This window comes from Pseudophryne corroboree, chromosome 1, assembly GCF_028390025.1.
Source record: "Pseudophryne corroboree isolate aPseCor3 chromosome 1, aPseCor3.hap2, whole genome shotgun sequence".
Lineage (NCBI taxonomy): Eukaryota > Metazoa > Chordata > Amphibia > Anura > Myobatrachidae > Pseudophryne > Pseudophryne corroboree.
The window spans coordinates 608,786,991-608,859,079 of NC_086444.1; the positions used below are offsets into that span (position 1 = coordinate 608,786,991).

Sequence of the window (72,089 nt, forward strand, 5' to 3'; positions counted from 1 at the left end):
GAAATAGAAACTGCGATCAAATCATTTTCCGGGGGTAAAACGCCTGGTCTGTATGGGATCCCCCTAGAACTCTACAAAAAACACCTACATTTTTATTGCCCCAAACATCTTAAGATATATAATGACTTATTTCACTTAGGAACCTTGCCCGACTCTATGTCTGAAGCCCTGATAATTGTCCTGTTAAAACCAGCTAAAGACCCAGAGAAAGTGGACTCTCACCGTCCAATTTCACTGTTAACTACGGACATTAAAATCTTGGCTAAAGTACTGGCAACTAGGCTAAGCTCCATGATCACGCATTAAATCCACAAGAACCAAACTGGGTTTATGCCGGGCCGGTCCACCCTTTCTCAATCTGAGAAGACTTTACACTCATTTGCAGTCCCCCCGCGAGGACCCCTCCTCCTCAATTATTGTGTCACTGGATGCTGCTAAAGCGTTTGACTCCGTGGAGTGGGGGTTCTTGTGGGGGTACTGGGAAAATTTAGTGTGGCCCTAACTTTATCAAGTGGGTCAAACTGCGTTACTCAGCACCTACTGCTCGGGTTTCTTTGAATGGTGACGTCTCCTCATCCTATCCCCTGAAAAGAGTTATGAGACAAGGTTGACTTCCGATCCTCTTTGCTATCGCCATAGAGCCACTAGCCTGTATTGTTAGATCGTCCAAGTGGGTGGCGGGGTTCCGGTTAGGCGACAGGATGGACAAAATCGCTCTTTACGCAGATGATGTTCTGTTATTTATCTCTGATTACCTGAATTCTGTGGTTCATGCTCTGGATATAATTAATACTTCTGGGGAATATTCTGGATTATATATTAATTGGGATAAATCCTGTATACTTCCTGTCAAAGGTCTATGTCCTGCTGACCTGATTGGGACTTTGCCACTTCGCTGGGTGAATTCATTTAAATACTTGGGCATATTGGTGACGAATCAATCTTCCCAATTTTTTACGCTAAACTTGCAAACACAAATGGATTATATACGGTCTCGTACTGGAGTATGGGGGAAGCTTCCGTTTACTGTTATGAGTAGGATTAATCTCATTAAAATGGTTGTATTACCTAAATTACTCTATATTCTCCAACATTCCCCTTTCTACCTACCTCGGTATATATTTGTTAAAATAGATGGTCTTTTGTCCTCATTGGTTTAGTCTCACCGCAGAGCTAGGATCAAATTAGATACCTTAACAAGGTCCCGAGACTCAGGCGGTCTAGCTCTTCCTAACTTTAGGTTATACTACATAGTGGCTCAATTGTCTCATTTGATACCCTGGGTTAAAGACGTTAATGGAGATACGTTAATATCCCAGTTATTCACCCAAGAGCGGACTGGTCTTAACCCCCTACAACTGCTATTGAGCGATAACTGTACTGTTCTCAACATGCCGCTTATCAAACAGGCTATTCTAATATGGAGGCAGGTTCATCAGAGTTTGCAGGGTGAGGGCTGTGATCCTGGTACACCTCTGGCTCATACCCGTACCTTACATGAGTTGGTACCTTTGCGAATGGGGATGGTGTGGGGACACTGGGGTATACATTCCATTGATCAGATATATTTGCCGGGCACTTTAAAAACTTTTGAACAACTGCGCACTGACTTTAATTTGCCTATGTCTTATTTCTATCGTTACCTTCAACTTCGGCACACATGTTCATCTCAATTTGGTTCTGTGCCACCCATACTACAAACATCTCCTGCGCATTCGCTTTTGGCTTCCACAGGACAATCTAGAGCCATTTCTGTGCTTTACTCAACCTTGCTCACCGCTCATCACTCTGCCGCAAATGGGAAACTGATCTAGGTCCTATCTCCACAGATATTTGGGAAGGAGCTATGGGAGCCTTTCGCACTGCTACAGCCTCTGCACGTTTTCCAAAAATACATCTATTTATCTTCCATCGGGCCTATCTTACCCCTACTAGACTGTTTAGGATGGGAGGGAGGACTGACTCTAGGTGCCCTAAGTGTGGCTCACTAGATGGCACCTTTTGGCACTTGTTGTGGTCTTGCCCCGTAGTGACAGTCTTCTGGCAAGCTGTAATTAGAATTATAATATCCACAGGCATCCCCTCACATATTGTTACGTCTATGGTTTGTACTCTAGCAGTAATAGATGAAGAAATATTGGATGTAAATTCTAGACGTTATATTCTTAATCTCTGTGCTCTCACTAAAGTTTTGATAGCAAGATTCTGAATGGCGCCCCTGCCCCTTAACGTTAACATCTTGACACCTCTAGTAAACTCAGTTGTGTCCCATGAAAAGTTTGTGTATATTTCTAGGAAAACGCCTGACAAGCGCTACAAAATTTGGAATAGATGGCTTTCTTCCCCATATAGTCAGGGCCTCTCAACATCCACAGTCTAACCCTGTCTAGTATTAATGGTGAATATATTCTATACTGGTACTTCTAGTTTCTCTGGGTATCTGTACTGCCCAGGTGGTCCTCACGACAGTAGATATATGTGTATGTCCATTATCTAATTTTGTATACTTTTTCCCCACTGAATATACACTATACTATACCATTGATTGGTTCTTCTTCTGCTGTACTATGTACGAAAAGAAACCACTCCAAGGATTTTATTTACTTTTTATTTTATTACTTTAATGTTGTTTATGCATATATGATATATTTGTTGTATCCTTTTGTCATAAAGCATTTGTTGTTACTTGTTACATGCATCAAAACCAAATAAAAATTGTTGAATTAAAAAAAAAGCCATATCCAAAATTGGCATTATAGTGTACATATTTCCAAGTCCTTAGACTCAATGCTGAAAGGGAAAACACCTTCACTTTAGGAAGTTTTGTACCAGAATTAGTTCAAAGGCACATGTACAGTATGAGCAGGTAATCTGTCAGGGGCTTATTTCTTTTTTCTTTTTTTTTTCATATACAGTACAAAACAGTTACAGTACAAAATATTTGCTATAATTTTCAGGTGTATTTGTAAGACATGTAATAACAATACAGGAAAGGATAAACTTGGTCCTTAATAATTCCCACTCCACCATTTCTATGCAAGCTACTGTCAACACTGATACTGCACAGTCTTTACGGCAAATGGTACTTTGCAAAAAGATCAAGGCGACACAGTTAGGACTAAGAGACCTCATCTGTATGCTGCCTTCATAAGGTCCTCTCTCATACCAATCTTTGCACAAGCAAATTGAAATTTCCTTTCTCTGATGGTGCCTCAAGAGACTTGTTTTATTTGCCTGTGAATATGTGATAAAATGGTGCAGGACTGTAACTAGATTTTTTTGTGCCCTGTGCCAGAGAGAGAGTTATAGGGCCATAAGGGGCATGGCTCATGGGGAAGGGGCATGACAAGATTGATCCTAGAAAAAAACATTTTGTTTCACCCGGCACCCTGAATGAGACCAGTAACCAGATTTAAATCCTACATAATATTAGAATTCAGAGATCTTGGTTATTGGTATTGTATAAGATTTAAATCTGGTTACTGGTCTCATTCAGGGTGCTGGGGGAAACAAAATGCTTTTTTCTTGCTTAGAAATACCCCCCCTTGCAAGCACCTGAGTGATATCACTAAGCTAATTGAGCATCTACCACTATATAAGTCTGTTACTCCAAGGTAGGTAGCTCTTAGCTTAGATATATTAAATAAGGAGCCATTATCATGTGGCTCCTTGCTGGTTAATCAAAGACCCAGATTGGCGTAATGGAGGTGTGGGGTGCGGTGCCCCTGGATTGGCTGGGCTGGATGGCTCTAGCGTGGCATACCTTTACATTCTATTAATACTTATCACTTGCTAATTTCTTCACAAACACAATTTCTTTATTTTAATTACATCTCATTATTTTTGCATCACTTTGTGTATATAGCTTCGGCTTCCTAACACTAATTTATTAACACTATAGTTTTTTCACTTGTATGCTGCCCTGGGCTTTCTGGCTTATGCTGATTTTTGGGGTACCACACCCTGCACCTAGATATAGTGCTAAGGACCCCCAATATACAGCGAGGCCTTGACGCGCTTTGGGAGCTTATTCATACATTTGCGCAAATATATGTAACCAAGATCTCTGAATTCTAATATTGTGTAGTAATTAAATCTGGTTTCTGGTCTCATTCAGGGTGCTGGGGGAAACAAAATGCTTTTTTTCTTGCTTAGAAATACCCCTCCCTTGCAAGCACCTGAATGATATCACTAAGCTAATTGAGCATCTACCATTATATATGAAGATTGATCCTAGAGAAAGCCATGCTATGATGCCCGTTCCCATCACACGCATTTATAGACCACTGCAAGAAAATGGATTTGGTTACAAATCCTCTTTATACCACATTCATGCACTTAACTTGTGAGCGCATTGTTATTCAGTGAGAATACCGTTTATTAAATAACACATTTCAATTTACTGCCATACCCAGGATACCCTACTCATTGAGCTATTTGATCGGGTGGTCTTCAGTATGCCGTCGGCTGGGATCCCGGTGACCAACATGCCGGCACCGGGATCCTGACCGCCGGCATGCCGACACATATTCTCCCTCTTGGGGGTCCACGACCCCCCTGGAGGGAGAATAAATAGCGTGGTATGTGTAGCGCACCACCGTGCCCGCAGCGTGGTGAGCGCAGAGAGCCTGCAAGGGGCTCATTAGAGCTTGCCCAGCTGTCGGTTTGCCGGCGATCGATATCCCGGTGCCAGTATGCTGGTCCCCGGGATCCCGGCTGCCGGCCACTCATACTACACCCATTTGATCCATAAAAACTATGAACTCTATGTGCCAGATAATTGACAAGTGGCACCAACAGCGTTGCTAGCAAGCCAAAAAAGTTAGCAATTGGGCAAAACCATGTTGCATGGCAGGGGGGCAGATGTAACATGTGCAGAAAGATTTAGATTTGGGTGGGGTGTGTTCAAACGTAAATCTAAATTTCAGTGTGTAAATTAAGCAGAGAGTATTTACCATGCATAGAAACAATATAACCCACCCAAATTTAAGTTTCTCTGCACCTGTTACAATGCCCCACCTGCAGCGCAGCATGGTTTTGCCCATTAGTGTGCTTTTTTTGGGGTTTGCTAACAAAACTAAATAACCCCCATAGTAACCAGCCAAGCACAAGAAGGTTCTTAAATGTGACTTGGTCTTAGGCTTTGATCAATTCTTGGCTGCCTCCACCTTTCCTACAGTATCTGAGGATTCACTTGACCTTGTCCGACTACATTACCAAAATGCTTAGCTTCTATAGGGCCACTGCACATTTCTTAGTATTATCTGTGAAACCTGCAAACCTCAATGAGGCTAATACCATCTCAGCCTTAAGAAGATGTGATTTCAAGTCTTCAGAATGTATAACTTGTTAAGTTCGTTTAACTTACAGGGAAAAAGCAGTACCTTATAATAATATGGTGCAGGCCGCTGCTGCGCTGAATGTAGATAATACCCCTATGACCTGTATGCATGTAGTGTATGCATGCCGACACGCTATGCGCACTATACAGCAACACGTGTGGCTGAATACACTTACCCAAACAAGAATGGAATGCGACACCAGTTGTATATGTTATGTTGTGGTCCAACGCAGCAACAAATATTGACTAAAAGGGATATACACAGAAATACAACAATATCACAGAGACGAGCTACAACCAGTAATACATACGTTTGTTCGCGAGCGCTCCTGGACCCAGGACTCAGTCAGTCTTAGCAAGATGACCTTCAGAGAATTTGCTCTGAGCCTGGCCAGGAAGCCTCTTTTAAACAATGGGTCCAAAAACAATACAATGGGAAATGTAAGCTCTTCTTCCATTGGTCCGGGGGTGGGACATATCCAGTGCACTGGGGATCATTGGTCAGCTCAACCGGTGAGCGATGACTAGGTCCTGAGATGTGATTACTGTTGTTTAAATCTGAGTTCCTGCCCCAAGACCAGTTAAACCCACCACATTATCATACATGAATCCAGTATTGCTAATAACTTATTGCCGCAATATGAGACAATATCCTCACACCCACCGGATTACTGCTTATGTGACCCTGAACTATATGATCCCACACATGATATATTTATTCATTCCCAACCTCCGGATTCTCCCGTATGGCTCGGTTAACCCGAGCGCGCCCGAACGTCATCATCCCGCTGTCGGATTCTCGCGAGATTCGGATTCTATATAAGCAGCCGCGCGTCGCCGCCATTTTCACTCGTGCATTGGAAATGTTAGGGAGAGGACGTGGCTGGCGTCCTCTCCGTTATTGTTGAACTTAATTGTGCACTATTGCTTAATTGTGGGGAGGGCTGGGGAGCAGCTGTATAATAAAGGAGGAGTACAGTGCAGAGTTTTGCTGATCAGTGACCACCAGTTATCCGTTCTCTGCCTGAAAAAAACGCTCCATATCTGTGCTCAGTGTGCTGCATATATCTGTGCTCACACTGCTTAATTGTGGGGACTGGGGAGCAGCTGTATTATATAGCAGGAGTACAGTGCAGAGTTTTGCTGACAGTGACCACCAGTATACGTTGTCTGCCTGAAAAACACTCCATATCTGTGCTCAGTGTGCTGCTTTATTGTGGGGACTGGGGACCACCAGTATAATATTATATAGGAGGAGTACAGTGCAGAGTTTTGCTGACCAGTGACCACCAGTATATAATATATATAGCATTACGGTACAGTAGGCCACTGCTGTACCTACCTCTGTGTCGTCATTAAGTATACTATCCATCTAGATTCTATACCTGTGGTGCATTTCAGTTGTGCAGTTTGCTGACACAGTGACTACCAGTATATATAGCAGTACGGTACGGAAGGCCACTGCTGTACCTACCTCTGTGTCGTCATTAAGTATACTATCCATCTACATTCTATACCTGTGGTGCATTTTAGTTTTGCAGTTTGCTGACACAGTGACCACCAGTATGCTATATATAGCAGTACGGTACGGAAGGCCACTGCTGTACCTACCTCTGTGTCGTCATTAAGTATACTATCCATCTACATTCTATACCTGTGGTGCATTTTAGTTTTGCAGTTTGCTGACACAGTGACCACCAGTATGCTATATATAGCAGTACGGTACGGAAGGCCACTGCTGTACCTACCTCTGTGTCGTCATTAAGTATACTATCCATCTACATTCTATACCTGTGGTGCATTTTAGTTTTGCAGTTTGCTGACACAGTGACCACCAGTATACTATATATAGCAGTACGGTACGGAAGGCCACTGCTGTACCTACCTCTGTGTCGTCATTAAGTATACTATCCATCTACATTCTATACCTGTGGTGCATTTTAGTTTTGCAGTTTGCTGACACAGTGACCACCAGTATACTATATATAGCAGTACGGTATGGAAGGCCACTGCTGTACCTACCTCTGTGTCGTCATTAAGTATACTATCCATCTACATTCTATACCTGTGGTGCATTTTAGTTTTGCAGTTTGCTGACACAGTGACCACCAGTATACTATATATAGCAGTACGGTATGGAAGGCCACTGCTGTACCTACCTCTGTGTCGTCATTACGTATACTATCCATCTACATTCTATACCTGTGGTGCATTTTAGTTTTGCAGTTTGCTGACACAGTGACCACCAGTATACTATATATAGCAGTACGGTACGGAAGGCCACTGCTGTACCTACCTCTGTGTCGTCATTAAGTATACTATCCATCTACATTCTATACCTGTGGTGCATTTTAGTTTTGCAGTTTGCTGACACAGTGACCACCAGTATACTATATATAGCAGTACGATACGGAAGGCCACTGCTGTGCCTACCTCTGTGTCGTCATTAAGTATACTATCCATCTACATTCTATACCTGTGGTGCATTTTAGTTTTGCAGTTTGCTGACACAGTGACCACTAGTATACTATATATAGCAGTACGGTACGCAAGGCCACTGCTGTACCTACCTCTGTGTCGTCATTAAGTATACTATCCATCTACATTCTATACCTGTGGTGCATTTTAGTTTTGCAGTTTGCTGACACAGTGACCACCAGTATACTATATATAGCAGTATGGTACGGAAGGCCACTGCTGTACCTACCTCTGTGTCGTCATTAAGTATACTATCCATCTACATTCTATACCTGTGGTGCATTATAGTTTTGCAGTTTGCTGACACAGTGACCACCAGTATACTATATATAGAAGTACGGTACGGAAGGCCACTGCTGTACCTACTTCTGTGTCGTCATTAAGTATACTATCCATCTACATTCTATACCTGGTGGTGCATTTTAGTTTTGCAGTTTGCTGACACAGTGACCACCAGTATACCATATATAGCAGTACGGTACGGAAGGCCACTGCTGTACCTACCTCTGTGTCGTCATTAAGTATACTATCCATCTACATTCTATACCTGTGGTGCATTTTAGTTTTGCAGTTTGCTGACACAGTGACCACCAGTATACTATATATAGCAATACGGTACGGAAGGCCACTGCTGTACCTACCTCTGTGTCGTCATTAAGTATACTATCCATCTACATTCTATACCTGTGGTGCATTTTAGTTTTGCAGTTTGCTGACACAGTGACCACCAGTATACTATATATAGCAGTATGGTACGGAAGGCCACTGCTGTACCTACCTCTGTGTCGTCATTAAGTATACTATCCATCTACATTCTATACCTGTGGTGCATTATAGTTTTGCAGTTTGCTGACACAGTGACCACCAGTATACTATATATAGAAGTACGGTACGGAAGGCCACTGCTGTACCTACTTCTGTGTCGTCATTAAGTATACTATCCATCTACATTCTATACCTGGTGGTGCATTTTAGTTTTGCAGTTTGCTGACACAGTGACCACCAGTATACCATATATAGCAGTACGGTACGGAAGGCCACTGCTGTACCTACCTCTGTGTCGTCATTAAGTATACTATCCATCTACATTCTATACCTGTGGTGCATTTTAGTTTTGCAGTTTGCTGACACAGTGACCACCAGTATACTATATATAGCAATACGGTACGGAAGGCCACTGCTGTACCTACCTCTGTGTCGTCATTAAGTATACTATCCATCTACATTCTATACCTGTGGTGCATTTTAGTTTTGCAGTTTGCTGACACAGTGACCACCAGTATACTATATATAGCAGTACGGTACGGAAGGCCACTGCTGTACCTACCTCTGTGTCGTCATTAAGTATACTATCCATCTACATTCTATACCTGTGGTGCATTTTAGTTTTGCAGATTGCTGACAGTGACCACCAGTATATATAGCAGTACGGTACGGAAGGCCACTGCTCTACCTACCTCTGTGTCGTCAAGTATTCTATCCATCCATACCTGTGGTGCATTTCAGTTGTGCACAGTATATATAGTAGTAGGCCATTGCTATTGATAGTTACTGGCATATAATTCTACACATTAAAAAATGGAGAACAAAAATGTGGAGGTTAAAATAGGGAAAGATCAAGATCCACTTCCACCTCGTGCTGAAGCTGCTGCCACTAGTCATGGCCGAGACGATGAAATGCCATCAACGTCGTCTGCCAAGGCCGATGCCCAATGTCATAGTAGAGAGCATGTAAAATCCAAAAAACAAAAGTTCAGTAAAATGACCCAAAAATCAAAATTAAAAGCGTCTGAGGAGAAGCGTAAACTTGCCAATATGCCATTTACGACACAGAGTGGCAAGGAACGGCTGAGGCCCTGGCCTATGTTCATGGCTAGTGGTTCAGCTTCACATGAGGATGGAAGCACTCATCCTCTCGCTAGAAAAATGAAAAGACTTAAGCTGGCAAAAGCACAGCAAAGAACTGTGCGTTCTTCTAAATCACAAATACCCAAGGAGAGTCCAATTGTCTCGGTTGCGATGCCTGACCTTCCCAACACTGGACGGGAAGAGCTTGCGCCTTCCACCATTTGCACGCCCCCTGCAAGTGCTGGAAGGAGCACCCGCAGTCCAGTTCCTGATAGTCAAATTGAAGATGTCACTGTTGAAGTACACCAGGATGAGGATATGGGTGTTGCTGGCGCTGGGGAGGAAATTGACAAGGAGGATTCTGATGGTGAGGTGGTTTGTTTAAGTCAGGCACCCGGGGAGACACCTGTTGTCCGTGGGACCAATATGGCCATTAACATGCCTGGTCAAAATACAAAAAAAATCAGCTCTTCGGTGTGGAATTATTTCAACACAAATGCGGACAACAGGTGTCAAGCCGTGTGTTGCCTTTGTCAAGCTGTAATAAGTAGGGGTAAGGACGTTAACCACCTCGGAACATCCTCCCTTATACGTCACCTGCAGCGCATTCATCATAAGTCAGTGACAAGTTCAAAAACTTTGGGTGACAGCGGAAGCAGTCCACTGACCACTAAATCCCTTCCTCTTGTAACCAAGCTCCTACAAACCACACCACCAACTCCCTCAGTGTCAATTTCCTCCTTACCCAGGAAAGCCAATAGTCCTGCAGGCCATGTCACTGGCTATGTAGAAAAGTGTTAGGTATGGAACCGCACTAGTTGAACAATATTACAAAAGTACAAAATGATTGTAAAAGATGAAATACCAATATACATACAGTTATCAAGTAAATCTTAAACTGCTAATGATTGGCGGTGCTCCCAGGAATTTTGTAGGTTATACTACAATTGGAAAAGGCAAGAGAAAAAGACAAAAAACCCTTGTTTGGGAGCACTCATTTGTAATGATAAGAATAGTATATATGATGAAAAATATTAAGACATAACCTTTATTTAATCCTTGGATAAAAAGAACTTTTGGACAAAAATTAGGGACTCATGTATGGTATTAGCTATTTATAAAAATCTTGTTTAACCTTTTTAGCAAATGAGGTACAAGATAATTGAAATGGTGAAAATATCAGTGGGGTGGTGGGGGATACCAAATGGTCTCTTAGAATACAGGGTATCCAGAAGATCACTGTGCCTGCCTGAATTTGGGATATCAATGATGGGACAATATAGACAAATCTGAGTTTGGTCAAGGTAGATCTCAAGAGGAATGTGAAAAGGATGGAGCAAGGAATGTGATGGGGCTTCCCTTAGTGGAAGAGAAGGGTGGGGGGGCCCTTGGGGCCTGGGGGGTGCAGGGGCCCACTGCACCTGGTATTCTCAGGAGGTTTCCCGTCCTAGTACTGGCCAGGCCATGCCTGCTTAGCTTCCAAGATCAAAGAAGATCGGGCGTATTCAGGGTAGTATGGCAGTGGGCCGTTATTGTAAGCAAGGAGAGGAAAAGACACCTCTATTTTCTGTACTTTAGTAAATCAATACCATGATGGTCTGAGATGGTTTTTCCAGGTGAGAGAGTGTGTATGGGGGTTTATGGGATAAGGGCAGGTTTATCCTTTAAAAATGGCCCACTGCACCTGGTATTCTCAGGAGGTTCCCCTTCCTAATACTGACCAGGCCATACCTGCTTAGCTTTCGAGATCGGACAAGATCGGGCGTATTCAGGGTAGTATGGCCGTGGGCCGTTAATAAAGGGGAAGGGAAGGTACCACTCTCCTTACTGTACTTCACATAAATCAGGACCAAAAAATGGTATGAAATGGTTATTCCAGAAAAGAGTGTTTGACAGGAAGATTTATGTTTTAGAAATAGTAAATTAAGTTCTGCAAGTGCAGGGTTGTTTGCTAAATGGGAGAAAAACCCACAAGATAAATTAAGAGCTCACGGCTGGCTCACAAAAAAATATTTTGAACACAAAATGTACAATATTGCTTGGTTCAGAGAAACAGAAAGCACAAAATGTGCAATATTGCTTGCTCCATAGAAACAGAAACCGTATGATAATTGAAAAGATACAGGTTTTTAGAGCTCAGGGCTGGCTCACAATAAATACATTAAACCTTATTACATCCTCTTGAGGATTGACATAACATTAGAGAATAATAGAAAATATTTTATGACTACTATTGATATTTTGCAATCAATTGCTACTATTAGTTAAGACCATAAGAATAGAAACATACATTAATGTAAGGAGTAAGTAACATGTCTATGAATGATATCCATAAGTGCATTAGCGGGGAAGTAGTAAAATGTGAATAATAAACAATCTTATGAATACTACATTTGGTGCTCCTGTTGCTATACAATACTGCTGCAAGAGCAAGTTGTTTAGAGGGGAGAGAATAGTAATCAAGTTCTGGTGGTCTGTAGTATATTACCGCAGCCGCAATGTGTGCGGCCAGTGTTAACCAGGAATCCCCCGGCGTTCACCCGCTGGCAGTGATGGACGCGGCCGCTCGCTTCCGGACAGGGCATTGCCGCGATGACGTCACCGAAGGACGTCTCTCGACGTACGTTTCACCTGGGTGGGCTTGGTCACGAGAGCCTCTCTCTGTTGCTCTCCTGTGACCAGTATATGAGTACTGAATTGACCAATGGAGTTAGCTCAAGGATAATGGATAGATGACTGGACCAATCAGGTCATTGCTGGAGTCACAGACGCGGCCATGATGGAAAAGGGAAAGGATAAGAATGATCAAAATGAGTGTAGGACGGGAAAAGGGGAAAGGGAAAACAAAATAAGATGTGAATAATAGGAAAATATATGCTGGATATATATGAGAAAATTAAAATTAAAATAATAGTGTTGATATAAATATCAATGTATATTGGAATAAATATGAAGTATAAAAATAAATAAATAAAAATAAAAATAATAATGAGATAAAATAAAATGAATATAAAAATAGATATAACTATAAATATGTAGATGAATGAAAGATAAAGATAAAAATAAAGATAAAAATAAAATTAAAATTATAAACAAATATAAAGAAATATAAATATATGGTAAAAATAAAAAATATAAAAATGAACAATGATGGAAATAAATATAAAATGTTGAATATGGGAAACAACAAATACATGTATATATATATATATATATATACATATATACACATATATATGCATACGTGTGTGAACTAGATAATTTAGGAAATTGTTTGATGGGAAAGAAAATGTGCGAAGGATAGGGAAGAAAAAAGGGGGGGACAGGGCGGTGTGGAGAGGTGGAAAAAATGGGATGTGTAACAAAATGTGTGTTTTAACGTGAATTGTGGTGTGCTGGTTGTGTGAGTGTGAATGACTTGGGATGTGGGTATAGGAATGAAAACGAGAGATGGTAAGGAGTGTAGTGTAGATGTGATGTAGTGGAAATCAAAGTTTGTTGGGAAGTTTGATGTGAAAGTGTGGTGCAGAAGAAAGTTGAAAGGTTGGATGGAAAGGGCAGAGAAACGGGAAAGGGGAAAGGGGGGGGGGAAAGGGAGGGGGGGGAAGGGGGGGGGAATGAAATGGACAAAATGTGTAAAAAATGTGGACATAAGGACAGATATGTGAAGAAAATTTGAAATAGAGTTGTGATTAGGTGAAGAGTGGAGGTTATGGAGGTGAGAGGTGGGATGTGAGGGGAGAAAGGGAGGGGGGGTTGTGGTTGGGGGTTAGAAAAAAGAGAGGTGAAGAAAGGTAAAAAGGGGGGGTGAAAAATGGGATGGGGGGAAAAAAGGGGAGGGATAAGGGAAGAGGAAGGGGGAGGGAAAAAAGGGGGGAAGGGAAGGGGAGTGGGGGAAATGGAGCAAGGATGGGGAAAAAATTGAAAAGAGGGGGGGAAGAGAAATGGGGGAAATAGGTGGAGTATAGCGGGAGTGATAGTGGGGATCAGAAAATGAGGTGGGGCTGATGAGGGTAAGGATGCCAAAGGTGAATGTCCAGAATTGGGAGTTAGGTATGGAGGAAAATGCTGTAATTGATGTTTTCGTTCAAGCCTTTTGGCATGAGAGTGTCCAATTTAAAGATCCATTCTGATTCCTTCTTCTGAAGTGTCATGTTGTAATCTCCTCCTCTCAGGCCCATTTTTATGTGTTCCAGGCCTGAAATCTTCAAATCCTCTACTCGGCTGTTGTGAAATCTTAAAAAATGTCTGGCAACTGTGGTGAGCTTCTTGAACAGAGCTAGATCAGATTTGGCGTTTCTTACTGTACTCATATGTTCAAGTGCCCTGACTTTAAGCATACGGGATGTCATGCCCACATACCTCAAGTTGCACGTGCATGTGATGCAATAAATCACATTTTCCGTTCTGCAGTTGAAGAAGTCCGTTATTTTGATCTGTTGATTAAATCTGTCCATCACTTCTGTTAGGTTTGTGATATGTGGGCACAGCTTGCAGTTGCCACACGGATAGCTGCCTTTGAGAGGTCTTGGTTTTGAGGGATGTGAGAAGTAACTTCTTACTAACTTATCTTTTAAGTTCGGTGCCCTTCTCCAACTCATGTTGATGTTCTGGCCTACATGGTCCGAGAGATCCTCATCCATTTTGAGAATATGCCAGTGAGTTTGCAAAATCTTTCTAGCGTCCTTCCAGTTTGTGCAGAAATCCCCAATGAAGCGTAAAACATTCTTGTCTGCTTTGGTTTTGTTAGCCGGAAAAATCAAAGAGTCCCTTTCCACTTTTTGTACTTCAGATTTAGCTCTTTTGATAAGTCTATTGCTGTAGCCTCTCTCCTTGAGTCTAGTTGCCAGTTCAATGCTTTTTGTCTGAAAGGTGGAATCTTCTGTACAATTTCTTTTTAGTCTGAGGAATTCGCCTTTGGGAATATTTCTGATGGTTGGTGGAAAATGACTACTGGTTGAATGAAGCAGGTTATTGGTTGAGGTTGCTTTTCTGAAGATTTCTGTGGCTATGGTGTTGGTCTCATCTCGGTATATCCTGAGATCAAGGAATGGAATACTGGATTTACTGCTGGTATATGTAAACTTCATGTTGATCTGGTTGTCATTGAGGGAATGGATATACTGGTCCAATTTATCTTGAGTACCATCCCAAATCATAAAGATATCGTCAATATAACGTATCCAGATTATAATATGGTTGGTGCACTCTTCTTGATCGTCACTAAATACTAATTCACGTTCCCACCAGCCTAGAAAGAGGTTTGCATAAGTGGGGGCACATACCGCCCCCATAGCTGTGCCTCTAGTCTGTATATAGAAACGGTTGTTGAATAGAAAGTAGTTGTGATTTAACACAAATTGGAGTAATTCCAGAAGGAATTCTTGGAAGTCGCCAGAACCTTCCATGTGTAGGAAGTATTTTACTGCCGTTAAGCCCAGATCGTGTTTGATAGATGTGTATAGGGATTCAACATCTAATCCCACCAATATGTGGGAGTCCTCCAGTTGTATGCCTTGGATTTTCTTCAATACATCTGTCGTATCTTTGACATATGACGGTAGGGTGAGGACGTGTTGTCGCAAATGAACATCCAGGAAGCAGCTGGCTTTTTCCAGAAGGCCCCCATTGCCCGATATAATGGGTCGTGCTGGTGGATTGTCCACATTTTTGTGGACCTTGGGTAGAAAATATAGTATTGGTGTTCTGGGATGTGGGGTGTTCAAATAATCCCATTCTGTTTTGGTAATGGTACCGTGCTGCAAGTGTTTGTCAATGATCCGAGATTAAAGAGTTGAAAAATTCTGTGTTGGATCAAATAAAGTCATCTTGTAGCAGGAGGTGTGCTTTAGTTGTTTGTTGGCCTCCTTAAGATATAATGTGGTAGGCCATAGAACTATGGGGGTCATTCCGAGTTGTTTGCTCGTTATTTTTTTCTCGCAACGGAGCGATTAGTCGCTAATGCGCAATGTCCGCAGTGCGACTGCGCCAAGTAAATTTGCTATGCAGTTAGGTATTTTACTCACGGCATTACGAGGTTTTTTCTTCGTTCTGGTGATCGTAAAGTGATTGACAGGAAGTGGGTGTTTCCTGGTGGAAACTGGCCGTTTTATGGGAGTGTGTGAAAAAACGCTACCGTTTCTGGGAAAAACGCGGGAGTGGCTGTAGAAACGGAGGAGTGTCTGGGCGAACGCTAGGTGTGTTTGTGACGTCAAACCAGGAACGACAAGCACTGAACTGATCGCACTGGCAGAGTAAGTCTCGAGCTACTCACAAACTGCACAGAGAAGTCTTTTCGCAATATTGCGAATCTTTCGTTCGCAATTTTGATAAGCTAAGATTCACTCCCAGTGGGCGGCTGCTTAGCGTGTGCAAAGCAGCTAAAAGCAACTTGCGAGCGAACAACTCGGAATGACCCCCTATGTTTCCTCCTTTGTCCGACATTTTTATCTGTACATCATCCCATTTTTGTATTTCCTTCACAGCTTCCTTCTGTTTTCTGGACAGGTTGCCAATGGTTCTGTGTGATTTCTGACGTCGGTAGAGTGTGTCAAAATCTCTTGATACCAAATAGAGGAATACTTTTATTTCAGGACACTGATTATCTGGGGGATAGAACGTTGACTTGTTTTTACAGATGGGGCGAGCAGATGTGGAAGGTTGTTCATCGGATAGTTCTTCTAAGATGGCTAAAGCATCCTGATCCTGTTGTGATAAATTACATGTGTCATTGCTTGGCAGAAGAATGTCTTTGTCTTTTTTGGAAAAATGATTTTTGAGTAGAAGTTTACGTCCAAAAAGACGGAGATTTATTTCCCACTTGAAACGGTCAAAATGGTTGGTTGGTGAAAAAGAGAGGCCCTTTTCAAGGACACTGGTTTGATCCTGTGTGAGAATGTGTGTGGAAAGATTGATTATTCTAAGCTTGGTGAGATCTTCGTTGGTTATTTCTGTTTCCTGGAGGGATATCGTCTCTGCTGGGGTGAACGCCATCTTTGTCTTGGTGCTCTTCCTTCCGCCCCGCCTGGTTTTGGTTTTGCAGGGTATCCACGGGCTCTGCCCCTGCCTTCCTCTAAAAAAGAGGCCGAAGAGGAGGTTGAGTGAAAGCTGGAATCCCTTCTACGATTAAAGGGGTCTCTTTGGTCTGAGTTGGAGTCGGGGTGATCCTCAGTATCGGATGGTTCGACTTCAGAGGATGATGGTGTGTATTCTCGTCTCATCGCGTCCCTTCTACGAGTTTGTTGGGTCCATTTAAAGATATGTCCCGTTGTGAAATCCCGTTTATCTCTTGCAAACTTGGTCTTTTTTCTTTCAATGATGTTGTCCTCATATGACTCTAGATCCTTTTTAATTTTACCAAAAAGATCTTGGAAAGTAGGGTTTCCTTCCCATTGTTCCAGTTTCTGACCAAAATTGTCAATTTCTTTGGTACATTCTTCCAATATTAGATGATTATGTTTTATTAGAATGCCCATCAGGTCCTGAGAGCATTTTAGGAGGCATTGCTCCCAATCTTTGCATAGATTTTCTGTGGACAGTTCGAATGACGGAAAAAGTTTCGGTCGTAGGCCTCTTGGGGATATTTTTTGTCTACAATAATGTTCCAAACTGGTTAGATCCCAATCAACTCTGATACGTCTCTGGAGAGTTCTCTTCAAATGGAAGAGGTCATTTTCCCAGTTGGCCTCAGGAATAGGATCGGGAATCTTAATAGGAAAAATGGTATCTAGGTCATCGATTGATCTTTTATTCTTCAATTCAGTTTTCAAACTAAAAGTACTCATATTAACCTGGTTGTTGGAGCCGAGAGAGAGGTGTCTAAGTTTCTTTTTAAAACCAGTATATAAAGGGGGAAGCCCAAAATAAATTAATAATGGAACTGATGTTCGTGGTCTGGGCTTAGGACCAAGGTGACTGTGCTGGATCCAAAGAGCTGAGGAAAAGGCCTCAGTACCAGAGATTATGTAGAAAAGTGTTAGGTGTGGAACCGCACTAGTTGAACAATATTACAAAAGTACAAAATGATTGTAAAAGATGAAATACCAATATACATACAGTTATCAAGTAAATCTTAAACTGCTAATGATTGGCGGTGCTCCCAGGAATTTTGTAGGTTATACTACAATTGGAAAAGGCAAGACAAAAAGACAAAAAACCCTTGTTTGGGAGCACTCATTTGTAATGATAAGAATAGTATATATGATGAAAAATATTTAGACATAACCTTTATTTAATCCTTGGATAAAAAGAACTTTTGGACAAAAAATTGGGACTCGTGTATGGTATTAGCTATTTATAAAAATCTTGTTTAACCTTTTTAGCAAATGAGGTACAAGATAATTGAAATGGTGAAAATGTCAGTGGGGTGGTGGGGGATACCAAATGGTCTCTTAGAATACAGGGTATCCAGAAGATCACTGTGCTTGCCTGAATTTGGGATATCAATGATGGGACAATATAGACAAATCTGAGTTTGGTCAAGGTAGATCTCAAGAGGAATGTGAAAAGGATGGAGCAAGGAATGTGATGGGGCTTCCCTTAGTGGAAGAGAAGGGTGGGGGGGGCCTTGGGGACTGGGGGGTGCAGGGGCCCACTGCACCTGGTATTCTCAGGAGGTTTCCTGTCCTAGTACTGGCCAGGCCATGCCTGCTTAGCTTCCGAGATCAAAGAAGATCGGGCGTATTCAGGGTAGTATGGCAGTGGGCCGTTATTGGAAGCAAGAAGAGGAAAATACACCTCTATTTTCTGTACTTTAGTAAATCAATACCATGATGGTCTGAGATGGTTTTTCCAGGTGAGAGAGTGTGTATGGGGGTTTATGGGATAAGGGCAGGTTTATCCTTTAAAAATGGCCCACTGCACCTGGTATTCTCAGGAGGTTCCCCTTCCTAATACTGACCAGGCCATACCTGCTTAGCTTCCGAGATCGGACAAGATCGGGCGTATTAAGGGTAGTATGGCCGTGGGCCGTTAATAAAGGGGAAGGGAAGGTACCACTCTCCTTACTGTACTTCACATAAATCAGGACCAAAAAATGGTATGAAATGGTTATCCATTTGACAGGAAGATATATGTTTTAGAAATAGTAAATTAAGTTCTGCAAGTGCAGGGTTGTTTGCTAAATGGGAAAAAAAAACCACAACATAAATTAAGAGCTCATGGCTGGCTCAGAAAAAAATATTTTAAACACAAAATGTACAATATTGCTTGGTTCAGAGAAACAGAAAGCACAAAATGTGCAATATTGCTTGCTCCATAGAAACAGAAACCATATGATAATTGAAAAGATACAGGTTTTTAGAGCTCAGGGCTGGCTCACAATAAATACATTAAACCTTATTACATCCTCTTGAGGACTGACATAACATTAGAGAATAATAGAAAATATTTTATAACTACTATTAATATTTTGCAATCAATTGCTACTATTAGTTAAGACCATAAGAATAGAAACATACATTAATGTAAGGAGTAAGTAACATGTCTATGAATGATATCCATAAGGGCATTAGCGGGGAAGTAGTAAAATGTGAATTATAAACAATCTTATAAATACTACATTTGGTGCTCCTGTTGCTATACAATATTGCTGCAAGAGCAAGTTGTTTAGAGGGGGAGAGAATAGTAATCAAGTCCTGGTGGTCTGTAGTATATTACCGCAGCCGCAATGTGTGCGGCCAGTGTTAACCAGGAATCCCCCGGCGTTCACACGCTGGCAGTGATGGACGCGGCCGCACGCGTCCGGACAGGGCGTTGCCACGATGACGTCACCGAAGGACGTCTCTCGACGTACGTTTCACCTGGGAGGGCTTGGTCACGAGAGCCTCTCTCTGTTGCTCTCCTGTGACCAGTATATGAGTACTGAATTGACCAATGGAGTTAGCGCAAGGATAATGGATAGATGACTGGACCAATCAGGTCATTGCTGGAGTCACAGACGCGGCCATGATGGAAAAGGGAAAGGATAAGAATGATAAAAATGAGTGTAGGATGGGAAAAGGGGAAAGGGAAAACAAAATAAGATGTGAATAATAGGAAAATATATGCTGGATATATATGAGAAAATGAAAATGAAAATCATAGTGTTGATATAAATATCAATGTATATTGGAATAAATATGAAGTATAAAAATAAATAAATAAAAATAAAAATAATAATGAGATAAAACAAAAATGAATATAAAAATAGATATAACTATAAATATGTAGATGAATGAAAGATAAAGATAAAAATAAAGATAAAAATAAAATTAAACATCATTGAAAGAAAAAAGACCAAGTTTGCAAGAGATAAACGGGATTTCACAACGGGACATATCTTTAAATGGACCCAACAAACTCGTAGAAGGGACGCGACGAGACAAGAATACACACCATCATCCTCTGAAGTCGAACCATCCGAAACTGAGGATCACCCCGGCTCCAACTCAGACCAAAGAGACCCCTTCAATCGTAGAAGGGATTCCAGCTTTCACTCAACCTCCTCTTCGGCCTCTTTTTTAGAGGAAGGCAGGGGCAGAGCCCGTGGATACCCTGCAAAACAAAAACCAGGCGGGGCGGAAGGAAGAGCACCAAGACAAAGATGGCGTTCACCTCGGCAGAGACGATATCCATCCAGGAAACAGAAATAACCAACGAAGATCTCACCAAGCTTAGAATAATCAATCTTTCCACACACGTTCTCACACAGGATCAAACCAGTGTCCTTGAAAAGGGCCTCTCTTTTTCACCAACCAACCATTTTGACCGTTTCAAGTGGGAAATAAATCTCCGTCTTTTTGGACGTAAACTTCTACTCAAAAAACATTTTTCCAAAAAAGACAAAGACATTCTTCTGCCAAGCAATGACACATGTAATTTATCACAACAGGATCAGGATGCTTTAGCCATCTTAGAAGAACTATCCGATGAACAACCTTCCACATCTGCTCGCCCCATCTGTAAAAACAAGTCAACGTTCTATCCCCCAGATAATCAGTGTCCTGAAATAAAAGTATTCCTCGATTTGGTATCAAGAGATTTTGACACACTCTACCGACGTCAGAAATCACACAGAACCATTGGCAACCTGTCCATAAACAGAAGGAAGCTGTGAAGGAAATACAAAAATGGGATGGTGTACAGATAAAAATGTCGGACAAAGGAGGAAACATAGTTCTATGGCCTACCACATTATATCTTAAGGAGGCCAACAAACAACTAAAGGACACCTCCTGCTACAAGATGACTTTATTTGATCCAACACAGAATTTTTCAACTCTTTACTCTCGGATCATTGACAAACACTTGCAGCACGGTACCATTACCAAAACAGAATGGGATTATTTGAACACCCCACATCCCAGAACACCAACACTATATTTGCTACCCAAGGTCCACAAAAATGTGGACAATCCACCAGGACGACCCATTATATCGGGCAATGGGGGCCTTCTGGAAAAAGCCAGCTGCTTCCTGGACGTTCATTTGCGACAACACGTCCACACCCTACCGTCATATGTCAAAGATACGACAGATGTATTGAAGAAAATCCAAGGCATACAACTGGAGGACTCCCACATATTGGTGGGATTAGATGTTGAATCCCTATACACATCTATCAAACACGATCTGGGCTTAACGGCAGTAAAATACTTCCTACACATGGAAGGTTCTGGCGACTTCCAAGAATTCCTTCTGGAATTACTCCAATTTGTGTTAAATCACAACTACTTTCTATTCAACAACCGTTTCTATATACAGACTAGAGGCACAGCTATGGGGGCGGCATGTGCCCCCACTTACGCAAACCTCTTTCTAGGCTGGTGGGAACGTGAATTAGTATTTAGTGACGATCAAGAAGAGTACACCAACCATATTATAATCTGGATACGTTATATTGACAATATCTTTATGATTTGGGATGGTACTCAAGATAAATTGGACCAGTATATCCGTTCCCTCAATGACAACCAGATCAACATGAAGTTTACATATACCAGCAGTAAATCCAGTATTCCATTCCTTGATCTCAGGATATACCGAGATGAGACCAACACCATAGCCACAGAAATCTTCAGAAAAGCAACCTCAACCAATAACCTGCTTCATTCAACCAGTAGTCATTTTCCACCAACCATCAGAAATATTCCCAAAGGCGAATTCCTCAGACTAAAAAGAAATTGTACAGAAGATTCCACCTTTCAGACAAAAAGCATTGAACTGGCAACTAGACTCAAGGAGAGAGGCTACAGCAATAGACTTATCAAAAGAGCTAAATCTGAAGTACAAAAAGTGGAAAGGGACTCTTTGATTTTTTCCGGCTAACAAAACCAAAGCAGACAAGAATGTTTTACGCTTCATTGGGGATTTTTGCACAAACTGGAAGGACGCTAGAAAGATTTTGCAAACTCACTGGCATATTCTCAAAATGGATGAGGATCTCTCGGACCATGTAGGCCAGAACATCAACATGAGTTGGAGAAGGGCACCGAACTTAAAAGATAAGTTAGTAAGAAGTTACTTCTCACATCCCTCAAAACCAAGACCTCTCAAAGGCAGCTATCCGTGCGGCAACTGCAAGCTGTGCCCACATATCACAAACCTAACAGAAGTGACGGACAGATTTAATCAACAGATCAAAATAACGGACTTCTTCAACTGCAGAACGGAAAATGTGATTTATTGCACCACATGCACGTGCAACTTGAGGTATGTGGACATGACATCCCGTATGCTTAAAGTCAGGGCACTTGAACATATGAGTACAGTAAGAAACGCCAAATCTGATCTAGCTCAGTTCAAGAAGCTCACCACAGTTGCCAGACATTTTTTAAGATTTCACAACAGCCGAGTAGAGGATTTGAAGATTTCAGGCCTGGAACACATAAAAATGGGCCTGAGAGGAAGAGATTACAACATGACACTTCAGAAGAAGGAATCAGAATGGATCTTTAAATTGGACACTCTCATGCCAAAAGGCTTGAACGAAAACATAAATTACAGCATTTTCCTCCATACCTAACTCCCAATTCTGGACATTCACCTTTGGCATCCTTACCCTCATCAGCCCCACCTCATTTTCTGATCCCCACTATCACTCCCGCTATACTCCACCTATTTCCCCCATTTCTCTTCCCCCCCTCTTTTCAATTTTTCCCCATCCTTGCTCCATTTCCCCCACCCCCCTTCCCTTCCCCCCTTTTTTCCCTCCCCCTTCCTCTTCCCTCATCCCTCCCCCTTTTTCCCCCCATCCCATTTTTCACCCCCCCCCCCCTTTTTACCTTTCTTCACCTCTCTTTTTTCTAACCCCCAACCACAACCCCCCCCCTCCCTTTCTCCCCTCACATCCCACCTCTCACCTCCATAACCTCCACTCTTCACCTAATCACAACTCTATTTCAAATTTTCTTCACATATCTGTCCTTATGTCCAAATTTTTTACACATTTTGTCCATTTCATTTTTTTCCCCCTTTTCCCCCCGCCCTCCCTTTTCCCCCCCTTTTTCCCTTTTCCCCTTTCCTGTTTCTCTGCCCTTTCCATCCAACCTTTCACCTTTCTTCTGCACCACACTTTCACATCAAACTTCCCAACAAACTTTGATTTCCACTACATCACATCTACACTACACTCCTTACCATCTCTCGTTTTCATTCCTATACCCACATCCCAAGTCATTCACACTCACACAACCAGCACACCACAATTCACGTTAACACACACATTTTGTTACACATCCCATTTTTTTCACCTCTCCACACCGCCCTGTCCCCCCCCTTTTTTTCTTCCCTATCCTTCGCACATTTTCTTTCCCATCAAACAATTTCCTAAATTATCTAGTTCACACACGTATGCATATATATGTATATATATGTATATATATAAACATGTATTTGTTGTTTCCCATATTCAACATTTTATATTTATTTCCATCATTGTTCATTTTTATATTTTTTTATTTTTACCATATATTTATATTTCTTTATATTTGTTTATAATTTTAATTTTATTTTTATCTTTATTTTTATCTTTATCTTTCATTCATCTACATATTTATAGTTATATCTATTTTTATATTCATTTTTATTTTATCTCATTATTATTTTTATTTTTATTTTTATTTATTTATTTTTATACTTCATATTTATTCCAATATACATTGATATTTATATCAACACTATTATTTTCATTTTCATTTTCTCATATATATCCAGCATATATTTTCCTATTATTCACATCTTATTTTGTTTTCCCTTTCCCCTTTTCCCGTCCTACACTCATTTTTATCATTCTTATCCTTTCCCTTTTCCATCATGGCCGCGTCTGTGACTCCAGCAATGACCTGATTGGTCCAGTCATCTATCCATTATCCTTGAGCTAACTCCATTGGTCAATTCAGTACTCATATACTGGTCACAGGAGAGCAACAGAGAGAGGCTCTCGTGACCAAGCCCACCCAGGTGAAACGGGTGAACGCCGGGGGATTCCTGGTTAACACTGGCCGCACACATTGCGGCTGCGGTAATATACTACAGACCACCAGGACTTGATTACTATTCTCTCCCCCTCTAAACAACTTGCTCTTGCAGCAGTATTGTATAGCAACAGGAGCACCAAATGTAGTATTTATAAGATTGTTTATAATTCACATTTTACTACTTCCCCGCTAATGCCCTTATGGATATCATTCATAGACATGTTACTTACTCCTTACATTAATGTATGTTTCTATTCTTATGGTCTTAACTAATAGTAGCAATTGATTGCAAAATATTAATAGTAGTTATAAAATATTTTCTATTATTCTCTAATGTTATGTCAGTCCTCAAGAGGATGTAATAAGGTTTAATGTATTTATTGTGAGCCAGCCCTGAGCTCTAAAAACCTGTATCTTTTCAATTATCATACGGTTTCTGTTTCTATGGAGCAAGCAATATTGCACATTTTGTGCTTTCTGTTTCTCTGAACCAAGCAATATTGTACATTTTGTGTTCAAAATATTTTTTTGTGAGCCAGCCGTGAGCTCTTAATTTATCTTGTTGGTTTTTCTCCCATTTAGCAAACAACCCTGCACTTGCAGAACTTAATTTACTATTTCTAAAACATATATCTTCCTGTCAAACACTCTTTTCTGGAATAACCATTTCATACCATTTTTTGGTCCTGATTTATGTGAAGTACAGTAAGGAGAGTGGTACCTTCCCTTCCCCTTTATTAACGTCCCACGGCCATACTACCCTGAATACGCCCGATCTTGTCCGATCTCGGAAGCTAAGCAGGTATGGCCTGGTCAGTATTAGGAAGGGGAACCTCCTGAGAATACCAGGTGCAGTGGGCCATTTTTAAAGGATAAACCTGCCCTTATCCCATAAACACCCATACACACTCTCTCACCTGGAAAAACCATCTCAGACCATCATGGTATTGATTTACTAAAGTACAGAAAATAGAGGTGTCTTTTCCTCTCCTTGCTTCCAATAACGTCCCACTGCCATACTACCCTGAATACGCCCGATCTTCTTTGATCTCGGAAGCTAAGCAGGCATGGCCTGGCCAGTACTAGGACGGAAAACCTCCTGAGAATACCAGGTGCAGTGGGCCCCTGCACCCCCCAGGCCCCAAGCCCCCCCCTCCACCCTTCTCTTCCACTAAGGGAAGCCCCATCACATTTCTTGCTCCATCCTTTTCACATTCCTCTTGAGATCTACCTTGACCAAACTCAGATTTGTCTATATTGTCCCATCATTGATATCCCAAATTCAGGCAAGCACAGTGATCTTCTGGATACCCTGTATTCTAAGAGACCATTTGGTATCCCCCACCACCCCACTGATATTTTCACCATTTCAATTATCTTGTACCTCATTTGCTAAAAAGGTTAAACAAGATTTTTATAAATAGCTAATACCATACACGAGTCCCAATTTTTTGTCCAAAAGTTCTTTTTATCCAAGGATTAAATAAAGGTTATGTCTTAATATTTTTCATCATATATACTATTCTTATCATTACAAATGAGTGCTCCCAAACAAGGGTTTTTTGTCTTTTTCTCTTGCCTTCTCCAATTGAAGTATAACCTACAAAATTCCTGGGAGCACCGCCAATCATTAGCAGTTTAAGATTTACTTGATAACTGTATGTATATTGGTATTTAATCTTTTACAATCATTTTGTACTTTTGTAATATTGTTCAACTAGTGCGGTTCCACACCTAACACTTTTCTGCATAATCTCTGGTACTGAGGCCTTTTCCTCAGCTCTTTGGATCCAGCACAGTCACCTTGGTCCTAAGCCCAGACCACGAACATCAGTTCCATTATTAATTTATTTTGGGCTTCCCCCTTTATATACTTGTTTTAAAAAGAAACTTAGATACCTCTCTCTCGGCTCCAACAACCAGGTTAATATGAGTACTTTTAGTTTGAAAACTGAATTGAAGAATAAAAGATCAATCGATGACCTAGATACCATTTTTCCTATTAAGATTCCCGATCCTATTCCTGAGGCCAACTGGGAAAATGACCTCTTCCATTTGAAGAGAACTCTCCAGAGACGTATCAGAGTTGATTGGGATCTAACCAGTTTGGAACATTATTGTAGACAAAAAATATCCCCAAGAGGCCTTCGACCGAAACTTTTTCCCTCATTCGAACTGTCCACAGAAAATCTACGCAAAGATTGGGAGCAATGCCTCCTAAAATGCTCTCAGGACCTGATAAGCATTCTAATAAAACATAATCATCTAATATTGGAAGAATGTACCAAAGAAATTGACAATTTTGATCAGAAACTGGAACAATGGGAAGGAAACCCTACTTTCCAAGATCTTTTTGGTAAAATTAAAAAGGATCTAGAGTCATATGAGGACAACATCATTGAAAGAAAAAAAAACAAGTTTGCAAGAGAGAAAAGGGATTTCACAACGGGACATATCTTTAAATGGACCCAACAAACTCGTAGAAGGGACGCGACGAGACGAGAATACACACCATCATCCTCTGAAGTCGAACCATCCGATACTGAGGATCACCCCGACTCCAACTCAGACCAAAGAGACCCCTTCAATCGTAGAAGGGATTCCAGCTTTCACTCAACCTCCTCTTCGGCCTCTTTTTTAGAGAAAGGCAGGGGCAGAGCCCGTGGATACCCTGCAAAACAAAAACCAGGCGGGGCGGAAGGAAGAGCACCAAGACAAAGATGGCGTTCACCCCAGCAGAGACGATATCCCTCCAGGAAACAGAAATAACCAACGAAGATCTCACCAAGCTTAGAATAATCAATCTTTCCACACACGTTCTCACACAGGATCAAACCAGTGTCCTTGAAAAGGGCCTCTCTTTTTCACCAACCAACCATTTTGACCGTTTCAAGTGGGAAATAAATCTCCGTCTTTTTGGACGTAAACTTCTACTCAAAAAACATTTTTCCAAAAAAGACAAAGACATTCTTCTGCCAAGCAATGACACATGTAATTTATCACAACAGGATCAGGATGCTTTAGCCATCTTAGAAGAACTATCCGATGAACAACCTTCCACATCTGCTCGCCCCATCTGTAAAAACAAGTCAACGTTCTATCCCCATGATAATCAGTGTCCTGAAATAAAAGTATTCCTCGATTTGGTATCAAGAGATTTTTACACACTCTACCGACGTCAGAAATCACACAGAACCATTGGCAACCTGTCCATAAACAGAAGGAAGCTGTGAAGGAAATACAAAAATGGGATGGTGTACAGATAAAAATGTCGGACAAAGGAGGAAACATAGTTCTATGGCCTACCACATTATATCTTAAGGAGGCCAACAAACAACTAAAGGACACCTCCTGCTACAGGATGACTTTATTTGATCCAACACATAATTTTTCAACTCTTTACTCTCGGATCATTGACAAACACTTGCAGCACGGTACCATTACCAAAACAGAATGGGATTATTTGAACACCCCACATCCCAGAACACCAACACTATATTTGCTACCCAAGGTCCACAAAAATGTGGACAATCCACCAGGACGACCCATTATATCGGGCAATGGGGGCCTTCTGGAAAATGCCAGCTGCTTCCTGGACGTTCATTTGCGACAACACGTCCACACCCTACCGTCATATGTCAAAGATACAACAGATGTATTGAAGAAAATCCAAGGCATACAACTGGAGGACTCCCACATATTGGTGGGATTAGATGTTGAATCCCTATACACATCTATCAAACACGATCTGGGCTTAACGGCAGTAAAATACTTCCTACACATGGAAGGTTCTGGCGACTTCCAAGAATTCCTTCTGGAATTACTCCAATTTGTGTTAAATCACAACTACTTTCTATTCAACAACCGTTTCTATATACAGACTAGAGGCACAGCTATGGGGGCGGCATGTGCCCCCACTTACGCAAACCTCTTTCTAGGCTGGTGGGAACGTGAATTAGTATTTAGTGACGATCAAGAAGAGTACACCAACCATATTATAATCTGGATACGTTATATTGACAATATCTTTATGATTTGGGATGGTACTCAAGATAAATTGGACCAGTATATCCGTTCCCTCAATGACAACCAGATCAACATGAAGTTTACATATACCAGCAGTAAATCCAGTATTCCATTCCTTGATCTCAGGATATACCGAGATGAGACCAACACCATAGCCACAGAAATCTTCAGAAAAGCAACCTCAACCAATAACCTGCTTCATTCAACCAGTAGTCATTTTCCACCAACCATCAGAAATATTCCCAAAGGCGAATTCCTCAGACTAAAAAGAAATTGTACAGAAGATTCCACCTTTCAGACAAAAAGCATTGAACTGGCAACTAGACTCAAGGAGAGAGGCTACAGCAATAGACTTATCAAAAGAGCTAAATCTGAAGTACAAAAAGTGGAAAGGGACTCTTTGATTTTTCCGGCTAACAAAACCAAAGCAGACAAGAATGTTTTACGCTTCATTGGGGATTTCTGCACAAACTGGAAGGACGCTAGAAAGATTTTGCAAACTCACTGGCATATTCTCAAAATGGATGAGGATCTCTCGGACCATGTAGGCCAGAACATCAACATGAGTTGGAGAAGGGCACCGAACTTAAAAGATAAGTTAGTAAGAAGTTACTTCTCACATCCCTCAAAACCAAGACCTCTCAAAGGCAGCTATCCGTGCGGCAACTGCAAGCTGTGCCCACATATCACAAACCTAACAGAAGTGACGGACAGATTTAATCAACAGATCAAAATAATGGACTTCTTCAACTGCAGAACGGAAAATGTGATTTATTGCATCACATGCACGTGCAACTTGAGGTATGTGGACATGACATCCCGTATGCTTAAAGTCAGGGCACTTGAACATATGAGTACAGTAAGAAACGCCAAATCTGATCTAGCTCAGTTCAAGAAGCTCACCACAGTTGCCAGACATTTTTTAAGATTTCACAACAGCCGAGTAGAGGATTTGAAGATTTCTGGCCTGGAACACATAAAAATGGGCCTGAGAGGAGGAGATTACAACATGACACTTCAGAAGAAGGAATCAGAATGGATCTTTAAATTGGACACTCTCATGCCAAAAGGCTTGAACAAAAACATCAATTACAGCATTTTCCTCCATACCTAACTCCCAATTCTGGACATTTACCTTTGGCATCCTTACCCTCATCAGCCCCACCTCATTTTCTGATCCCCACTATCACTCCCGCTATACTCCACCTATTTCCCCCATTTCTCTTCCCCCCCTCTTTTCAATTTTTCCCCATCCTTGCTCCATTTCCCCCACCCCCCTTCCCTTCCCCCCTTTTTCCCCTCCCCCTTCCTCTTCCCTCATCCCTCCCCCTTTTTCCCCCCATCCCATTTTTCACCCCCCCCCCCCTTTTTACCTTTCTTCACCTCTCTTTTTTCTAACCCCCAACCACAACCCCCCCTCCCTTTCTCCCCTCACATCCCACCTCTCACCTCCATAACCTCCACTCTTCACCTAATCACAACTCTATTTCAAATTTTCTTCACATATCTGTCCTTATGTCCACATTTTTTACACATTTTGTCCATTTCATTTTTTTCCCCCTTTTCCCCCCGCCCTCCCTTTTTACCCCCTTTCCCGTTTCTCTGCCCTTTCCATCCAACCTTTCACCTTTCTTCTGCACCACACTTTCACATCAAACTTCCCAACAAACTTTGATTTCCACTACATCACATCTACACTACACTCCTTACCATCTCTCGTTTTCATTCCTATACCCACATCCCAAGTCATTCACACTCACACAACCAGCACACCACAATTCACGTTAACACACACATTTTGTTACACATCCCATTTTTTCCACCTCTCCACACCGCCCTGTCCCCCCCCTTTTTTCTTCCCTATCCTTTGCACATTTTCTTTCCCATCAAACAATTTCCTAAATTATCTAGTTCACACACGTATGCATATATATGTATATATATGTATATATATAAACATGTATTTGTTGTTTCCCATATTCAACATTTTATATTTATTTCCATCATTGTTCATTTTTATATTTTTTTATTTTTACCATATATTTATATTTCTTTATATTTGTTTATAATTTAAATTTTATTTTTATCTTTATTTTTATCTTTATCTTTCATTCATCTACATATTTATAGTTATATCTATTTTTATATTCATTTTTATTTTATCTCATTATTATTTTTATTTTTATTTTTATTTATTTATTTTTATACTTCATATTTATTCCAATATACATTGATATTTATATCAACACTATTATTTTCATTTTCATTTTCTCATATATATCCAGCATATATTTTTCTATTATTCACATCTTATTTTGTTTTCCCTTTCCCCTTTTCCCGTCCTACACTCATTTTTATCATTCTTATCCTTTCCCTTTTCCATCATGGCCGCGTCTGTGACTCCAGCAATGACCTGATTGGTCCAGTCATCTATCCATTATCCTTGAGCTAACTCCATTGGTCAATTCAGTACTCATATACTGGTCACAGGAGAGCAACAGAGAGAGGCTCTCGTGACCAAGCCCACCCAGGTGAAACGTACGTCGAGAGACGTCCTTCGGTGACGTCATCGCGGCAACGCCCTGTCCGGAAGCGGGCGGCCGCGTCCATCACTGCCAGCGGGTGAACGCCGGGGGATTCCTGGTTAACACTGGCCGCACACATTGCGGCTGCGGTAATATACTACAGACCACCAGGACTTGATTACTATTCTCTCCCCCTCTAAACAACTTGCTCTTGCAGCAGTATTGTATAGCAACAGGAGCACCAAATGTAGTATTTATAAGATTGTTTATAATTCACATTTTACTACTTCCCCGCTAATGCCCTTATGGATATCATTCATAGACATGTTACTTACTCCTTACATTAATGTATGTTTCTATTCTTATGGTCTTAACTAATAGTAGCAATTGATTGCAAAATATTAATAGTAGTTATAAAATATTTTCTATTATTCTCTAATGTTATGTCAGTCCTCAAGAGGATGTAATAAGGTTTAATGTATTTATTTTGAGCCAGCCCTGAGCTCTAAAAACCTGTATCTTTTCAATTATCATACGGTTTCTGTTTCTATGGAGCAAGCAATATTGCACATTTTGTGCTTTCTGTTTCTCTGAACCAAGCAATATTGTACATTTTGTGTTCAAAATATTTTTTTGTGAGCCAGCCGTGAGCTCTTAATTTATCTTGTGGGTTTTTCTCCCATTTAGCAAACAACCCTGCACTTGCAGAACTTAATTTACTATTTCTAAAACATATATCTTCCTGTCAAACACTCTTTTCTGGAATAACCATTTCATACCATTTTTTGGTCCTGATTTATGTGAAGTACAGTAAGGAGAGTGGTACCTTCCCTTCCCCTTTATTAACGGCCCACGGCCATACTACCCTGAATACGCCCGATCTTGTCCGATCTCGGAAGCTAAGCAGGTATGGCCTGGTCAGTATTAGGAAGGGGAACCTCCTGAGAATACCAGGTGCAGTGGGCCATTTTTAAAGGATAAACCTGCCCTTATCCCATAAACCCCCATACACACTCTCTCACCTGGAAAAACCATCTCAGACCATCATGGTATTGATTTACTAAAGTACAGAAAATAGAGGTGTCTTTTCCTCTCCTTGCTTCCAATAACGTCCCACTGCCAAACTACCCTGAATACGCCCGATCTTCTTTGATCTCGGAAGCTAAGCAGGCATGGCCTGGCCAGTACTAGGACGGAAAACCTCCTGAGAATACCAGGTGCAGTGGGCCCCTGCTCCCCCCAGGCCCCAAGCCCCCCCCCCTCCACCCTTCTCTTCCACTAAGGGAAGCCCCATCACATTTCTTGCTCCATCCTTTTCACATTCCTCTTGAGATCTACCTTGACCAAACTCAGATTTGTCTATATTGTCCCATCATTGATATCCCAAATTCAGGCAAGCACAGTGATCTTCTGGATACCCTGTATTCTAAGAGACCATTTGGTATCCCCCACCACCCCACTGATATTTTCACCATTTCAATTATCTTGTACCTCATTTGCTAAAAAGGTTAAACAAGATTTTTATAAATAGATAATACCATACACGAGTCCCAATTTTTTGTCCAAAAGTTCTTTTTATCCAAGGATTAAATAAAGGTTATGTCTTAATATTTTTCATCATATATACTATTCTTATCATTACAAATGAGTGCTCCCAAACAAGGGTTTTTTGTCTTTTTCTCTTGCCTTCTCCAATTGAAGTATAACCTACAAAATTCCTGGGAGCACCGCCAATCATTAGCAGTTTAAGATTTACTTGATAACTGTATGTATATTGGTATTTCATCTTTTACAATCATTTTGTACTTTTGTAATATTGTTCAACTAGTGCGGTTCCACACCTAACACTTTTCTGCATAATCTCTGGTACTGAGGCCTTTTCTTCAGATCTTTGGATCCAGCACAGTCACCTTGGTCCTAAGCCCAGACCACGAACATCAGTTCCATTATTAATTTATTTTGGGCTTCCCCCTTTATATACTTGTTTTAAAAAGAAACTTAGATACCTCTCTCTCGGCTCCAACAACCAGGTTAATATGAGTACTTTTAGTTTGAAAACTGAATTGAAGAATAAAAGATCAATCGATGACCTAGATACCATTTTTCCTATTACGATTCCCGATCCTATTCCTGAGGCCAACTGGGAAAATGACCTCTTCCATTTGAAGAGAACTCTCCAGAGACGTATCAGAGTTGATTGGGATCTAACCAGTTTGGAACATTATTGTAGACAAAAAATATCCCCAAGAGGCCTACGACCGAAACTCTTTCCCTCATTCGAACTGTCCACAGAAAATCTAAAGATTGGGAGCAATGCCTCCTAAAATGCTCTCAGGACCTGATGGGCATTCTAATAAAACATAATCATCTAATATTGGAAGAATGTACCAAAGAAATTGACAATTTTGGTCAGAAACTGGAACAATGGGAAGGAAACCCTACTTTCCAAGATCTTTTTGGTAAAATTAAAAAGGATCTAGAGTCATATGAGGACAACATCATTGAAAGAAAAAAAACCAAGTTTGCAAGAGAGAAACGGGATTTCACAACGGGACATATCTTTAAATGGACCCAACAAACTCGTAGAAGGGACGCGACGAGACGAGAATACACACCATCATCCTCTGAAGTCGAACCATCCGATACTGAGGATCACCCCGACTCCAACTCAGACCAAAGAGACCCCTTCAATCGTAGAAGGGATTCCAGCTTTCACTCAACCTCCTCTTCGGCCTCTTTTTTAGAGGAAGGCAGGGGCAGAGCCCGTGGATACCATGCAAAACAAAAACCAGGCGGGGCGGAAGGAAGAGCACCAAGACAAAGATGGCGTTCACCCCAGCAGAGACGATATCCCTCCAGGAAACAGAAATAACCAACGAAGATCTCACCAAGCTTAGAATAATCAATCTTTCCACACACGTTCTCACACAGGATCAAACCAGTGTCCTTGAAAAGGGCCTCTCTTTTTCACCAACCAACCATTTTGACCGTTTCAAGTGGGAAATAAATCTCCGTCTTTTTGGACGTAAACTTCTACTCAAAAAACATTTTTCCAAAAAAGACAAAGACATTCTTCTGCCAAGCAATGACACATGTAATTTATCACAACAGGATCAGGATGCTTTAGCCATCTTAGAAGAACTATCCGATGAACAACCTTCCACATCTGCTCGCCCCATCTGTAAAAACAAGTCAACATTCTATCCCCATGATAATCAGTGTCCTGAAATAAAAGTATTCCTCGATTTGGTATCAAGAGATTTTTACACACTCTACCGACGTCAGAAATCACACAGAACCATTGGCAACCTGTCCATAAACAGAAGGAAGCTGTGAAGGAAATACAAAAATGGGATGGTGTACAGATAAAAATGTCGGACAAAGGAGGAAACATAGTTCTATGGCCTACCACATTATATCTTAAGGAGGCCAACAAACAACTAAAGGACACCTCCTGCTACAAGATGACTTTATTTGATCCAACACAGAATTTTTCAACTCTTTACTCTCGGATCATTGACAAACACTTGCAGCACGGTACCATTACCAAAACAGAATGGGATTATTTGAACACCCCACATCCCAGAACACCAACACTATATTTGCTACCCAAGGTCCACAAAAATGTGGACAATCCACCAGGACGACCCATTATATCGGGCAATGGGGGCCTTCTGGAAAAAGCCAGCTGCTTCCTGGACGTTCATTTGCGACAACACGTCCACACCCTACCGTCATATGTCAAAGATACAACAGATGTATTGAAGAAAATCCAAGGCATACAACTGGAGGACTCCCACATATTGGTGGGATTAGATGTTGAATCCCTATACACATCTATCAAACACGATCTGGGCTTAACGGCAGTAAAATACTTCCTACACATGGAAGGTTCTGGCGACTTCCAAGAATTCCTTCTGGAATTACTCCAATTTGTGTTAAATCACAACTACTTTCTATTCAACAACCGTTTCTATATACAGACTAGAGGCACAGCTATGGGGGCGGCATGTGCCCCCACTTACGCAAACCTCTTTCTAGGCTGGTGGGAACGTGAATTAGTATTTAGCGACGATCAAGAAGAGTACACCAACCATATTATAATCTGGATACGTTATATTGACGATATCTTTATGATTTGGGATGGTACTCAAGATAAATTGGACCAGTATATCCGTTCCCTCAATGACAACCAGATCAACATGAAGTTTACATATACCAGCAGTAAATCCAGTATTCCATTCCTTGATCTCAGGATATACCGAGATGAGACCAACACCATAGCCACAGAAATCTTCAGAAAAGCAACCTCAACCAATAACCTGCTTCATTCAACCAGTAGTCATTTTCCACCAACCATCAGAAATATTCCCAAAGGCGAATTCCTCAGACTAAAAAGAAATTGTACAGAAGATTCCACCTTTCAGACAAAAAGCATTGAACTGGCAACTAGACTCAAGGAGAGAGGCTACAGCAATAGACTTATCAAAAGAGCTAAATCTGAAGTACAAAAAGTGGAAAGGGACTCTTTGATTTTTCCGGCTAACAAAACCAAAGCAGACAAGAATGTTTTACGCTTCATTGGGGATTTCTGCACAAACTGGAAGGACGCTAGAAAGATTTTGCAAACTCACTGGCATATTCTCAAAATGGATGAGGATCTCTCGGACCATGTAGGCCAGAACATCAACATGAGTTGGAGAAGGGCGCCGAACTTAAAAGATAAGTTAGTAAGAAGTTACTTCTCACATCCCTCAAAACCAAGACCTCTCAAAGGCAGCTATCCATGCGGCAACTGCAAGCTGTGCCTACATATTACAAACCTAACAGAAGTGATGGACAGATTTAATCAACAGATCAAAATAACGGACTTCTTCAACTGCAGAACGGAAAATGTGATTTATTGCATCACATGCACGTGCAACTTGAGGTATGTGGGCATGACATCCCGTATGCTTAAAGTCAGGGCACTTGAACATATGAGTACAGTAAGAAATGCCAAATCTGATCTAGCTCAGTTCAAGAAGCTCACCACAGTTGCCAGACATTTTTTAAGATTTCACAACAGCCGAGTAGAGGATTTGAAGATTTCAGGCCTGGAACACATAAAAATGGGCCTGAGAGGAAGAGATTACAACATGACACTTCAGAAGAAGGAATCAGAATGGATCTTTAAATTGGACACTCTCATGCCAAAAGGCTTGAACAAAAACATAAATTACAGCATTTTCCTCCATACCTAACTCCCAATTCTGGACATTTACCTTTGGCATCCTTACCCTCATCAGCCCCACCTCATTTTCTGATCCCCACTATCACTCCCGCTATACTCCACCTATTTCCCCCATTTCTCTTCCCCCCCCTCTTTTCAATTTTTTCCCCATCCTTGCTCCATTTCCCCCACCCCCCTTCCCTTCCCCCCTTTTTCCCCTCCCCCTTCCTCTTCCCTCATCCCTCCCCCTTTTTCCCCCCATCCCATTTTTCACCCCCCCCCCCTTTTTACCTTTCTTCACCTCTCTTTTTTATAACCCCCAACCACAACCCCCCCATCCCTTTCTCCCCTCACATCCCACCTCTCACCTCCATAACCTCCACTCTTCACCTAATCACAACTCTATTTCAAATTTTCTTCACATATCTGTCCTTATGTCCACATTTTTACACATTTTGTCCATTTCATTTTTTTCCCCCTTTTCCCCCGCCCTCCCTTTTTACCCCCTTTCCCGTTTCTCTGCCCTTTCCATCCAACCTTTCACCTTTCTTCTGCACCACACTTTCACATCAAACTTCCCAACAAACTTTGATTTCCACTACATCACATCTACACTACACTCCTTACCATCTCTCGTTTTCATTCCTATACCCACATCCCAAGTCATTCACACTCACACAACCAGCACACCACAATTCACGTTAACACACACATTTTGTTACACATCCCATTTTTTCCACCTCTCCACACCGCCCTGTCCCCCCCTTTTTTCTTCCCTATCCTTCGCACGTTTTCTTTCCCATCAAACAATTTCCTAAATTATCTAGTTCACACACGTATGCATATATATGTATATATATGTATATATATAAACATGTATTTGTTGTTTCCCATATTCAACATTTTATATTTATTTCCATCATTGTTCATTTTTATATTTTTATATTTTTACCATATATTTATATTTCTTTATATTTGTTTATAATTTTAATTTTATTTTTATCTTTATTTTTATCTTTATCTTTCATTCATCTACATATTTATAGTTATATCTATTTTTATATTCATTTTTATTTTATCTCATTATTATTTTTATTTTTATTTTTATTTATTTATTTTTATACTTCATATTTATTCCAATATACATTGATATTTATATCAACACTATTATTTTCATTTTCATTTTCTCATATATATCCAGCATATATTTTCCTATTATTCACATCTTATTTTGTTTTCCCTTTCCCCCTTTCCCGTCCTACACTCATTTTTATCATTCTTATCCTTTCCCTTTTCCATCATGGCCGCGTCTGTGACTCCAGCAATGACCTGATTGGTCCAGTCATCTATCCATTATCCTTGAGCTAACTCCATTGGTCAATTCAGTACTCATATACTGGTCACAGGAGAGCAACAGAGAGAGGCTCTCGTGACCAAGCCCACCCAGGTGAAACGTATGTCGAGAGACGTCCTCCGGTGACGTCATCGCGGCAACGCCCTGTCCGGAAGCAGGCGGCCGCGTCCATCACTGCCAGCGGGTGAACGCCGGGGGATTCCTGGTTAACACTGGCCGCACACATTGCGGCTGCGGTAATATACTACAGACCACCAGGACTTGATTACTATTCTCTCCCCCTCTAAACAACTTGCTCTTGCAGCAGTATTGTATAGCAACAGGAGCACCAAATGTAGTATTTATAAGATTGTTTATAATTCACATTTTACTACTTCCCCGCTAATGCCCTTATGGATATCATTCATAGACATGTTACTTACTCCTTACATTAATGTATGTTTCTATTCTTATGGTCTTAACTAATAGTAGCAATTGATTGCAAAATATTAATAGTAGTTATAAAATATTTTCTATTATTCTCTAATGTTATGTCAGTCCTCAAGAGGATGTAATAAGGTTTAATGTATTTATTGTGAGCCAGCCCTGAGCTCTAAAAACCTGTATCTTTTCAATTATCATGCGGTTTCTGTTTCTATGGAGCAAGCAATATTGCACATTTTGTGCTTTCTGTTTCTCTGAACCAAGCAATATTGTACATTTTGTGTTCAAAATATTTTTTTGTGAGCCAGCCGTGAGCTCTTAATTTATCTTGTGGGTTTTTCTCTCATTTAGCAAACAACCCTGCACTTGCAGAACTTAATTTACTATTTCTAAAACATATATCTTCCTGTCAAACACTCTTTTCTGGAATAACCATTTCATACCATTTTTTGGTCCTGATTTATGTGAAGTACAGTAAGGAGAGTGGTACCTTCCCTTCCCCTTTATTAACGTCCCACGGCCATACTACCCTGAATACGCCCGATCTTGTCCGATCTCGGAAGCTAAGCAGGTATGGCCTGGTCAGTATTAGGAAGGGGAACCTCCTGAGAATACCAGGTGCAGTGGGCCATTTTTAAAGGATAAACCTGCCCTTATCCCATAAACCCCCATACACACTCTCTCACCTGGAAAAACCATCTCAGACCATCATGGTATTGATTTACTAAAGTACAGAAAATAGAGGTGTCTTTTCCTCTCCTTGCTTCCAATAACGGCCCACTGCCATACTACCCTGAATACGCCCGATCTTCTTTGATCTCGGAAGCTAAGCAGGCATGGCCTGGCCAGTACTAGGACGGAAAACCTCCTGAGAATACCAGGTGCAGTGGGACCCTGCACCCCCCAGGCCCCAAGCCCCCCCCCCCACCCTTCTCTTCCACTAAGGGAAGCCCCATCACATTTCTTGCTCCATCCTTTTCACATTCCTCTTGAGATCTACCTTGACCAAACTCAGATTTGTCTATATTGTCCCATCATTGATATCCCAAATTCAGGCAAGCACAGTGATCTTCTGGATACCCTGTATTCTAAGAGACCATTTGGTATCCCCCACCACCCCACTGATATTTTCACCATTTCAATTATCTTGTACCTCATTTGCTAAAAAGGTTAAACAAGATTTTTATAAATAGCTAATACCATACACGAGTCCCAATTTTTTGTCCAAAAGTTCTTTTTATCCAAGGATTAAATAAAGGTTATGTCTTAATATTTTTCATCTTATATACTATTCTTATCATTACAAATGAGTGCTCCCAAACAAGGGTTTTTTGTCTTTTTCTCTTGCCTTTTCCAATTGAAGTATAACCTACAAAATTCCAGGGAGCACCGCCAATCATTAGCAGTTTAAGATTTACTTGATAACTGTATGTATATTGGTATTTCATCTTTTACAATCATTTTGTACTTTTGTAATATTGTTCAACTAGTGCGGTTCCACACCTAACACTTTTCTGCATAATCTCTGGTACTGAGGCCTTTTCCTCAGCTCTTTGGATCCAGCACAGTCACCTTGGTCCTAAGCCCAGACCACGAACATCAGTTCCATTATTAATTTATTTTGGGCTTCCCCCTTTATATACTTGTTTTAAAAAGAAACTTAGATACCTCTCTCTCGGCTCCAACAACCAGGTTAATATGAGTACTTTTAGTTTGAAAACTGAATTGAAGAATAAAAGATCAATCGATGACCTAGATACCATTTTTCCTATTAAGATTCCCGATCCTATTCCTGAGGCCAACTGGGAAAATGACCTCTTCCATTTGAAGAGAACTCTCCAGAGACGTATCAGAGTTGATTGGGATCTAACCAGTTTGGAACATTATTGTAGACAAAAAATATCCCCAAGAGGCCTACGACCGAAACTTTTTCCCTCATTCGAACTGTCCACAGAAAATCTAAAGATTGGGAGCAATGCCTCCTAAAATGCTCTCAGGACCTGATGGGCATTCTAATAAAACATAATCATCTAATATTGGAAGAATGTACCAAAGAAATTGACAATTTTGGTCAGAAACTGGAACAATGGGAAGGAAACCCTACTTTCCAAGATCTTTTTGGTAAAATTAAAAAGGATCTAGAGTCATATGAGGACAACATCATTGAAAGAAAAAAAAACAAGTTTGCAAGAGAGAAAAGGGATTTCACAACGGGACATATCTTTAAATGGACCCAACAAACTCGTAGAAGGGACGCGACGAGACAAGAATACACACCATCATCCTCTGAAGTCGAACCATCCGATACTGAGGATCACCCCGACTCCAACTCAGACCAAAGAGACCCCTTCAATCGTAGAAGGGATTCCAGCTTTCACTCAACCTCCTCTTCGGCCTCTTTTTTAGAGGAAGGCAGGGGCAGAGCCCGTGGATACCCTGCAAAACAAAAACCAGGCGGGGCGGAAGGAAGAGCACCAAGACAAAGATGGCGTTCACCCCAGCAGAGACGATATCCCTCCAGGAAACAGAAATAACCAACGAAGATCTCACCAAGCTTAGAATAATCAATCTTTCCTCACACGTTCTCACACAGGATCAAACCAGTGTCCTTGAAAAGGGCCTCTCTTTTTCACCAACCAACCATTTTGACCGTTTCAAGTGGGAAATAAATCTCCGTCTTTTTGGACGTAAACTTCTACTCAAAAAACATTTTTCCAAAAAAGACAAAGACATTCTTCTGCCAAGCAATGACACATGTAATTTATCACAACAGGATCAGGATGCTTTAGCCATCTTAGAAGAACTATCCGATGAACAACCTTCCACATCTGCTCGCCCCATCTGTAAAAACAAGTCAACGTTCTATCCCCATGATAATCAGTGTCCTGAAATAAAAGTATTCCTCGATTTGGTATCAAGAGATTTTTACACACTCTACCGACGTCAGAAATCACACAGAACCATTGGCAACCTGTCCATAAACAGAAGGAAGCTGTGAAGGAAATACAAAAATGGGATGGTGTACAGATAAAAATGTCGGACAAAGGAGGAAACATAGTTCTATGGCCTACCACATTATATCTTAAGGAGGCCAACAAACAACTAAAGGACACCTCCTGCTACAAGATGACTTTATTTGATCCAACACAGAATTTTTCAACTCTTTACTCTCGGATCATTGACAAACACTTGCAGCACGGTACCATTACCAAAACAGAATGGGATTATTTGAACACCCCACATCCCAGAACACCAACACTATATTTGCTACCCAAGGTCCACAAAAATGTGGACAATCCACCAGGACGACCCATTATATCGGGCAATGGGGGCCTTCTGGAAAAAGCCAGCTGCTTCCTGGACGTTCATTTGCGACAACACGTCCACACCCTACCGTCATATGTCAAAGATACAACAGATGTATTGAAGAAAATCCAAGGCATACAACTGGAGGACTCCCACATATTGGTGGGATTAGATGTTGAATCCCTATACACATCTATCAAACACGATCTGGGCTTAATGGCAGTAAAATACTTCCTACACATGGAAGGTTCTGGCGACTTCCAAGAATTCCTTCTGGAATTACTCCAATTTGTGTTAAATCACAACTACTTTCTATTCAACAACCGTTTCTATATACAGACTAGAGGCACAGCTATGGGGGCGGCATGTGCCCCCACTTACGCAAACCTCTTTCTAGGCTGGTGGGAACGTGAATTAGTATTTAGTGACGATCAAGAAGAGTACACCAACCATATTATAATCTGGATACGTTATATTGACGATATCTTTATGATTTGGGATGGTACTCAAGATAAATTGGACCAGTATATCCGTTCCCTCAATGACAACCAGATCAACATGAAGTTTACATATACCAGCAGTAAATCCAGTATTCCATTCCTTGATCTCAGGATATACCGAGATGAGACCAACACCATAGCCACAGAAATCTTCAGAAAAGCAACCTCAACCAATAACCTGCTTCATTCAACCAGTAGTCATTTTCCACCAACCATCAGAAATATTCCCAAAGGCGAATTCCTCAGACTAAAAAGAAATTGTACAGAAGATTCCACCTTTCAGACAAAAAGCATTGATCTGGCAACTAGACTCAAGGAGAGAGGCTACAGCAATAGACTTATCAAAAGAGCTAAATCTGAAGTACAAAAAGTGGAAAGGGACTCTTTGATTTTTCCGGCTAACAAAACCAAAGCAGACAAGAATGTTTTACGCTTCATTGGGGATTTCTGCACAAACTGGAAGGACGCTAGAAAGATTTTGCAAACTCACTGGCATATTCTCAAAATGGATGAGGATCTCTCGGACCATGTAGGCCAGAACATCAACATGAGTTGGAGAAGGGCACCAAACTTAAAAGATAAGTTAGTAAGAAGTTACTTCTCACATCCCTCAAAACCAAGACCTCTCAAAGGCAGCTATCCATGCGGCAACTGCAAGCTGTGCCCACATATCACAAACCTAACAGAAGTGACGGACAGATTTAATCAACAGATCAAAATAACGGACTTCTTCAACTGCAGAACGGAAAATGTGATTTATTGCATCACATGCACGTGCAACTTGAGGTATGTGGACATGACATCCCGTATGCTTAAAGTCAGGGCACTTGAACATATGAGTACAGTAAGAAACGCCAAATCTGATCTAGCTCAGTTCAAGAAGCTCACCACAGTTGCCAGACATTTTTTAAGATTTCACAACAGCCGAGTAGAGGATTTGAAGATTTCAGGCCTGGAACACATAAAAATGGGCCTGAGAGGAGGAGATTACAACATGACACTTCAGAAGAAGGAATCAGAATGGATCTTTAAATTGGACACTCTCATGCCAAAAGGCTTGAACGAAAACATCAATTACAGCATTTTCCTCCATACCTAACTCCCAATTCTGGACATTCACCTTTGGCATCCTTACCCTCATCAGCCCCACCTCATTTTCTGATCCCCACTATCACTCCCGCTATACTGCACCTATTTCCCCCATTTCTCTTCCCCCCCTCTTTTCAATTTTTCCCCATCCTTGCTCCATTTTCCCCACCCCCCTTCCCTTCCCCCCTTTTTCCCCTCCCCCTTCCTCTTCCCTCATCCCTCCCCCTTTTTCCCCCATCCCATTTTTCACCCCCCCCCCCCTTTTTACCTTTCTTCACCTCTCTTTTTTCTAACCCCCAACCACAACCCCCCCTCCCTTTCTCCCCTCACATCCCACCTCTCACCTCCATAACCTCCACTTTTCACCTAATCACAACTCTATTTCAAATTTTCTTCACATATCTGTCCTTATGTCCACATTTTTTACACATTTTGTCCATTTCATTTTTTCCCCCCTTTTCCCCCCGCCCTCCCTTTTTACCCCCTTTCCCGTTTCTCTGCCCTTTCCATCCAACCTTTCACCTTTCTTCTGCACCACACTTTCACATCAAACTTCCCAACAAACTTTGATTTCCACTACATCACATCTACACTACACTCCTTACCATCTCTCGTTTTCATTCCTATACCCACATCCCAAGTCATTCACACTCACACAACCAGCACACCACAATTCACGTTAACACACACATTTTGTTACACATCCCATTTTTTCCACCTCTCCACACCGCCCTGTCCCCCCCCACTTTTTTCTTCCCTATCGTTCGCACATTTTCTTTCCCATCAAACAATTTCCTAAATTATCTAGTTCACACACGTATGCATATATATGTATATATATGTATATATATAAACATGTATTTGTTGTTTCCCATATTCAACATTTTATATTTATTTCCATCATTGTTCATTTTTATATTTTTTTATTTTTACCATATATTTATATTTCTTTATATTTGTTTATAATTTTAATTTTATTTCTATCTTTATTTTTATCTTTATCTTTCATTCATCTACATATTAATAGTTATATCTATTTTTATATTCATTTTTATTTTATCTCATTATTATTTTTATTTTTATTTATTTATTTTTATACTTCATATTTATTCCAATATACATTGATATTTATATCAACACTATTATTTTCATTTTCATTTTCTCATATATATCCAGCATATATTTTCCTATTATTCACATCTTATTTTGTTCTCCCTTTCCCCTTTTCCCGTCCTACACTCATTTTTATCATTCTTATCCTTTCCCTTTTCCATCATGGCCGCGTCTGTGACTCCAGCAATGACCTGATTGGTCCAGTCATCTATCCATTATCCTTGAGCTAACTCCATTGGTCAATTCAGTACTCATATACTGGTCACAGGAGAGCAACAGAGAGAGGCTCTCATGACCAAGCCCACCCAGGTGAAACGTACGTCGAGAGACGTCCTTCGGTGACGTCATCGCGGCAACGCCCTGTCCGGAAGCGGGCGGCCGCGTCCATCACTGCCAGCGGGTGAACGCCGGGGGATTCCTGGTTAACACTGGCCGCACACATTGCGGCTGCGGTAATATACTACAGACCACCAGGACTTGATTACTATTCTCTCCCCCTCTAAACAACTTGCTCTTGCAGCAGTATTGTATAGCAACAGGAGCACCAAATGTAGTATTTATAAGATTGTTTATAATTCACATTTTACTACTTCCCCGCTAATGCCCTTATGGATATCATTCATAGACATGTTACTTACTCCTTACATTAATGTATGTTTCTATTCTTATGGTCTTAACTAATAGTAGCAATTGATTGCAAAATATTAATAGTAGTTATAAAATATTTTCTATTATTCTCTAATGTTATGTCAGTCCTCAAGAGGATGTAATAAGGTTTAATGTATTTATTGTGAGCCAGCCCTGAGCTCTAAAAACCTGTATCTTTTCAATTATCATACGGTTTCTGTTTCTATGGAGCAAGCAATATTGCACATTTTGTGCTTTCTGTTTCTCTGAACCAAGCAATATTGTACATTTTGTGTTCAAAATATTTTTTTGTGAGCCAGCCGTGAGCTCTTAATTTATCTTGTGGGTTTTTCTCCCATTTAGCAAACAACCCTGCACTTGCAGAACTTAATTTACTATTTCTAAAACATATATCTTCCTGTCAAACACTCTTTTCTGGAATAACCATTTCATACCATTTTTTGGTCCTGATTTATGTGAAGTACAGTAAGGAGAGTGGTACCTTCCCTTCCCCTTTATTAACGGCCCACGGCCATACTACCCTGAATACGCCCGATCTTGTCCGATCTCGGAAGCTAAGCAGGTATGGCCTGGTCAGTATTAGGAAGGGGAACCTCCTGAGAATACCAGGTGCAGTGGGCCATTTTTAAAGGATAAACCTGCCCTTATCCAATAAACACCCATACACACTCTCTCACCTGGAAAAACCATCTCAGACCATCATGGTATTGATTTACTAAAGTACAGAAAATAGAGGTGTCTTTTCCTCTCCTTGCTTCCAATAACGTCCCACTGCCATACTACCCTGAATACGCCCGATCTTCTTTGATCTCGGAAGCTAAGCAGGCATGGCCTGGCCAGTACTAGGACGGAAAACCTCCTGAGAATACCAGGTGCAGTGGGCCCCTGCACCCCCCAGGCCCCAAGCCCCCCCCCCCACCCTTCTCTTCCACTAAGGGAAGCCCCATCACATTTCTTGCTCCATCCTTTTCACATTCCTCTTGAGATCTACCTTGACCAAACTCAGATTTGTCTATATTGTCCCATCATTGATATCCCAAATTCAGGCAAGCACAGTGATCTTCTGGATACCCTGTATTCTAAGAGACCATTTGGTATCCCCCACCACCCCACTGATATTTTCACCATTTCAATTATCTTGTACCTCATTTGCTAAAAAGGTTAAACAAGATTTTTATAAATAGCTAATACCATACACGAGTCCCAATTTTTTGTCCAAAAGTTCTTTTTATCCAAGGATTAAATAAAGGTAATGTCTTAATATTTTTCATCATATATACTATTCTTATCATTACAAATGAGTGCTCCCAAACAAGGGTTTTTTGTCTTTTTCTCTTGCCTTCTCCAATTGAAGTATAACCTACAAAATTCCTGGGAGCACCGCCAATCATTAGCAGTTTAAGATTTACTTGATAACTGTATGTATATTGGTATTTCATCTTTTACAATCATTTTGTACTTTTGTAATATTGTTCAACTAGTGCGGTTCCACACCTAACACTTTTCTGCATAATCTCTGGTACTGAGGCCTTTTCTTCAGCTCTTTGGATCCAGCACAGTCACCTTGGTCCTAAGCCCAGACCACGAACATCAGTTCCATTATTAATTTATTTTGGGCTTCCCCCTTTATATACTTGTTTTAAAAAGAAACTTGGATACCTCTCTCTCGGCTCCAACAACCAGGTTAATATGAGTACTTTTAGTTTGAAAACTGAATTGAAGAATAAAAGATCAATCGATGACCTAGATACCATTTTTCCTATTAAGATTCCCGATCCTATTCCTGAGGCCAACTGGGAAAATGACCTCTTCCATTTGAAGAGAACTCTCCAGAGACGTATCAGAGTTGATTGGGATCTAACCAGTTTGGAACATTATTGTAGACAAAAAATATCCCCAAGAGGCCTACGACCGAAACTTTTTCCCTCATTCGAACTGTCCACAGAAAATCTACGCAAAGATTGGGAGCAATGCCTCCTAAAATGCTCTCAGGACCTGATGGGCATTCTAATAAAACATAATCATCTAATATTGGAAGAATGTACCAAAGAAATTGACAATTTTGATCAGAAACTGGAACAATGGGAAGGAAACCCTACTTTCCAAGATCTTTTTGGTAAAATTAAAAAGGATCTAGAGTCATATGAAGACAACATCATTGAAAGAAAAAAAAACAAGTTTGCAAGAGAGAAAAGGGATTTCACAACGGGACATATCTTTAAATGGACCCAACAAACTCGTAGAAGGGACGCGACGAGACGAGAATACACACCATCATCCTCTGAAGTCGAACCATCCGATACTGAGGATCACCCCGACTCCAACTCAGACCAAAGAGACCCCTTCAATCGTAGAAGGGATTCCAGCTTTCACTCAACCTCCTCTTCGGCCTCTTTTTTAGAAAAAGGCAGGGGCAGAGCCCGTGGATACCCTGCAAAACAAAAACCAGGCGGGGCGGAAGGAAGAGCACCAAGACAAAGATGGCGTTCACCCCAGCAGAGACGATATCCCTCCAGGAAACAGAAATAACCAACGAAGATCTCACCAAGCTTAGAATAATCAATCTTTCCACACACGTTCTCACACAGGATCAAACCAGTGTCCTTGAAAAGGGCCTCTCTTTTTCACCAACCAACCATTTTGACCGTTTCAAGTGGGAAATAAATCTCCGTCTTTTTGGAAGTAAACTTCTACTCAAAAAACATTTTTCCAAAAAAGACAAAGACATTCTTCTGCCAAGCAATGACACATGTAATTTATCACAACAGGATCAGGATGCTTTAGCCATCTTAGAAGAACTATCCGATGAACAACCTTCCACATCTGCTCGCCCCATCTGTAAAAACAAGTCAACGTTCTATCCCCATGATAATCAGTGTCCTGAAATAAAAGTATTCCTCGATTTGGTATCAAGAGATTTTGACACACTCTACCGACGTCAGAAATCACACAGAACCATTGGCAACCTGTCCAGAAAACAGAAGAAAGCTGTGAAGGAAATACAAAAATGGGATGATGTACAGATAAAAATGTCGGACAAAGGAGGAAACATAGTTCTATGGCCTACCACATTATATCTTAAGGAGGCCAACAAACAACTAAAGGACACCTCCTGCTACAAGATGACTTTATTTGATCCAACACAGAATTTTTCAACTCTTTACTCTCGGACCATTGACAAACACTTGCAGCACGGTACCATTACCAAAACAGAATGGGATTATTTGAACACCCCACATCCCAGAACACCAACACTATATTTGCTACCCAAGGTCCACAAAAATGTGGACAATCCACCAGGACGACCCATTGTATCGGGCAATGGGGGCCTTCTGGAAAAAGCCAGCTGCTTCCTGGACTTTCATTTGCGACAACACGTCCTCACCCTACCGTCATATGTCAAAGATACGACAGATGTATTGAAGAAAATCCAAGGCATACAACTGGAGGACTCCCACATATTGGTGGGATTAGATGTTGAATCCCTATACACATCTATCAAACACGATCTGGGCTTAACGGCAGTAAAATACTTCCTACACATGGAAGGTTCTGGCGACTTCCAAGAATTCCTTCTGGAATTACTCCAATTTGTGTTAAATCACAACTACTTTCTATTCAACAACCGTTTCTATATACAGACTAGAGGCACAGCTATGGGGGCGGCATGTGCCCCCACTTATGCAAACCTCTTTCTAGGCTGGTGGGAACGTGAATTAGTATTTAGTGACGATCAAGAAGAGTACACCAACCATATTATAATCTGGATACGTTATATTGACGATATCTTTATGATTTGGGATGGTACTCAAGATAAATTGGACCAGTATATCCGTTCCCTCAATGACAACCAGATCAACATGAAGTTTACATATACCAGCAGTAAATCCAGTATTCTATTCCTTGATCTCAGGATATACCGAGATGAGACCAACACCATAGCCACAGAAATCTTCAGAAAAGCAACCTCAACCAATAGCCTGCTTCATTCAACCAGTAGTCATTTTCCACCAACCATCAGAAATATTCCCAAAGGCGAATTCCTCAGACTAAAAAGAAATTGTACAGAAGATTCCACCTTTCAGACAAAAAGCATTGAACTGGCAACTAGACTCAAGGAGAGAGGCTACAGCAATAGACTTATCAAAAGAGCTAAATCTGATGTACAAAAAGTGGAAAGGGACTCTTTGATTTTTCCGGCTAACAAAACCAAAGCAGACAAGAATGTTTTACGCTTCATTGGGGATTTCTGCACAAACTGGAAGGACGCTAGAAAGATTTTGCAAACTCACTGGCATATTCTCAAAATGGATGAGGATCTCTCGGACCATGTAGGCCAGAACATCAACATGAGTTGGAGAAGGGCACCGAACTTAAAAGATAAGTTAGTAAGAAGTTACTTCTCACATCCCTCAAAACCAAGACCTCTCAAAGGCAGCTATCCGTGCGGCAACTGCAAGCTGTGCCCACATATCACAAACCTAACAGCAGTGACGGACAGATTTAATCAACAGATCAAAATAACGGACTTCTTCAACTGCAGAACGGAAAATGTGATTTATTGCATCACATGCACGTGCAACTTGAGGTCTGTGGGCATGACATCCCGTATGCTTAAAGTCAGGGCACTTGAACATATGAGTACAGTAAGAAACGCCAAATCTGATCTAGCTCAGTTCAAGAAGCTCACCACAGTTGCCAGACATTTTTTAAGATTTCACAACAGCCGAGTAGAGGATTTGAAGATTTCAGGCCTGGAACACATAAAAATGGGCCTGAGAGGAGGAGATTACAACATGACACTTCAGAAGAAGGAATCAGAATGGATCTTTAAATTGGACACTCTCATGCCAAAAGGCTTGAACGAAAACATCAATTACAGCATTTTCCTCCATACCTAACTCCCAATTCTGGACATTCACCTTTGGCATCCTTACCCTCATCAGCCCCACCTCATTTTCTGATCCCCACTATCACTCCCGCTATACTCCACCTATTTCCCCCATTTCTCTTTCCCCCCCTCTTTTCAATTTTTTCCCCATCCTTGCTCCATTTCCCCCACCCCACTTCCCTTCCCCCCTTTTTTCCCTCCCCCTTCCTCTTCCCTCATCCCTCCCTTTTTTCCCCCCTATCCCATTTTTCACTCCCCCCCTTTTTACCTTTCTTCACCTCTCTTTTTTCTAACCCCCAACCACAAACCCCCCCTCCCTTTCTCCCCTCACATCCCACCTCTCACCTCCATAACCTCCACTCTTCACCTAATCACAACTCTATTTCAAATTTTCTTCACATATCTGTCCTTATGTCCACATTTTTTACACATTTTGTCCATTTCATTTTTTCCCCTCCCTTCCCCCCCCTTTTCCCCTTTTCACCTTTCCCGTTTCTCTGCCCTTTCCATCCAACCTTTCACCTTTCTTCTGCACCACACTTTCACATCAAACTTCCCAACAAACTTTGATTTCCACTACATCACATCTACACTACACTCCTTACCATCTCTCGTTTTCATTCCTATACCCACATCCCAAGTCATTCACACTCACACAACCAGCACACCACAATTCACGTTAACACACACATTTTGTTACACATCCCATTTTTTCCACCTCTCCACACCGCCCTGTCCCCCCCCTTTTTTCTTCCCTATCCTTCGCACATTTTCTTTCCCATCAAACAATTTCCTAAATTATCTAGTTCACACACGTATGCATATATATGTATATATATATATATATATATATATATATATATATATATTTGTTGTTTCCCATATTCAACATTTTATATTTATTTCCATCATTGTTCATTTTTATATTTTTTTATTTTTACCATATATTTATATTTCTTTATATTTGTTTATAATTTTAATTTTATTTTTATCTTTATCTTTCATTCATCTACATATTTATAGTTATATCTATTTTTATATTCATTTTTATTTTATCTCATTATTATTTTTATTTATTTATTTATTTTTATACTTCATATTTATTCCAATATACATTGATATTTATATCAACACTATTATTTTCATTTTCATTTTCTCATATATATCCAGCATATATTTTCCTATTATTCACATCTTATTTTGTTTTCCCTTTCCCCTTTTCCCGTCCTACACTCATTTTTATCATTCTTATCCTTTCCCTTTTCCATCATGGCCGCGTCTGTGACTCCAGCAATGATCTGATTGGTCCAGTCATCTATCCATTATCCTTGAGCTAACTCCATTGGTCAATTCAGTACTCATATACTGGTCACAGGAGAGCAACAGAGAGAGGCTCTCGTGACCAAGCCCACCCAGGTGAAACATACGTCGAGAGACGTCCTTCGGTGACGTCATCGCGGCAACGCCCTGTCCGGAAGCAGGCGGCCGCGTCCATCACTGCCAGCGGGTGAACGCCGGGGGATTCCTGGTTAACACTGGCCGCACACATTGCGGCTGCGGTAATATACTACAGACCACCAGGACTTGATTACTATTCTCTCCCCCTCTAAACAACTTGCTCTTGCAGCAGTATTGTATAGCAACAGGAGCACCAAATGTAGTATTTATAAGATTGTTTATAATTCACATTTTACTACTTCCCCGCTAATGCCCTTATGGATATCATTCATAGACATGTTACTTACTCCTTACATTAATGTATGTTTCTATTCTTATGGTCTTAACTAATAGTAGCAATTGATTGCAAAATATTAATAGTAGTTATAAAATATTTTCTATTATTCTCTAATGTTATGTCAGTCCTCAAGAGGATGTAATAAGGTTTAATGTATTTATTGTGAGCCAGCCCTGAGCTCTAAAAACCTGTATCTTTTCAATTATCATACGGTTTCTGTTTCTATGGAGCAAGCAATATTGCACATTTTGTGCTTTCTGTTTCTCTGAACCAAGCAATATTGTACATTTTGTGTTCAAAATATTTTTTTGTGAGCCAGCCGTGAGCTCTTAATTTATCTTGTGGGTTTTTCTCCCATTTAGCAAACAACCCTGCACTTGCAGAACTTAATTTACTATTTCTAAAACATATATCTTCCTGTCAAACACTCTTTTCTGGAATAACCATTTCATACCATTTTTTGGTCCTGATTTATGTGAAGTACAGTAAGGAGAGTGGTACCTTCCCTTCCCCTTTATTAACGGCCCACGGCCATACTACCCTGAATACGCCCGATCTTGTCCGATCTCGGAAGCTAAGCAGGTATGGCCTGGTCAGTATTAGGAAGGGGAACCTCCTGAGAATACCAGGTGCAGTGGGCCATTTTTAAAGGATAAACCTGCCCTTATCCCATAAACCCCCATACACACTCTCTCACCTGGAAAAACCATCTCAGACCATCATGGTATTGATTTACTAAAGTACAGAAAATAGAGGTGTCTTTTCCTCTCCTTGCTTCCAATAACGGCCCACTGCCATACTACCCTGAATACGCCCGATCTTCTTTGATCTCGGAAGCTAAGCAGGCATGGCCTGGCCAGTACTAGGACGGGAAACCTCCTGAGAATACCAGGTGCAGTGGGCCCCTGCACCCCCCAGGCCCCAAGCCCCCCCCCTCACCCTTCTCTTCCACTAAGGGAAGCCCCATCACATTCCTTGCTCCATCCTTTTCACATTCCTCTTGAGATCTACCTTGACCAAACTCAGATTTGTCTATATTGTCCCATCATTGATATCCCAAATTCAGGCAAGCACAGTGATCTTCTGGATACCCTGTATTCTAAGAGACCATTTGGTATCCCCCACCACCCCACTGATATTTTCACCATTTCAATTATCTTGTACCTCATTTGCTAAAAAGGTTAAACAAGATTTTTATAAATAGCTAATACCATACACGAGTCCCAATTTTTTGTCCAAAAGTTCTTTTTATCCAAGGATTAAATAAAGGTTATGTCTTAATATTTTTCATCATATATACTATTCTTATCATTACAAATGAGTAATCCCAAACAAGGGTTTTTTGTATTTTTCTCTTGCCTTTTCCATGTCACTGGCAAGTCTGACGAGTCCTCTCCTGCCTGGGATTCCTCCGATGCATCCTTGAGTGTAACACCTACTGCTGCTGGTGCTGCTGTTGTAGCTGCTGGGAGTCGATCGTCATCCCAGAGGGGAAGTCGGAGACCACTTGTACTACTTCCAGTAAGCAATTGACTGTCCAACAGTCCTTTGCGAGGAAGATGAAATATCACAGCAGTCATCCTGCTGCAAAGCAGATAACTCAGGCCTTGGCAGCCTGGGTGGTGAGAAATGTGGTTCCGGTATCCACCGTTAATTCAGAGGCAACTAGAGACTTGATTGAGGTACTGTGTCCCCGGTACCAAATACCATCTAGGTTCCATTTCTCTAGGCAGGCGATACCGAAAATGTACACAGACCTCAGAAAAAGACTCACCAGTGTCCTAAAAAATGCAGTTGTACCCAATGTCCACTTAACCACGGACATGTGGACAAGTGGAGCAGGGCAGACTCAGGACTATATGACTGTGACAGCCCACTGGGTAGATGTATTGCCTCCCGAAGCAAGAACAGCAGCGGCGGCACCAGTAGCAGCATCTCGCAAACGCCAACTCATTCCTAGGCAGGCTACGCTTTGTATCACCGCTTTCCAGAAGAGGCACACAGCTGACAACCTCTTACGGAAACTAAGAAAGATCATCGCAGAATGGCTTACCCCAATTGGACTCTCCTGGGGATTTGTGACATCGGACAACGCCAGCAATATTGTGCGTGCATTACATCTGGGCAAATTCCAGCACGTCCCATGTTTTGCACATACATTGAATTTGGTGGTGCAGAATTATTTAAAAAACGACAGGGGCGTGCAAGAGATGCTGTCGGTGGCCCGAAGAATTGCGGGCCACTTTCGGCATTCAGCCACCGCGTACAGAAGACTGGAGCACCACCAAACATTCCTGAACCTACCCTGCCATCATCTGAAGCAAGAGGTGGTAACGAGGTGGAATTCAACCCTCTATATGCTTCAGAGGATGGAGGAGCAGCAAAAGGCCATTCAAGCCTATACATCTGCCCACGATATAGGCAAAGGAGGGGGAATGCACCTGACTCAAGCGCAGTGGAGAATGATTTCAACGTTGTGCAAGGTTCTGCAACCCTTTGAACTTGCCACACGTGAAGTCAGTTCAGACACTGCCAGCCTGAGTCAGGTCATTCCCCTCATCAGGCTTTTGCAGAAGAAGCTGGAGACATTGAAGGAGGAGCTAAAACAGAGCAATTCCGCTAGGCATGTGGGACTTGTGGATGGAGCCCTTAATTCGCTTAACCAGGATTCACGGGTGGTCAATCTGTTGAAATCAGAGCACTACATTTTGTCCACCGTGCTCGATCCTAGATTTAAAACCTACATTGGATCTCTCTTTCCGGCAGACACAAGTCTGCAGAGGTTCAAAGACCTGCTGGTGAGAAAATTGTCAAGTCAAGTGGAACGTGACCCGTCAACATCTCCTCCTTCACATTCTCCCGCAACTGGGGGTGCGAGGAAAAGGCTAAGAATTCCGAGCCCACCCGCTGGCGGTGATGCAGGGCAGTCTGGAGCGACTGCTGACATCTGGTCCGGACTGAAGGACCTGCCAGCGATTACTGACATGTCGTCTACTGTCACTTCATATGAGTCTCTCACCATTGAAAGAATGGTGGAGGATTATATGAGTGACCGCATCCAAGTAGGCACGTCAGACAGTCCGTACGTATACTGGCAGGAAAAAGAGGCAATTTGGAGGCCCTTGCACAAACTGGCTTTATTCTACCTAAATTGCCCTCCCTCCAGTGTGTACTCCGAAAGAGTGTTTAGTGCAGCCGCTCACCCTGTCAGCAATCGGCGTACGAGCTTGCTTCCAGAAAATGTGGAGAAGATGATGTTCATCAAAATGAATTATAATCAATTCCTCCATGGAGACATTCACCAGCAGCAATTGCCTCCACAAAGTACACAGGGACCTGAGATGGTGGATTCCAGTGGGGACGAATTAATAATCTGTGAGGAGGGGGATGTACACAGTGAAAGGGGTGGGGAATCAGGGGATGATGATGAGGTGGACATCTTGCCTCTGTAGAGCCAGTTTGTGCAAGGAGAGATTGATTGCTTCTTTTTTTGGTGGGGGCCCAAACCAACCATTCATTTCAGTCACAGTCGTGTGGCAGACCCTGTCGCTGAAATGATGGGTTCGTTAAAGTGTGAATGTCCTGTTTATACAACATAAGGGTGGGTGGGAGGGCCCAAGGACAATTCCATCTTGCACCTCTTTTTTCTTTAATTTTTTTTTGCATCATCTGCTGTTTGGGGACATTTTTTTTGAAGTGCCATCCTGCCTGACACTGCAATGCCACTCCTAGATGGGCCAGGTGTTTGTGTCGGCCACTTATGTCGCTTAGCTTAGTCACACAGCGACCTTGGTGCGCCTCTTTTTTTCTTTGCATCATGTGCTGTTTGGGGACAATTTTTTTGAAGTGCCATCCTGCCTGACACTGCAGTGCCACTCCTAGATGGGCCAGGTGTTTGTGTCGGCCACTTGTGTCGCTTAGCTTAGTCACACAGCAACCTAGGTGCGCCTCTATTTTTATTTGCATCATGTGCTGTTTGGGGACTATTTTTTTGAAGTGCCATCCTGCCTGACACTGCAGTGCCACTCCTAGATGGGCCAGGTGTTTGTGTCGGCCACTTGTGTCGCTTAGCTTAGCCATCCAGCGACCTCGGTGCAAATTTTAGGACTAAAAATAATATTGTGAGGTGTGAGGTGTTCAGAATAGACTGGAAATGAGTGGAAATTATGGTTATTGAGGTTAATAAAACTATGGGATCAAAATGACCCCCAAATTCTATGATTTAAGCTGTTTTTTAGGGTTTTTTGTAAAAAACACCCGAATCCAAAACACACCCGAATCCGACAAAATATTTTCGGTGAGGTTTTGCCAAAACGCGTCCGAATCCAAAACACGCCCGCGGAACCGAATCCAAAACCAAAACACAAAACCCGAAAAATGTCCGGTGCACATCACTAATATATATATATACACATCCAAAAGAGGACAATAAGGCACTCCAGAGGCTTTTATGAAAAAAAGTGTAATGTTGAATGCGACGTTTCGGGGCTATGCCCCTTCCTCAAAGCATACCAACAAGAAAATGAACAAAACTTACCCACTAAAATACCTCAGGGCCGAGCGCGCTGTCCTCCACGTCTCCCGCTGCACCTCCGTTTCCGGACACCACCGCGTAGCACTTACGGGTACTGGCCTGACCTTGTTACCAAGGCGACCAGCGCAGCATGCGTTCCACCACGGGAGGCTCAGCGTGAGGTCCCCGCCCTGGTGAGCTTGTAGGAGGAAGTGGGGGAACACACACGTCAAAACGGCCCTGTAACAGATAAACGAAAAAAACATACATAAAACAATAGTACAGACAATGTGCAAAACACTACATATGACGGAGCCTTCTAGTAATAATAACATACATCATAAATTGAAACAATTTACCAAGAAAGAATAAGGATAATCTAATCCGAACCTAGCATAACCCTTCCTACATTAAGCTATTCCAGTTGATCTTGTCGTTCAGTCCCATAGGGGACATAGTATTTAAGCGAAAAATCCATCTGGATTCTGCCAACAAGAGGGCTGTATGTCGATCACCCCCCCTGAGGGACAAGGGGATGTGATCGATCATAAAGTATTTTAGCATGGATAATGTATGACCCTTTTCTCTGAAGTGTCGTGCCACCGGTTCATCTAGATTTCTTCCAGACAGGTGAATGGCCGAGCGATGTAAGGCCATGCGATCCCTAAATGGTCTAGATGTTTGTCCCACGTAATATAGCCCACATGGGCAACATATCACGTACTCCAAAAATTCTGACCTACACGTCAAGATGTGTCTAATGTCATACATTTTGTCAGAATGTGGGTGCTTGAATTACGAAGCGCCCACATTCTGACAAAATGTATGACATTAGACACATCTTGACGTGTAGGTCAGAATTTGTGGTGTACGTGATATGTTGCCCATGTGGGCTATATTACGTGGGACAAACATCTAGACCATTCAGGGATCGCATGGCCTTACATCGCTCGGCCATTCACCTGTCTGGAAGAAATCTAGATGAACCGGTGGCACGACACTTCAGAGAAAAGGGTCATACATTATCCATGCTAAAATACTTTATGATCGATCACATCCCCTTGTCCCTCAGGGGGGGTGATCGACATACAGCCCTCTTGTTGGCAGAATCCAGATGGATTTTTCGCTTAAATACTATGTCCCCTATGGGACTGAACGACAAGATCAACTGGAATAGCTTAATGTAGGAAGGGTTATGCTAGGTTCGGATTAGATTATCCTTATTCTTTCTTGGTAAATTGTTTCAATTTATGATGTATGTTATTATTACTAGAAGTCTCCGTCATATGTAGTGTTTTGCACATTGTCTGTACTATTGTTTTATGTATGTTTTTTTCGTTTATCTGTTACAGGGCCGTTTTGACGTGTGTGTTCCCCCACTTCCTCCTACAAGCTCTCCGGGGCGGGGACCTCATGCTGAGCCTCCCGTGGTGGAACGCATGCTGCGCTGGTCGCCTTGGTAACAAGGTCAGGCCAGTACCCGTAAGTGCTATGCGGCGGAGTCCGGAGACGGAAGTGCGGCGGGAGACGTGGAGGACAGCGCGCTCGGCCCTGAGGTATTTTAGTGGGTAAGTTTTGTTCATTTTCTTGTTGGTATGCTTTGAGGAAGGGGCACAGCCCCGAAACGTCGCATTCAACATTACACTTTTTTTCATAAAAGCCTCTGGAGTGCCTTATTGTCCTCTTTTGGATGTTTATACTGTTTCCTGGATTATGGCACCGGGGCATGCTGTTTATCTTAATCTGAGTGCCGGCTGAACTGTATCTGTATATATATATATATATATATATATATATATATATATAGTTTCCAGCTATTACAATTAGTTATGAAATATATATAACCATGGGGTAGATGTGTTTAAACTATGTATACGAGAATATTAATGTTATACATTTGATATATCATACATCAGTGTAATGTCACCTTTTTTGGTAATCTTAAAAGGTATTAAGGAAACAATGGTCTTGCTTGTGTTTGTGTATGTTATTGTGTTCTTGTTTGTTCTGACCTCTAGTGTAACAATGACAGTCCAGTATCTGTTGACTCAATATACAACTCCCAAACAATTGGGGCAAACAACGGTATTTACATATTCCCTCAATCCAAGGTCCATCTTCCATTATCACAATGTCTGCTTAAACAAGACAGTCTGATACGTTTAAGAAAAACACTGTTTGTATTGTATTCTTGTAAGTATCACCTTTGGATGTGTGTGTAAGAGAGATTTGCTATTTGGTTACAATATGATTTTTAATTAACACATGCATCTTCTACCATAACGCACACAGTAACTTGCTGGTGAAGTGTGTATAGACTATATCTAAATTATGCACTATATAGATAAAATACTGAATATGGCTGGGTGGTTTTTCTATGCGAATGCGTATGCCACCGTATTTACTCATACGACGCGCTAATACGCAGCACTTCGTGAGCCAATGTACGCAGCGTGCAGGTATGCGCACGCACGGCAGAACATGTGCATGCACAGAGACCACTCTGTGTGGTGTTTGCACATGTAGTGTATGTGTGTGATATTTTCAACTAATAAACAGAAAATATTTCATATACAATATGTACAATAATCGAGTATGTACCTTAGAACAGGAGTTGTAGGTGGGAAATGTATGGCCTAGTGGAATAGGAAAAAGCGTGTATGTATGAGTAAATGTTTGAGGGGGATGTATCATTGTGCCGTGTAAGTTCTATGGAAGCTTCAAGGTACTGCGAAGTATACATTTAATCCTTCTCATCTCGTATTAAGGGTCTGTACATGGTCAAACAAACATTACCGAGCTCTTTCTAGACAAGGGCTTTTCGCCCTCACTTTGTTCGGCTTCTTTCAATAATTAACGGGGAGCACATTTATCTGATGATACATGCGGGGAGATGTATGTGTATGCCATTATATGTGGATAACATTTATCGGCTATCTGTGTTATTAACTGAAGATTGCAGAGATGAGGGTAAGACATATAAAGGTACATACACCTAAATCAGGGTACAGTGATGTCATTTCCGGTTGTGGATCTCTGGGTAGAGGGGAAAACAAAAAGATAGTGAAAGAAACAGGCCATGAAATTCATTTACATTCCTTATCACAACACTGTTCCTATGGTTGGGTCATATATCAAATCTGCCGCATTTACAACGCACCCGCTCCTTAGACTCATCAAATTTGTATTATGTCTTTTTCGCCACGTCAAAATTCGAACACATTTAAATATCAGGCCGATATTTATGACAACACCCAGGATACAGAGGAGGAGGAACTTTCCTACACTTGCAATCACACTTTGTGCCCACTCTCCTAACCCAGAGAACCATTTGAGTGGGTTCAACCATGAGGCCCATCCGGTCAATTCATTACCCACAGCCGCTAAAGTGAGATTGTGTTTCCTTCTAAACTCCCACTTCAACTGCAAGATCTCGTCCATCTTTTGATCGATGATCTCCGTTGGGTCATCGGTACTGTTCGTAATATACGTGCAGCACTTCACACCATATTGAGTCGCCAGAGTAATACAATACCCACCTGTCATGGCCGTGACATAATTTAAAACCATCCTGTGCTGGACCAGTTCCTTCTTGTTGGCCTGTAGTTCCCTACCCGTATACCTGAAGGTGTTATCATACATCTCAGTGATATTATCTATCAAGTTCGCTAGCGCATGGATGTACCTATAATTTATAATTCCTCTGGCAGTATGGGTGATATCTAATGCAAGAAGATTCTGAATCCCAGTAGATTCATGGATCAAATTAGAGGCTGTAAGCTCTACCCTGTCTATGAGGTGTCTCTTGAAAATGTGTTCATAGTGGGTGTGAGTATAAGGAGGTGGAGCACTGCGGTGAATATCTTTCATTTTGTCATGTGCGATGGTAATGACCTCTGGTAGTACTCTGCCTATGTAACACAACCCTTCAGAGCTCGGAGTAAGCCACTAGTACACATTCCTTCCACATACGAAATAGGCGTCATCTGGAAGAACATAGGGGACAAAATGCGTCAAGATCATATCACAAATAACTTTCACGATGAAAGCCATCTGCAGCTCTTCCATCTGTTCGATACATGTATCTGGCTGGATAATGTGTGCACAATATCCCTGTGACACCTTTCCGGCCCACATGGTTTTGATTCCACTTGTATACCTGTATCGGAAGTACCTCCCACTTGTGGTTATCCCACGTACAAGCTCAGAGTTAATGGGTTCTTTATCAGCTCTGTGTGAAAAGATCATTAATTGTTCCATGTTACTTCCCAATTTCCTGGTTTCCGGAAATTGGATATGTTCAAAACACAGTAGTGACCTATCTACATGGTACTGGTGGAGCTTCAAGCTAGGGGGCCTAGATATATTGAATTTTCTGTCCACCGGTCTTCCCCCAAGTAATTCGAGTACCTCATTTACTGTTAAGGGGTATGGCATTAATCCCGATTTACTCTGTCCTTGAGGTACTTGTGAGCACACCCAGCACTCAAAGGATGTCCATCAATATTGATATTATTGTTTGACTGACATCTCAGGATGCACACCTCTTCGACTATGTTATCGCAGTACTTACATATGAAGTTTTCATCAGACAATAACCCTTCACATTGCCTCCGAGCTCTGTGACTACCAGATCTCTTACTTATACTAGCTTTGACCAAAGAGATGGACTGATCCTGGGGTCCTACAAATTCATCCTCTCCATCAGAACCCATTCCAGATTCTTGCTAGACTTCTCGGGGGCCCTCACAAAAACAAATTGTCCTGATCAAAAATAAAATCACAAGAAAAAGTCAGAACACAGTCTCTTGATGTGGATCCATTTTGGTAAGGAAAAAAAAGAAGGGAGGAGAAAAAAAATGAAGAGGGGGAGTGTTTGGAGAGAAAAATAAAAATAAGACAACTGTCCTTGATTTTGCTTTTCACCACGCTCAGGTGCCATTCAACAGTCCTTCCTTTCAGCCTTCCCGAAACAGATTCTCTAGTGATATGAGGTTCTCTTCACCTTTCTCCTCACGAGTTTTCTCTGGGTCAGCGACCTTTTTGCAGTGGGACGAGCGGAGCCAAGTCTCTCTCTCGGCAACCTTCAGTGCTGTTGTGCTAGTCAACAAAACTTGATACGGTCCTTCCCACCTGTCAATGAGGCAACCTGAGCATAGAAAATTTTGAATCATTACATAGTCCCAAGGTTCAATGTCATGACAATTACTGTTTGGTAGGTCAGGAATCGCCAATTTCAGATTCCTTTGCTGGTTTCTCAGTGCTGGCTCATCCTAACCAAATATTGCACAGTCATTTCATTATTGCACTTCAAATCATCCTGGGGGTCTATCATTACATGTGGCTGTCGTCCAAATAGAATTTCAAAGGGTGATAAGTTAAGCGGGGACCTGGGAGTGGTTCTGATGCTGTACAACACTAGTGGCAGTGCTGCTGGCTACAACAGACCAGTTTCAGCCATCACTTTGCTCAGCTTGTTCTTAATAGTGCTATTCATTCTCTCCACCTTCACACTGGCCTGTGGCCGGTATGGAGTATGCAGCTTACTATTAATACCCATCAGTTTGCACATGACTTGAAAGACTTCACCTGTAAAATGGGTACCCCTGTCACTTTCAATCATTTTAGGGATACCATATCTGCACACAAATTCTTGTACAATTTTCTTAGCAGTAAATACGTCAGTATTTGTGGCGGCGGGGAATGCCTCTACCCAGTTCAAAAAGACATAAGTACATACCAAAACATACTTTAAATTCCTACAGGGTGGTACCTGTATGAAGTCGATTTGTATTACCTGGAAAGGTCCATCTGTAGGAGGGATATGGAATGGCTCCATTGGTATTGTCTTACCAATATTCTTCCTCAAGCAAGTAAGACATGTCATTGCTTTCTTGCTCACCTGAGAAGAGAACCCTGGGGCACTCCAGTAGGCTCTTACCAATTTGCACATACCTTCCTTGCCCAGATGAGTCAGACCATGTTGCCGCTTCAGCTAGGCTTGGGAGATATGCCCTGGGGGCCTGGGGGACCTTGTCCATCTCTCCAGAGTCCTGAGGACTCCGGACCATATCCCATTGCCTTCCAGACTGCCTTCTCCTGTAGGGAACACAAATTTGCATTTCAATTAACTGTTGTGTATTTGTTGTGTAGGGTAAAAACATCTCTAGAGGAGAGAGAAGAGAAAAAATAAAGAAATTATCAGGTTTGCGTTCACCAACGGGCTGTCACTTATGTCTGGTCTCGTAGTAAGGTCTGATTCAGATATTCCACACCATCATGCATATCAGTGTCTATACAAAATTTCCCTTCACCAGTATTCTCATCCTTCACCCTTTGTGCATGACAAGGCACACTGCAGTAATATACTGGTGTCATCATGCTGATGAGACATACCGGGTTCGGGCAGAACTTTGAAGGACTGATATGGCATGTGGTTCATGAACTGTCAAACCATGTACCAGTACTATGTCCCAGGTATTTGACCCTTGTCCCACACAACTGTAGTCCATCCCCTGAGAGCTTGTGTCCTGTCTGGAAAAGATGAAACAGAAACTGTTTCATATCTGCCAGGGATGACTCAAATGAATCGGCGCACAACAAGAAGTCATCAACATATTGTATCAGCACCGACCCATTCTCAGGTTGAAAGGATTGCAAACAGTCATGTAGGGCCTGGGAGAAAATACTCAGGCTGTCACTGATAGTACTCCCCTGTAGGTGAACGCAAAAGATGAAGAGGAAACTGTGAAGAAAACAGAATAGTGGTTGGTGATAGATAAGTTTGTAGAGGGGGAGAGGATTTTATCAAAATGACAGCTGGATTGGGCACTACGGGGAACTGATTAACTACTTAGTCTACTCCCCTTTAAGCTTGTGCTTGTCGTGTCATTACTGGGACTACCCCAGCCATCAATCCAGTGTCCTGTCCATCCTAAGTACATAGGGAACCCGGTATCTGCATGCTAATTTCCTCTACTGTGATGGACATGAATTTAGAACAGTGGAATGCAACATTAGTCTTTGTGGGTATCTAACATACCTTGTACTTCCTGAGCGGGAGTACAATATATGTATTTCACATTTCAAATTGTATAACAAAATCTCTGTCGATTAAGTTAGTCAGGGGCCACTGCTGCTAGGAAGAAAAAAAAGGGTTTAGCATCATAGAGGCCCAATCGTAACTTCTGCAGGTTTTGTCAAAGGGTAATGTTGTACTTCTCTTGTTCTTCCCATTTGCCAGATTAGTGTTTACCAGTTATCTTTCTTTCTATATGGCTTTAAATCCTTACAATATGTCCCTTGGTCCCATCTATGTGTTTGATAATGTGGCTCGTGTTGTTGTCTAGGGGGTCTATACTTATTATGTGTCCCTGTACTCCTACAGTTCCTGGCAAAGTGTCCCTCCTTTTTGCATGCATAACATACTATTACCTGTTTCCAGTCTTCCGGGGTCTGAGGTTGTGATTGGTTGGACATTCCTTCAAGAGCCTGGATACTTACCAGCATCAACCTATTCCCTTGCGTCTCCTTGTGCTTGAGGATATTACGGTCGTGTTCAATAGCAGACTCTCTCAGGGCATCTACCGTAATCCCCCTCCAATTTGGCAAAGAGGTTTGTACTCTGGTTCTCAGAGCCTCTTTGAGCCCATCCATTAGATCAGAGACAGCTACCTCCCTGTGGTTGGCATTTTCCTTTATATCCCCTATCCCAGTGTATCTAGCCATTTCCTGTAGAGCTCTATGGAAATATTCAGATGCCGTTTCACTTTCTTTCTGTTTTATAGAGAAAATGTTATTCCACTTGACAACGGTGGAGAAATACAATCCTAGTTGTATATTAATTTGCCTAACATTCTCCTGATTGTATTCATCAGTGAGAGGCACTTCTGCATCTAGCTTGCAGTCTGTTATAAATTTCTAGATGTCAGTATTTGAGGGTAGGCTCGCTCGTAACACTCTCTGCCAATCCTTGCTTGTGGGCTCATGGGCATTCCCCAGTTCTTTAATGAATTTCTGGCATCCTACTAGATCTCTCCTGGGATCAGGGAATTCTGACATAATTGACCTCAGTTCAGACCGGGACCATGGACAATGCATTGCAATGTTCCTGATGGGGGTTACTCCCTGGTTATCAGTTCTCCCATTGGGGACTGCTATTACCCGAACTGGGTTTAACTCAACCACTTCACCTTTGTTTGTGTCTGTGCAGGGGGCTACTGTCTCTGCATAATGAACAGTCCCATACTTACCTGTGGATACGATCTCACCCCTTTCCTCCAGTGGAGGGCATTGCCACGGCTCTTACTGGATGGGCCATGCCCACGGGAGTTTCCTGTATGGTGGCTGGCTGAGAGAGGGCTGAGATCATGCTGGGTTCGTCATCCTCTTTTGAACTATGACCTTTGAGAGAACTAAAACCAGGGTACAATATGCATGGGTTAGGGTTAATACAATTTTTTAGTGCATTCCTATCATTTTCTGATGTACTATTGGTGTAGCTGTCTTCTCTCCATCGACATATGGCAGTGGTGGTGCACTCTCATTCGCATTCCTGTTTGGTTTGGAATTCAATGCATGAGCAAGTTCCTTTTCCATCTCTCCCTCTTGTTGCCATAAAACAGTCGTTATGTCTGATCTTTTGTTTCTTAGATTTGATCAGACATATTCTATTCCTAATATTCTGCAGCACCTCTGGATCAAAACAACCAACCCTAAGAAATGATGCCTTATCATCAACAGTCATTCGTACCAATTCTTCACAAAAAGCCTCTGCGTGTGGACCATACTTCCCACAAATTATACTTCTACACATTGTAGTATGTGCCTACTTCAACTGAGCGGACCTTCTTGGCCTCAACTCTTCAGCCTGAACCCTGGCTGCCGAACGTTTCCTGCTTGTGCACTTGGCTCCCATCGCGGACTTTTTACACGATCCCCAAATGCACAATACGAACAAACGGTGAAAAGTTCTTACCAAGCGCTTTTCACTCGCTCCTGCCTCCGCTGGCCAGTACCACATCTCACTCCAATAGTGACCCCCGTGTACCCAGACTAGGCCCCTACCAGACCCCTCAGCACTGAAATTATTGAAGCACTGACAGAATCAATACATCACCTGTTCAGTGGAGGTTAAAAGTCTGTTAGAATGTTTTCCTGAGAGAGAGTCAGCAAAAAATTCCTTCTACTTTACACAAATCACGTCTGCGTATGCTCCACACAGCGCTTATGATGACACAGTTGTGAAAAGAACGCAAATGATATCACGTTGCGCCACTTATTACACACACAGAGGTGCGGTCCAATCGCACAGCCTATAGATACTTGTTATCTATATGCCCTATGATCACTGGAGTCTATTTCACAAGCTGCGCTTCACAGCCGGAGCATAACACTAAAATAATTCTACATGTTGTAGTACTACTTCCTCAATACTCTACACGTTGTAGTACGTGCCTACTTCACAATTTATTACGCTTCCCTACACGTTGTAGTACATGCCTACTTTGTTAATACATAAGGTTGCGACCCTTTCATGCCGCCAAGCCTCTGCCAACTCAGCATCTCTCACGGGATCCTGGTTTCTCTGGGGTTCAATACATCCACACCTGCTTTCAGCTCACACTAATACACAAGGTTTTCTGTACAGTTAAATATCACTCCCTTTGATTGATAGCTTGTCCCAGAGGTAGTGCACTTTAAACAAAATATTATAATAATCTGCTTTTAAAATCGGATAGTTACTTGTGATAAAGATGGAAGCCATATTTGTTCATAAGACTCTATTTATAATTGACATCTGACAAGCTGTTTCGAATTGTTTTCAGCTTAGAGTTGACACAGGAAAAAGTACAGACACTGCACTTTGTTTGAACCCATATTGTGAAGTTATGACCTTTATCTAAGATATATTTTACGGTAATTTTCTAGCAGAAATATAATGTCAGCAGCTAGACATGTGAGCTTCAAAGGGTATTTGTCAGTTTGCGGTATAGCAGGTGTAAAAATATAACCAGACATATGTAGGTTTCGAGGTTAGCAAAAAAAAAACAGTTATTCCACTTAAGAGCACATATAAGAAATATAGACGTTGGCAAACATATTACGTATAAGATAGAAGTTTTATTAGCCAATAGGATTAAGCTTCGTGTCAGGAATCGACGACACGATATGTTAATTTGTATCACTTTATAATGTACTGCTGGTAGGAAATAAAGCTCTCTCTGCTCTATTACTTTCCACTTTATACACGTGTGGCTAGTTATTACAAAGGTTATTTTGTTGACTGGTCACTGGCTGCAGCCGTGTATGAACCTGATGCTGACTGACTGAATGCGTGCTTGAACTTGGTTAAGCAAAGGGTGCCCTTTCCTGGGGTTACCTTTATCAATATGGAGGTTCCGAATCCGAGATCCCACATCTCCTGTTGAACAGCGGACGACTGGGCGGATGGTTCCTGGACTGAGATTCAAAACCCATGCATGGTACGTAGAGATATTTATCTGTAAACTCTCATTCCGTTAACTGTTCAATCTGTTCCGCTGGGAGACAGGCATCGGGATCGTGCGCACAAAGTTCACTCAGTAAGCAGGTTGATTTTTTCATTTTCCTTCTATTCTCTTGCTTATGTGCTTATATGTGTTAAAAAGGCGTAACAATGAATGAATGTGGAAGTAAATGGATTCTGAGTATTTAGAGTGTGTCTGCATATAACCAACTGACGGGTTGTTAAACTGAACGTTGCTGCGACCACTGTCTTGTTTTGTCTTATATTGAGAATTGGAACGTAGGTTAAGTTTGTGTTACTGCAGTCTATATGTGTAGGATATTGTAGAAAGACTCTAGAAATAAGTCAGAGTTATGAGACAGACATGTCCCCTTTGTAAGTGTGTAGTATTCTTAGTAAAGGCACACCACAATCAAAAATTTCATTTACATTATATTTGTAGTCCAGGAGAATCTCCCCTATTTTCTGAACCTTGGGAATAAGGATTTGACATTTTTGCACCAATTTGTTGCCATTTCATTCCTACAGTAAGAGACATTGGAAGGAAGTGGTCAGATGAAAGATTCAGAGCAGTATATTGCACACAATATAAGAGTCTAAGTTGTACTCACAGTAGAATATCATTGCATCTGACTTGCATACCTTGTTAGTACCTTAAAACCACGTCCTGTTGCTTTAAAAAATTATAGCGTACAGAGTTAAGAAAAAAAAATCAGGAACGGAAGTCATTTAAAACTTTTTTTTTCTCTCTCTTCTGTGAGCTGTAACCACAGACTGGTGCAAGCAATGAATGCAAGTTAAATGTCCTGTCAGTATTGTGTCTGCATAGCAATCATACATAAGTTAGGGGAGGGACAGCAGTAGTGTAATCTGCAGAAGAAGGGGTAACGCAGCGCAGGCAGAGCGGCGCAGAACCACAACATGGTACAAGCCATAAACAAATTCAGAACTGTTAACATAACAACAGTTACAGAACTCCCTGATGTTAAACAACAATTTATGAAGTTCATTAGACATATAAAAAAATAAAAAATAATTTAAACCTTGAAATAGAATCCAAAAAGGGTTATAAGTTTTCTGGATCCTGCTTAGTGATGGACAATTGGACTCAGGTGGCATGGAAATGCAAACAAAATCCAGCTGGTGAAGTAATCTATTCTTTACTCCTTTTTGCCTTCCCATGTGGGCTGGTCTGGTCCGTCATTAGGTAAAACTGGGATTCAAAAGTCTCAGTTTCAGGCTGCTTTTGTCTCTGAAACTGCATGCTTATCAAATTGTGTAAAGAGATTATTCATAAATTGTAATCAGTGTGTTTGCACTTTTCTGTCATTTTGTGCCACAGAATAGCAAAATATATAGTCTGTAAATTACATTGGTAAATATGTATTGAATCAGTGGCTACAAATGACTTGTAGACTTCAATGGAAGTGTGTAATATAATGTATTATGTAAGTTCTAATGGTTTATCATTAAACTCCAGCTAACCCCTGTTCGGAGTTGGGAGAGTGCTGGCTCACTCTCAGTGTTTTATTTGTGTGTGTAAAATAGTATTCTCTTAATATAAAGTTTTGGATAAGTATAATGAAATGTGTTGTGGCCAAATGAATATTGCCCCAGCCAATAGCAAATGGCTGTCATAAAACTAAAAATATAACATGTATTTGTATTAAAAAGATCTCCACAGTAAAATTAATATCTGTGTCTAAAACAGTAACAGTTCATAGGTAAATAATTAGAAACATGTTACAGATGTAAGAAAATATTTTCTTTAATGTACAGCTCGTTACTGTTCCAGTTACAGTGTGTAATGAAATGTCAGAGAATCAGGAAGTGTTTGGGTAACTATTACAAGGGGTGGGGCCAAGTGATGAGGTAAACTAGGTATAAGAAGTGGGCAGAACTGTAGTCATAGTCCATACCCCTAAGATAGAAGTCTGCCCTCATGATACAATTACATTTACATGGTATAAAATCAAAATTGTAACTGTAAACTGTAACAATGCATAAATGATACCTCTGAAAAATGTTAGGTGAACATACATTAACATTGCATTACTGCTAATGCTCGGCATATAACAGTAAAGGAGGGAGGTTTATTTTAGAAATATCACTATGACGCACCTTACAACAGCTTAAGTCATTTCTAGAATTAATCACCTATTGTACAAAATACATTCCAAGGGCATCACAGAAAACTAAGTTTTATATGATGCCATCAAAAGAACAACAAGTGTAAGGTATTTTTAAATAGAACCCAAATGTCAACCCTTATTGCTATTTATATATAAAAAAAAATGTAGGGTACATAGAAATAAGTTACAATATGCACAAGACAAAGTACAATTTCTAGGACACTGCATTTCTGCTTATAGTAAGCATATCACTACAAAAAGGAGGAAAATTATTTCAGAAGTTAAACCTCCTCAAACATGTAAACAACTTATATCCTTTTAGGACTGATCACTTATTGCAGAGAGTGGATTGTAGGTGCATCACAGAAACTACAAGTGTTATATGATGCCCTAAAGGGACAAAATGCACAAGGTGCATTACTCATGACACAAGAACAGCGAAATGCTTTTTGTCAGTTAAAAACAGACATAATATCAGCACCAGCATTAGGACTTCCTGATTATGCAAGGCCTTTCAATTTGTTTTGTTGTGAAATTTCAGGCCATGCGCAAGGAATATTAACGCAGGTACATTGTGACAAACAGCGACCCCTAGCGTATTACTCAGTACAGTTAGACCCAGTCATACGGGCAGCACCAACATGTGTCAAGTCAGTAGCAGCAGCAGCGTTATTGTTAGACAAAGCTGCTGATATTGTTCTGGGTCATCCCTTAACTGTACAGGTGCCTCACTCAGTGACTGAAATTCTGAACCAAGCGCAGACTAAACATTTATCTGCTGCTAGACTAACCAAATATGAAGTAGCATTGCTTACACCATCCAATGTCATTATCAAACGTTGTACTTCTTTGAAACCCAGCTACATTATTGCCGCTGGTTTCAAAAGAGGGGAATGGTGCAAGTGATGATGAAATGACAGGCACAGAAAACCAATCAATTTTTTTTAATTTCTATACACGATCAAGAACATGATTGTATAGAATTAATTAATCTTGAAACCGCAAGTACACCAGAAATACAGGAACATCCTCTACTAAATGCAGATTTACATTTATTTGTGGATGGCTCCAGGTACTATGTGGATGGGGAACCGCATACAGGTTTTGCAGTTACCACAGAGACAGACATCTTAATACAGGAACCCTTGCCATCAGGTAGTTCAGCTCAGGAGGCAGAACTTAGGGCACTGATAGCAGCCTGTATTTATGCTGAAGGTCAAACAGTTAACGTTTATACAGACTCAAGGTACTGCTTTGGTATTGCCCATGACTATGCAGTTATCTGGAAGAGCGGAGATTTTATAGGCTCTTCAGAAAAACCAATAAAACATGCAGACTGTATTAGGGCATTATTTGCTGCCTTTCAATTGCCAAAGAAATTAGCAGTCATAAAGGTCAAAGCGCACACTAAAGAGGATACTGCAGAGGTCAGAGGAAACTCTTTAGCTGATCAGGCGGCAAAATCTGCAGCAGTCCAGCCTCTGCCAAACACTCAGGTGATGTTAACTGTCACACCAGAGTCATTAGACACAGTTATTGTGCAAATTACAAGCACAAGCCTTAGGCAAGGAGAAAAAGATTGTGAAAAATGAGGTGGGCGAATACACGGTGACAGTTGGATGGTGGGAAACCGTCTCTGTTTACCACGCTCACTTTACCCAGTCTTAGCACAAATATTGCATAAAAAAACTCACCAATCAAGAGATGCAATGGTGAGGATTTTAAACCAGCATTGGGTGGCACCAGGTTTCACACAGGCACCACAGGCTTATGTTGCAGGGTGTGTAGCTTGTGCTTTACATAACCCAGGAAAGGTTGTGAAGGTACCAGCAAAAAGTACCCCGCAAACCTGCTACCCCTTTCAGCGATTACAAATAGACTTTATCCAGTTACCTAAATGTTCTGGGTATGAAAATGTACTTGTGTGCAAAGACCTATTCTCAAATTGGGTTGAAGCTTGGCCTTGTAGAGCAGCAAACGCCAAAACGGTTGCAAAGAAGTTAATGCAAGAAGTAATATGTAGATATGGAGTACCTTAAGTTATTGAAAGCAACAGAGGTACCCATTTCACAGGAGAAGTATTAGGTAATATTTTGTCATATCTGGGTGTTACTCAGGCCTTTTACATGTCTACTACTCTATAGGCAGAGTAGTAGACATGTAAAAAAAACGTATCTATTACCTTAAAACTAAAGCTATAAAAATAAGTTACAGAAACAGGCAAAACATGGCTAGAAGGTTTACCCATTGCTTTGTTCTCACAAATACTTCAAGTGAAAAGCATGGGTTAATACCATATGAAATCTTATTTTGGTATTGTTGCTAGAACAGTATGTTATTTTCCCCAGCAGCTTCTGCATGAGCATGGTGACTTAGCTTATTATGTAATGCATATACAACAGCAACTAACCAAATTGCATGGCAAAGTTTTTGATTCTATTCCAGATGCCAACTGTTCCCAAGACTCACATGAACTAAAGCAAGGTGATTGGGTGAGAAAGAGAAAGTCTCTTGAACCCAAATTCAAAGGACCGTTTTAAGTTCTGTTGACTACCGCCACTTCAGTCACGTTGAGTGAAAGAGACTCGTGAATAGACGCATCTCATTGCAAGAAAGTGACAAAGGAAGTATTATCCAATCACGATACACAATCAAAATATACAAATACAATTTTTTAGGCCCCAGGCCATATAAGGGTCTGGGGGATGTATAATGTGTTACTTAGTTCTTCTTGTTAGCATGGTTATTCTTATATAAACAGTAATGATTGAATCTTACTTATATGAGGAGTCAAGTGATAGTGCAATAATCAGTAACTATGCCAAAAATAACAGAACAAAAGGGAATACACATAGGATGTCAACAATTACCCAGGTAAAGACAAATAGGCATAGAAGATGCTAGTCATTGAATGTAAAACAGGACCAATATAAACAGTTGTCACCAATTGTTTACTGTATCTGCAGGCTATTGTGTCACGTTACAAACTGTATATGTAGTTAAATGTTGCACTTATTTAACTAATGATACTAACCCAGAAGATATTATTGATGAAAAGATGAATGAAGTAATACAGTTGAAAAATCAGTTTGCTACTAATCATAATTATACCAGTGTATTTCCAGATTCTTTCTTTTCTTGGTTTTATAAACACTATACAACCAATTGCTTTTCAGGAATATTATCTATTGTTGCTAAGGGACTTGTTTTGCTGTTAATTGCATATTTTATGGTAAGGCTTATTATGTGGATACTGACACTAAAATGTTTTTCTACCTAAGGCATTGCTGAAACTGCTAAACTGCAACCAATTTATATGAAACTTATTGGAGGAGCTATAATATACAATTCCACATTCTTCTACTGTGAAACCTGCCATACCAGATACACAGAAGCTTCCAGCTGTCCCTACTGTTATGATGACGTAATCTAATGAACTTTGCTGTCACAATATTGAGTCAAAAAGACTTTCGAGGACTATTGAGCAAGGACCATGAACATTATAATGATTCCATCCTCAAAAGACTCCTCTGCTTTATGAACTTTCTCTTGTGGTTAGGGATAAGAGAATAGGGAACATTGGTTCTGCCCGAGCATAGGGATGTTGAATGGATTAGCCCATGCCTGGAGTGCCCTTATGGTACACCAGTCGTGAAAGTAGGTGTCCCTATAGAATCAATGACCAGGTAAAGGAAGGGTAAATTAAAGGTAAAAATTAGAAACAAAGAGGGGAAGTTGATAAATATGGAAGCCATATTTGTTCATAAGACTCCATTTATAATTGACATCTGACAAGCTGTTTCAAATTGTTTTCAGCTTAGAGCTGACACAGGAAAAAGTACAGACACTGCACTTTGTTTGAACCCATATTGTGAAGTTATGACCTTTATCTAAGATATATTTTACAGTAATTTCCTAGCAGAAATATAATGTCAGCAGCTAGACATGTGACCCTCAAAGGGTATTTGTCAGTTTGCGGTATAGCAGGTGTA

The 72,089-nt window shown here is 41.2% G+C and overlaps 14 pseudogenes; 10 read left to right on the forward strand and 4 right to left on the reverse strand.

Moving 5' to 3' along the window:
- Nucleotides 1–11,076: 11,076 nt before the first annotated feature.
- LOC134940111 (5S ribosomal RNA) lies at nt 11,077–11,194 on the reverse strand (annotated as a pseudogene).
- A 145-nt stretch (nt 11,195–11,339) lies between these two features.
- LOC134940699 (5S ribosomal RNA) lies at nt 11,340–11,457 on the reverse strand (annotated as a pseudogene).
- Nucleotides 11,458–18,254: 6,797 nt separating this feature from the next.
- LOC134941284 (5S ribosomal RNA) lies at nt 18,255–18,372 on the reverse strand (annotated as a pseudogene).
- A 145-nt stretch (nt 18,373–18,517) lies between these two features.
- LOC134939146 (5S ribosomal RNA) lies at nt 18,518–18,635 on the reverse strand (annotated as a pseudogene).
- Nucleotides 18,636–24,866: 6,231 nt separating this feature from the next.
- LOC134939867 (5S ribosomal RNA) lies at nt 24,867–24,984 on the forward strand (annotated as a pseudogene).
- A 145-nt stretch (nt 24,985–25,129) lies between these two features.
- On the forward strand, nt 25,130–25,247 carry LOC134944165 (5S ribosomal RNA; annotated as a pseudogene).
- A 6,275-nt stretch (nt 25,248–31,522) lies between these two features.
- On the forward strand, nt 31,523–31,640 carry LOC134936103 (5S ribosomal RNA; annotated as a pseudogene).
- Nucleotides 31,641–31,785: 145 nt separating this feature from the next.
- On the forward strand, nt 31,786–31,903 carry LOC134947704 (5S ribosomal RNA; annotated as a pseudogene).
- A 6,272-nt stretch (nt 31,904–38,175) lies between these two features.
- Nucleotides 38,176–38,293, forward strand: LOC134939878 (5S ribosomal RNA; annotated as a pseudogene).
- Nucleotides 38,294–38,438: 145 nt separating this feature from the next.
- On the forward strand, nt 38,439–38,556 carry LOC134945188 (5S ribosomal RNA; annotated as a pseudogene).
- A 6,266-nt stretch (nt 38,557–44,822) lies between these two features.
- On the forward strand, nt 44,823–44,940 carry LOC134936108 (5S ribosomal RNA; annotated as a pseudogene).
- A 145-nt stretch (nt 44,941–45,085) lies between these two features.
- Nucleotides 45,086–45,203, forward strand: LOC134944172 (5S ribosomal RNA; annotated as a pseudogene).
- A 6,265-nt stretch (nt 45,204–51,468) lies between these two features.
- LOC134936116 (5S ribosomal RNA) lies at nt 51,469–51,586 on the forward strand (annotated as a pseudogene).
- A 145-nt stretch (nt 51,587–51,731) lies between these two features.
- LOC134935092 (5S ribosomal RNA) lies at nt 51,732–51,849 on the forward strand (annotated as a pseudogene).
- The last annotated feature ends 20,240 nt before the right edge of the window (nt 51,850–72,089 follow it).